Source organism: Lathyrus oleraceus, chromosome 2 (genome assembly GCF_024323335.1).
Source record: "Lathyrus oleraceus cultivar Zhongwan6 chromosome 2, CAAS_Psat_ZW6_1.0, whole genome shotgun sequence".
NCBI lineage: Eukaryota > Viridiplantae > Streptophyta > Magnoliopsida > Fabales > Fabaceae > Lathyrus > Lathyrus oleraceus.
Genome location: NC_066580.1, coordinates 160228609 through 160300697, shown reverse-complemented (window position 1 = coordinate 160300697; position 72089 = coordinate 160228609). Strand labels below are relative to the sequence as shown.

The 72089-nt window shown below is 37.3% G+C and overlaps 2 protein-coding genes and 1 pseudogene across 2 annotated transcripts; all 3 read left to right on the top strand.

Moving 5' to 3' along the window:
- The first annotated feature begins 60160 nt into the window (after positions 1-60160).
- Positions 60161-60982, top strand: LOC127118670 (uncharacterized). The gene has a single exon (XM_051048915.1). It carries the CDS (start codon positions 60331-60333, stop codon positions 60811-60813), a length of 483 nt encoding a protein of 160 aa, XP_050904872.1. The 5' UTR covers positions 60161-60330; the 3' UTR covers positions 60814-60982.
- A 16-nt stretch (positions 60983-60998) lies between these two features.
- Positions 60999-63569, top strand: LOC127118669 (pleiotropic drug resistance protein 1-like; annotated as a pseudogene).
- A 94-nt stretch (positions 63570-63663) lies between these two features.
- LOC127122409 (vacuolar cation/proton exchanger 3) lies at positions 63664-64794 on the top strand. The gene is made up of 4 exons (XM_051052749.1): positions 63664-63894; positions 63982-64116; positions 64369-64485; positions 64633-64794. The coding sequence occupies exons 1-4, from the start codon at positions 63664-63666 to the stop codon at positions 64732-64734; spliced, it is 585 nt and encodes a 194-aa protein (XP_050908706.1). The 3' UTR covers positions 64735-64794.
- Positions 64795-72089: the final 7295 nt, after the last annotated feature.

The window sequence follows — 72089 nt, the reverse complement described above, 5'->3', positions numbered from 1 at the left end:
CAAGAAGAGTTAAACCAATTTGAAAGGAATCGAGTTTGGGAACTTGTTCCTAGGCCAAGTGGTAAACACATCATTGGTACCAGATGGGTGTTTAAGAACAAGCTTGATGAGAATGGTATAATTGTTCTAAACAAAGGAAGGTTGGTGGCCCAAGGATACAATCAAGAGGAAGGCATTGATTTTGAAGAAACATTCGCTCTGGTTGCAAGGTTAGAAGCTATCTGTTTATTACTTGCTTATGCATGTTCATTTAACTTTCAGTTATACCAAATGGATGTCAAGAGCGCATTCTTGAATGGCTACATCAATGAAGAAGTCTATTTCAAACAACCCCCGGGATTTGAAGACTTCAAAAATCCTTCACATGTCTTCAAGTTGAGGAAACCTCTTTATGGCCTAAAGCAAGCACCAAGAGCATGGTATGATCGTCTCAAAAAAAATCATTGTGAAAAGGGATTTGAAAAAGGTAAAGTTGACAAGACCTTATTTATTAAAAAAATAAAAGGTAACACTTTATTAGTTTAAGTCTATGTTGACAACATCATATTCGGGTCAACAAACAAAGAAATGTGTGAAGAATTTTCATCAATGATGCAAGGAGAATTCGAAATGTCCATGATGGGTAAGATGAACTATTTTCTCGGACTCCAAATTAAGAAACTAAAGGATGGCATCTTCATCAACCAATCCAAGTATTGCAAATAATTATTGAAGAGATTCGACATGGATAATTTCAGGGCTATGTCTATTCCAATGAGATCCGGAACATATGTTGATCAAGATGAATCGGGTGTTTAAATTGATATCATAAAGTATCGAGGTATGATTGGCTCATTGTTATATTTGACGGCAAGGCATCCTGACATAATGTTTAGTGTTTGTCTATGTGCTCGCTTTCAAGCAAATCCAAAGGAATCGCATCTTATCACCGTTAAAAGGATCATGAAGTATATCAAAGGGACAATAAATGTTGGAGTATGGTATCCTAAAGGTAGTATTTGCAATTTAGTTGGTTATTTTGATGTTGATTATGCAAGAAGTAAAACTAATAGAAAGAGCACTAGTGGTACATGTCACATTCTTAGAAATGCATCAATATCATGGGCTTGCAAGAAACAAGCATGTGTTGCTCTTAGCACTTCCGAAGCGGAATACATAGCAGCAGGTAGTTGTTGTGCTCAAATACTTTGGCTTAAGCTACAACTTCGTGACTATGGACTCGATATTGGATGCATTCCTCTATGTTGTGACAACACAAGTGCGATAAATATTATAAAGAATTCGGTCATGCACTCAAGAAGCAAACATATTTAAATTAGACATCATTTTCTTCGTGATCACGGGCTTCAAGGAGATGTCGAAGTCACATTTATGGATACTCATAATCAACTCATTGACATTTTCATAAAACCGTTGGCACGAGAACCGTTCTACAAAATTTGAAGAGAATTGAGAATCTTTGATGAAAAAGATGTATGTTGAATGATACACGTATATATATGTTTAATTTTACATGTTTTTTTAATCTTATTTGTGATACTATGTTATAATATGAGAATATATGAAATTATATGATCATATGATGCATAAACATGTTATCTATATGTTATGTGCCTTTACATGTGTTTATGTTTGTTTAAATTCATGTGCCATAGCGTCTGTTTTTTGTATTTGGCAAAAAAAATTAAGAGAAATCGATTACCCTAATTCAGGAAATCGATTTCCTGAAAGAAATTTTAATTTTTTACGCTTCTGGAGTTGCTGGTTCACAGGCGGAAATCGATTCCCCATCCTGGAGAAATCGATTTCCTGCATGATTTTTCTTTTTTTATTCTTCAATTTCTCTTATTAAAATGCTTATCTTTTAAAACCTTTTCCCATCCTTTTTGTTAATAACAAGGGGGGAGAAGATATTATGATATTTTTGTGTCTTTCTCTAACAATGTCTACAGCAAGCTTTAAAGATCATAAAACTCTCATGGATGCATGGATCAAGGGGGAGTTATTATTGTTAGGGGGGCATTGTGATTAAAGCTTCAATTGTTTGTCATCATCAAAAAGGGGGGAAATGTGAAGTCAAGACACTTCATCCAATATGTTTTGATAAAGACAAAGTGCAATTCAAATGGTCATGTCAAAAGTATGGAAAAAGATTCAACTGCATCTAATCAAATCAAGTTTCAAGCAATGTGTGAAAGCTAGCAATAAAATATTAAAGACTCTTTGAAGACTAGAATTGATCTTGAGTTTTAAGGTACAAGCATGCAATATATATTGATAACTCGGTGCTCAAAATTAATTCCAATATTCATTGCATTCATGATCCATTGTCTCACTTTCCTTTGCTGCTATACTAAATTTTCTAAATATTTTTTTCAAAAGTTAGTTCAGGAAATCGATTACCCCATTTCAGGAAATCGATTTCCAATTTCCAAAATTCATTTTTCAGTTCAGGAAATCGATTTCCACTTGCGAGAATCAATTTTTTAACTCAGGAAATCGATTACCCCCTCTTGGGAAATCGATTTCCATCACAAAATTTTGAATTTTCACTGAAGTAGTGGCTGGTTTCAAACATGTATTGTGGTCTATACGTTTTCCAAAGTTCATCCATTAACCATTGCATCTTTTCATTGAATCACACTCTTTCATAGAGGTGTCAAGGTGATATATATATATATATATATATATATATATATATATATATATATATATATATATATATATATATATATATATATATATATATATATATATATATATATATATATATATATATATATATATATATATATATATATATATATATATATATATATATATATATATATATATATTCATAATTTCATAATTTCATAATTCAAAGTCACCTATGCTATTGCAATTTGAAATCTCATACACATTCATTTTCAAACAAGTGTTTTGATCTTTGAACTTTCATTAAGAATTTTCTGCATTAATCATATATAGCAGTCCAGAAAATTCATCTAATATTCGTAAACACTTGAGCACTAATATATCATTATAAATTGCGTATTTGGAAGAAAAGATCAGTCATAGTGATTGATACATTATCATATACTTTCTTTACTCAATATTTTCCAGAATTGGTTGTAAACACCTTGCTCTCCAGGATTGTTGGAAGCAAAAGAGTTGAGTTTGAGAGGATTGTTCTCATATCAACATGGTGAATCACAAGAGGTTGTTCTTGGTGATTTTATATTTCTTGTACAAATCATAACAGATAGTAAAACCTCTTTCGTGTTGAAAGGGGACTGGAGTACTCTCGATATGTTAGGGGAACCAGTATATCTCTATGTGTTCTTTGTCTTTTTAGAATTTACCGTATTCATCACATAGTAGTCTCCAAGGAAATATTATTAAAACAAGACAAAACCGGAAAAAATTTCATAGTACCTAATTCACCCCTCTTAGGTACACACAGAACTTATATATGCCATGTTAATCGTTTTATTACAATGCACCAAGCTAGGAAATCCAAATAAGGGCTTGTTATGGCTAGAAGTATGCTTTACATGACCAAGAACCAGTAAACATGAGCAAACCACACCTTTCAGGACCTGAACAAGGAAGCATCATCAATACACTAGCCCAATGAGACATTGCAATGCAGACCTGCAAGTTTCCCGCACATGGTGATAATCTTGCAACGCATACCATAAGCCAGGTCAGAATTCCTACATTGGAACATATATTCATAAGTCAATATGCTGTGAAAACATGAACCAAAGTCAGAACATGGCCTTGGCCTCATGCACACAAACATGATCAAATGAAGAATGTCAAGATTGCAAGGAGCATAAAGAAAAAACCATGGTCCTAACCCTACTACAGAACCAGGTCATAATACAACAATCAATAACACATACATTTACCAAGCCAATAACAATCATAACATAATAAATCCTAAACTAGAACTGAACCATTCCACAACCAAACTAATCATAGTCAGAACCCCATCATTGCATTTCCATACAAGAGCAATACCTATAGTAGAATAAATCATGGGAAGAACTTACAACTCACCATACCCAAGGAACATGAATAAAGACCTACAATCATACATCAATAGCAACATGCCAATGCACTTGCAACAACTAGCAGCCAATCATTCATAATTCTGCTGCACCATGAGCCAATCATCTTACCCTATAGTACATGATATGCAATAAGTGCCAAATCAATCCATGAGGCTAAAATCATGAGCAATACATCATTCATAATTCTGCTGCACCATGAGACAAACATCTTACCCTATAGTACCTGTTATGCAATAAGTGCCAAACCAATTCATGAGGCCAAAATCATGAGCAATACATGTTCATAATAAGTGTCAAACCAATCCATGGCATATTTAATTTACCTCAAGCCAAGCATTAATCCTGCAGAATACAAAGCCTACAACAAGTTTTCAATAAAACAAAGAGGACCTAACCACATCTACTTCCAAACCGACTTGACCACATCAACTTCTTAACTAACTAACCCAGTGACAACTAACCTAACAGATTTAGCTGCCATCTGGACTATGCCTTGGGATCTACACAAAACCCAAACAAAATAATTGAATGCCTAACTATTTGCATCAGACTTCATAATTCATAACTAAATCCTAATAGAATTTTCACAATCCCAATGCTAACCATTTATAAATGGATCCAATCATTTCATTCTGAGCTAGTAGGAATCATTCATTCACAAAACCTCAATCATTCCTCCAATCAATCTTCCTTATGACTTCATCATCCTCTTCAATCTCCAACCACTCATCATTCCTCTCCCCCTCACTTAAAAGCTCCTTTTTTATCCATTGTTGCTTAGAGCTTCACATTAAAGCTTTGAAACAACGAGAGCTAAAACTCAATTCAACCACTCATTTCCATTATCAATTGCAAATTCAACATTCACAACTCAGAAGGAGCAAGGAAAAAGAAAAGGAGAAGAAGAAGACTTGGAATTTGAAAGCAATAAGGAAATTCATAATCGGTTATCTGGAAGCTCGTTGTCGTTGTCATCAACGTCGTCATCTCCGACAATGTAATTCTTAGAACTATCGCTTTTCTCCAATCAATCATTACCATGTTATAAATCTTTAAGTGGGGATTCAAAGCCCCAATCCCATGCGCTGCAAATCCCTAGGAGGAGGATTTAATTTAAGGTTTTGTTGTTAGGGTTCTTGAGATTTCCCAATTTGGTTTTGAACCTAGGATATAATTTAGACGAATTGAAGGGTGGATTCGTGATCAAGAGGACGAGACGTGGCCGATGGTGTGTGCAATTCTTGTTTCTGGTGGCCAACGCCACCGGAAGTGATTTTTGGCGCTGTGGTCCACGGTGATGGTGATGGTGATGGAAGTGTTGACCTGAGTTGCGTTTGAGTGTGGCGCGTGTTTTCATTTTAAATTCAATTTCAACTTCCAATGTTAGTTCCCCATGTGACATTGCCTTGGAAGCTTGCTGACACATATTTTCCCATGTGTCCAAATTTTTGTTTCCCTTGAGCAAGCGCTGATGGGCTCAGCAAGTTGGGCCCTAGCATGAATTTCTTGGCCATCACCCATGTTTTCATTTCACACCCCCTTTCATAAAGGCAAATTTCCATGGGCCTATCAAACAGAGCCTTCTGGCCCATTGTGTTTATTTATTTGACTATTTCTTGCAATTTTCTTGTAATATTTCATGCCATTTTAATTGTGGATTTAATTGTTGATTGTTTAGAATTGATAATAAAATCCATTTAATTGTTCATTTGTTCATTTAGGAATTTTATTAGATTTAGATTAGATATATTTAGATTGTGAATTGTTTGTTGACCATGAAAATATGCCAAAAATAATATTGATTAACCATGGGATTTTTGGTTTGTGATCACTAATATTTTCCCATGTTAATTCAATTAATATGTCATGTTAGGAGTGAGATTGATAAATGCCATGTTCATGTTCACGTCTTGATTTTAATCCCATTTTTATTGTTCATTCTTTTATTGTGGTTATTAGAACCAAATTGAAAATGATATTTCAATTTGATATGATGTATTATCATGTCTATTATTTTAACCATGATCATTATATCATATCATTTCACTATTTCATTCATTTGTGTTAGCATTTTAATTCCATTTTGTTAATGCATCCTAACCACATTTGTTGTTTTTGTGTTGACATGTGAATGTGAGATTCAAACCATCCAAGTTACCCATTACACTTTTATTCATTCGATTAGCTTGTATTGTTTGAAGTGTCATGCCACTTGAATGTTTTAGGCATGGCACATGGTTTGTAATTTGTATAATTATTTTCATTTCCATTTATGTTGTATTGTGTGGTTACATCCCCCCATTATGGGTCAAATGTCCCCCACCCAATGAAGATGTAATAGTTTAGGTTTATGATTTTGTCAATTCATCGTGCTTGCTAATTAAAAAGATAAAAAAAACAAAATGATAAATAAAGTATTTGAAAAGAAACAATAGGTACTTGATCCAACGTCAAGTTTGTTTTTCCAAATAAAACTCACACCATTGCAACCCGAATACTTGATCCAATATCAAGTACTTCTCATCCACTCCGTGATCCATTATATCATCTCTTCTCCATTCTCTTATCAACCTCATTCTATCTCTCACCTCCATTGTTCACACAATCTTTCATAATAAACTCAAACACTTGATCCAACGTCAGGTTCCTTTTTCAAAACATTTTCATAACAAACTGGAATGCAAAAATGGGGTGTACGTGCTTGTACATAACATTCGAGTACTTGGGTTGTCGAACGTACCTAGCTTGAGGACCCGACACTTGACTTCCCCTTAAAACATCTAATGATTCAAACAAGTTAAATCTAGGTGTTATGTGGGAGAAAAAGGGTAGTTAGAAAGTATTCTGATTATTGGTCGTACTTAGTCAAGGGTCAGATACTTGTCTCCCTTTAAGTTCCAATGATTAGACTTGCCAAACTCTTTCACAATTCAAATCTCTCTTTTGGATGAAAAAGAGCGGTTAGGATAACATTGTCCTCTCAACTCCTGAGTTTTTGGACTGTTGACTATATCTAGCCAAGGGTATGATGCTTGTCTCCGCACATAAAATCAACCCCAATAAATTAAATCATCTTTTTCCTTAATGCGCTCTTCAAAACCTTTCAAAAAGGACGTGTTACTTCCGTTCTACCGTGAACGACGCTTAAGCCTCCATGTGTGAGCAAGTAATGTGTAACTGCTAGAGTATGATCTAAGCACATCCACTTTACCGCAAACAAGCAAATACTTCCCGCTCCCATGACAGAGTATACAAGCAAGTGAGCAGTAGCACACGAACGTCAATACTGTTCAGTAAAAACAACCAAGCAAATGTTCCATTTGTGAGCCGAACTACGGAGTTCTGATTTCCTTATGGCACGTATGAGGATACGTAGGCCCAAGGGCCCAAATCCTTGGCGAGCACACTAACTTAAAACTTATTTTCTCCCACCATCTCATTCCTGATAGCAAGCAACATACAGATAAACAACATACATACGCATTTGATACGAGCAAGTGGTTCCCATGGAGTACCATGGATGTCAGGGGTGTTAATACCTTTCCCTTGCATAACCGACTTCTGAATCCGCTCTTGGTTACGAGACCATTCTTCATTTGGGGTTTATCACTATTCTACCTTTCCTTTGGAATAAATAAAATTCGGTGGCGACTCTGTATTTTTTGCGGCACGAAAGCTGGCGACTCTATTGGGGAATATATGGAGTTCCCATAAGCGAGTTAAGCCTAGCTTGCATGTATCCTTTTCCTTGGGTGTTTCGTTAAGTTATCGCTTGTTTTACTTATCCATTCCTGTTATATATCATCTTGATGTGATCTTGTGGGGTGGATACTATGAAGTGAAAATCCCAATACATAGGCTTAGAGAGTTTACCTAAGATATGAGGGCTCTTCGTACTGACCTGTCGGACATAGTTGTCTCGAGGGGGAGATACGAAGGTCCCGCTTGGAGTAGATTTTTTTTGGAGTTTTGATGACACATGAGTCACGTTTGCACTGACAACCATTATTCCAAAGAGGGTCTATGACTCCGAGGACCTTAAGACAGCCCTAGGCTTTTGAGGTTAAAGGTAAATTCACTTAGAGGAGGTCATCCCGAAAGTGTTATTAACTCACAAGTTATCTTGTGGCGATAATGATACTTTCGCCTTATGATTCGTGAATCTAAGCATCTTCATAAGTCTTAGTACTCACCTTGTGAGGGTATATGGGTTTCTTGCAGGGAAACTTATGTTGGATAAATAAATCCAGCATCACCCTTAGGGATTCGAATGGGCTTAACATTCCAACCCATGACGCTTAGAGGGAGCTTACAAACTTCGCTTTAGGTGCAGCCCCTGAAAAAGCTCATACTATAAGGAAATAAAGTTGCACCCTCACTAACAGCAATTGCTTTTAGCTCAGTGGTAAGTGCTTGACCCTACAAGTGGTATCAGAGCTTGGTCATGGGTTCGAATCCCTCCGACTGACACTAGGGGGAGATTGTTGGACAAATAAATCCAGCGTCACCCTTAGGGATTCGAATGGGCTTAACATCCCAACCCATGGCGCTTAGAGGGAGCTTACAAACTTCGCTTTAGGTGCAGCCCCTGAAAAAGCTCATACTATAAGGAAATAAAGTTGCACCCTCACTAACAGCAATTGCTTTTAGCTCAGTGGTAAGCGCTTGATCCTACAACTTAACCTCTAACACACCTTAAATCTACAACGATCTTGTCCTCTTGTAGAATATGCATTCATAACATATTGCACTGCATACATACTTGGGCCTTATTCTCGGAGAATCCTATGGGTTTGTAATTGTGAAGTGAACATTCCAAGATGGGATCAGAAAAGAAGAATACCCTTCCACTCTAGTTCAAGCTTCCAAGAGTGGATACCCTGTTGGCTCTCAGTATCAAAATTACTCCTTGTATGAAGAACAACTTCATTTGCAGATATGGACATATCCTTGATCTTCTTACTACCTCTATAGACGTCTTAGCTTTGGTGGCTTTATCCCAATATTATGATCCACCACTCAAATGTTTTACATTCAAAGACTTTCAGTTGGCTCCAAACATTGAAGAGTACGAGAAGCTTCTAGGTTGGTATGTGAAAGACCACCCTCCCTTCACAAAGTTGGGTGAACTATTGATGCATGAATCAGTTGCTGAAGCACTCCACTTATTTATTAAAAAGGCATGGGCCTTGGAGAAAGAAGGGAAATGCTTGCCCTTTAGTGCCATTTTAGCTTTGTTGATCTATGGAGTTGTCCTGTTTCCAAATAACGATGATTACATAAATCATTCCATCATCAGCGTATTCGTATATGCGAACCCTATCCCTGCATTGGTTTCTGATGTGTATTACTGCTTGCACAATAAGCATGAAAAAAGGAAAGGCTTGATATTGAGTTATGGTTCACTGTTGTACATTTGGCTCTTATCTCACATGCCTCAAAAGGGTCCTTGGGTCGATTTCGTGAAGGACATGAGGTGGTCACATAAGTTTTCCTCCTATAGTGGTAAATGCATGACCATTAAGCTATGGATAAACTTAACGTCAATAAAACCAGAGTCGCCACCGCGCTTTTATTGTTTCCAAGGGAAAGGGGAAAAGTACGAACAAAACCCAAAGATAAGAAGTTTTCAAATCAAAACTAATAAAATGCCAGAGATTACAGGTAAGGGGTTTGGTTACATAGAGGGAAGGTGTTAGCACCCAAATTATCCTAGGTACTCCTAGGGAGCCCTTTTTATGTGTGTATGTGTTTTGGTATAAAAATTATGTTTGCAATATATAGAGTGTGGGGATGAGAAAATAATTCATTAATTATATTTTTGTGTTTGACAAGACCTTCGGACTTGTGCCTATGTACCAACATAAAATGAGGGATCAAAACCTCGTAGTTCGTGGTATCAATTTCAAAGTGAATGAGTTGCTTTTAACAAAAAGTTTAAATTTAAAAGAGGCACAAAGGGCCTAAAAGGGTTGAATGGGTGTTAGTTCTTTTTGTATTTTGAAATTTTAAGTCAATATGATTAGACTCATTTACAAATTTGATTAAGAAAAAGAGTTTGAAAATGCAATGGCATAAGGCCAAAGTTTCTAATTTGCAATAAAGTCTAGGTTTAGAAATCACAAGCAAAGACGATTTTAAAAAGAGGGAGAGATTTGAAATTAAAGAAGTGGGAGGAGATGAAGAGACTAATCCTAAGCATAAAATTTAAAAGTTAAGAGCAGAAAAGATCTGACCAATGGGATGCAATCCAATAGACAAGAATGTCATATAGAAACCTAATTTTCCCTTGGACTTTAGAATCAAGAAATATCAATACACAAATAGCAAGATAAGGAGCAAGGCATCAAATAAAGATAGCCACATCCAAGCTAGCAACTTCATAGTCATCTTCATAAGCTCCCATGTATCAGATCACATACTCCTTGAATAGTTCAGAATAAGACATTAGACACAGGTTCAAAATAACATCTTCATCAAGACCATATAGCAGATGAACTCAAATGGATATCAACACTTGCATCAGATAAAAGCTCACTTCACAAGCACTTGGTTTCAGAAATGTTGGCATTGGCCAAGTCCTTTTGCATAGGGAATGTTGCCTAACTCTAAGTCCAATTCTCATATCAAATCCAACAGTCCACACAAACATTTTTTAAGAGTTTTTATTGTTATTATGTACATTAAGGTCATAAGACCACAAACATAAACAAAATACACAGACAAGTATATAAAATCACAATATATGGCTCAAGTGAGCAAAGTGAAAATGGCATAAACATAAACAAGTTTAATGGTATGAATAATGGCAAATAATAAAAGGCTTGAATGTAAAGTGCATAAAAGTAAATAGCTTGAAATTAAAAGTTAGTCAAATGTTAGTTGATTAGAAGTTAGTGGAGTTTTGCTTTTGTATTGTTGAAGTCATTCTTTGGAGAACACTCAACCCTCTATTCACAAGCATGGATCCTTGAACCAAGACATCTTCCAAATGAAGGAAAAAATGTCAAGTTTCCACATAATACCATGAAAGGGGGGTGACTTACAATCTCACTTACTAGAATGTTATGCTTTCGGGTCAAAATTTAGCGCTACGTTAAGCAATCGTAATTGGACTTATGTAGAAGTCATAACTATCTGAGGTCGGGCAAATACATTTTTTGGTGTTGATGCATGTTAGAGACATGGTATAATGAACCATACTCCTAAAACATACCACACACAAAAAAGAAAATGGTAAAAGGGTAGACTGAATCTCATCCATACTTATATTGATTTTTCAACCAACTAGCCTTAGGATATAGAGATATCATATGTCAAATGAATGAATGGGATAGAATGGGATTGAAGATGAAGAGGGAGGGGGAATGAAATAAACACAAATTGGTCATGGGAGGAATTTTATCAAATTAAAATCATTCATTCATTTTGGGAGATGAAATGTACATTTTCATCAATCCCCTAAATCCAATGATTTTAATACAACAAAAGTCAAATCAACCTTGACCAAGTCCCAAACAACATAGTCAAACTCAACAAGTCAATGGAAATAGCTCGACATCATTTATTCACAATAAAACAAATTAAAAATCAATTAAAAATACATTAAATTAAAATATGGTTGATCAAAAACCTAAAACCTCTTCAAAACACCAAATAAATGGCCAAGAGATTTATCATAGGTCAAAGGATCTTGGAGAAAAAAATTCATCATTTTTGGAAACTTTAAAATATTTTTTAAACAATTAAAAATATGCACAATAACAATTAAATCATGAAAAATAATAATATTGATCCAAAAAATAATTTAATTCAGAAAGTGAAAGAGAAAAATATTTGAAATTTTTTGGTGGAAGTCCCATATTTTTTTTATCAATATTAAAATTAATATGAATTAATGAAAATAAGGCAATTAAAATAAAACTCAGAAATTATAAAAAAAACGTGGACCATCTGATCTCCCTCATTAATTGAGGTGGCAGGTCAGATGGATCAGAGCGTGCTTTCCACCATACACTAAGTCAAATCTCCCACACGCATGGTAATCACTTTGGACGCTCAGGATAAAAACAATTTAAAAGGATCATGTGGTTCGGAGACATGCCAACGCATCGCCGAAGCTAGAGCTCTGGTCTTCTTCTCTGGTGGACCTCACTAGACTGGTCCACCTTCAACCATCACAAAAATGAAAAAGGAGGACATGAATTTAGAGAAAAAATGCCCAGGAGCTCGAATCTAGCCTCAATTTTGTCTAACTCCAAGTATATAGAAAGATACAGGGAGTTGAATTTTGAGGATCATGATCTGAGTTGCTTCGGTTTAACCTCAAATCAACTCAATCTTCTTGCCTACATTGGTAGGACTTCAGACAACCAAAACTCAATAAGAATAGTGGAGAATTGAGTGAGAATCGAAGAGATGAAAAATTCTAAAAATCACCTTCACTTTAGCTTCAGATTAGCACGATCTTGCTCTCAATTATGCTTGGCCTTGCTTCGGATGCTTGATGGAGTGGAAATGGATCAAGGAAAGGGATGGACTCTTGGAGTTTCAATCTCAAAATAGTGGGAGATTCAAACTCAATTTTCAAATAAAATCTTCAAGCTTATCCTTTGAATTTGAGGGTTTAGGGTTGCTGAATCAAAAAGTTGCGCGTCAAGGTCCTTAATTCTGAGCAAGAGGACTTCTATGTATAGCCAAGGAGATTGATAAATGCACACTTCAGTTTTTGGCCAAAGTTAGAATACCAAAGAGAGAGTATCTGTCACCGATTAAGATGAACATATCAAGGATAAACTCAAAGCAGGGGAAGAAAATATCCGTCACCGGTTAGGATGAACATACCAAGGATAAACTTCCTAGTAAACGTGAAAACGAATCCGCTGGGGAGAAAATGGTTACTTTTGCCGGATATCGGGGCAGAAGTGAAATACTTGCAAATTGAGAAGAATATTACCAATTACTAGGTAATAGACTCTCAAGAGAACCAAGAGCGTCTATCTAGGTAAGATCTAGAAAGAAACGGTCAATCAAAGACTTAACCCAATGAGGCTATAGCTCAAGGGGAGTGATTCCATCCAGATAATCAACTAGGGAGGAAGCTAAAATAACAATCATCCACGAGGAAATAACTCAGTGGGGAAATGAGAAAGGTTAAATTCTTTCTGCTTAATGGGCTGACATTCTACAGTTGAAAGAGGAAAGACATACCAAATATGCATGGGTGGAAAGGACACCACCGTTAGCAGAGGATCAGAGAAATAATGAATCATAAAGTGCATGCAAATAATGAAATCTATGAATGTATATCTATATATGATGATTATGCTGACAAAACAATCACAAAGGATACAAATGTCACGGGTCTGAATCATCGATATAATTCTCAGCCAATCCTCACAGGAGGGAAGCATCTGCTGGAGAGAATCAGCCACCTCAAAGGCTCAACCCTAGTTGGGGAAAAGGAAAAGGTTTGCCGAAAACCTGCACTATCAACTCTGCAGGGATATTTAGGTCAACACCATATCAAATGGGAGACAACCTTGCAGAGGATCAAAAATATTGCTCAAGAGTCAGGGCTAATAGAGGTTAGGGATAACTCTGATGGTGACCTGTGGGGAAACAAAATCTGTCAAACTGTGCAAACTGTTGCGATAACGCACCTACAACTCGAGGGAGACAAATACAAACTCAGTTGGGGAAACCAACAAAATTCGGCTGGAGATGTTGAAAAGCTGTTGGGGAAGAAACAGAGATCACACCAACTGCTTGGGGAAAAACCAACAATACTTCGCATTTTAGTGCTTACCTGCTCTCGGACCGTTGTGGACATCCCTTAATGAAATTGATTGCTCTTTAAAAAGTAATTGCATTTATTATTTAAGAAAACATGATTTTTTAATTTAAAATTTTAATTTCAAAAATGATTACAATAAAATTCTATTCTATTTAGTTGAATAAATAAGAGTAGAAACAATTGGATAAAAAGATCAACTTTATTTAATGGAATGGTAGTCTGTAAATGACAAGACTCCATAGATCTTTCCAAAATTTACATGGAAAAGGGCTACATTAAATATAATGATCACTAATCCTTCTACCAACTTTGATATCCACTCTGCTCTTGGCTTTGGTTAAAGACAAATTAGAACCAAACATTGTGCTCAAGAATGTCTTCAAAACTGAAGATCAACAACTTGGAGTTACTTGCCATAATCCCTAATTTTTGTATAAATTTCTCCAAGGTGGGGTACTCAATTTATCGGGATAATTTTTCTATTTTATGTCTCTAGCTTTTGCCTGGATCGCCCTTTCGGGTTTTCAATCCACCAAGACGCTCATTTTTGTGTAAGCCGCCCTTTCGGGTTTTCAACTTAGTGAGTTGTTCTTTTCTTTTTAGGTGAAGTATTTCTTGACTGCATCAGCATTCATAGGACGAGTGAACTCTTCACCATCATAGTTGTAAGAATCAAAGCACCTCCTGAAAAGTGTCTTTTAACAACATATGGGCCTTCATAATTAGGAGTCCATTTGCCCCTAGAATCTGGTTTGAAAGATAAAATCTTCTTGAGCACAAGGTCACCTTCTTTGAACACACGAGGTCTGACCTTCTTATCAAAATCTTTCTTCATTCTCTGCTGGTATAACTGACCATGGCACATGGCAGTTAACCTCTTCTCTTCAATTAAATTCAAGTGGTCAAACCTGGTCTGACACCATTCAGCTTCTGTCAACTTGGCTTCCACCAAAACACGCAGTGATGGGATCTCGACCTCTACCGAGAGCACAACCTCCATGCCATAAACAAGTGAGAAAGGGGTTGCCCCTATTCAAGTGCGGATGGATGTATGATACTCGTGCAAAGCAAATGGGAGCATGTCATGCCAATCCTTGTACGTCACAACCATTTTCTGAATAATCATCTTAATGTTCTTATTTGCAGCTTCAACAGCCCCATTCATCTTGGGTCTGTAAGGAGAAGAATTATAATGTGCAATCTTGAAGTCTTTGCAAAGAGCTTCCACTATATTATTATTCAAGTTTGATCCATTATCAGTAATGATCTTACTCGGCACACCATAACGATATATAATTTGATTCTTGATAAACCTCATAACGACTTGCTTGGTTACATTCGCATACGATGTTGCTTTAACCCACTTTGTGAAGTAGTCAATAGCCACCAAAATCAAATGATGTTCGTTCAAAGCTTGGGCTTAATCATGCCAATCATATCAATTCCCCACATGGAGAAGGGCCATGGGGAGGAAATGACGTTCAATAGTGTCAGAGGAACATGAATCTTATCTGCATAAATTTGACACTTGAGGCATTTCTTCATAAACTTGCAACAGTCAGATTCCATTGTCAGCCAATAGTAACATGCTCTTAACATCTTCTTTGCCATAGCATGTCCATTTGAATGAGTACCAAAGGAACCTTCACAGACTTCAGTCATCAATAAGTCTTCTTCGTGTCTATCCACGCATCTAAGCAGAACCATATCGAAGTTTCTCTTATACAACATATCACCATTCAGGTAGAAGTTGTCGGCTAATCTCCTCAAAGTCTTCTTATCTTTCAAAGATGCCCCAGGTGGGTAAATATGACTTTGGAGAAAACACTTGATATCAAAATACCACGGCTTTTCATCTTTGATCTCTTCAACAGCAAATACATGAGCTGGCCTATCAAGCCGCATCACAGTCAGATTAGGAACTTCATTCCAAAACTTCACCATAATCATTGAAGCCAATGTTGCAAGAGCATCTGCCATCCGGTTTTCATCTCGAGGGATATGATGAAACTCAACCTTTGTAAAGAAAGTTGAAATCCTCCTCGCATAATCTCTATATGGTATCAAATCGGGTTTATTCGTATCCCATTCACCTTTGATTTTATTCACAACCAAAGTTGAATCTCCATAGACGTCTAAATTTTTTATCCTGAGATCAATGGCCTCTTCAAGCCCCATAATGCAAGCATCATACACATCCATGTTGTTTGTACATTTGAAAGTCAATCTAGTTGTAAATGGAAAATGCATGCCTTTATGAGTAATAATGACTTCCCCAATGCTATTACCATACTAATTAACAACTCAATCAAATACCATGCCTCAACGGGAACCAGGTTCAGGTACAAGATCTCTTTATCAGGGAAGTCATATTGCACTGACTAGTAATCTTCAATCGGTTGGTGAGCCAAATGGTCAGCCAAGACACTACCTTTAATCGCTTTATGAGATCGGTATTCAATATCAAACTCTGATAGCAACATCTGCCAACGGGAAATCCTCCCAGTTAAAGCAGGCTTCTCAAAAATATATTTGATTCGATCCATTTTGGATATCAACCAAGTGGTATCATTCAACATATACTGACGCATACGCTTAGCAGCCCAAGCCAATGCGCAATAAGTCTTTTCAAGCATAGAATACCGAGTCTCACAATCGGTGAACTTCTTACTAAGGTAGTAAATAGAATATTCTTTCTTTCCAATTTCGTCTTGCTGACCTAGAACATAACCCATACTTTCATCAAGCATAGTCAAATACATGATCAAACGTCTTCCTTCAACAGATGGAGACAAAATCAGAGGCTCAAGCAGATTTTCTTTAATACTGTCAAAAGCTTTCTAGCAGTCTTCAGTCCAATCACAAGACTGATATTTCTGAAGAAGTTTGAATATAGGCGCACATGTGGCAGTCATGTGTGAAATGAATCTTGAGATATATTTCAAGCGGCCGAGAAAACCTCTGACTTGTTTCTCAGTTTTGGGCGCAGGCATCTCTTGTACTGCTTTCACCTTGGAATGATCAACCTCAATACCCTTTTCACTGAGAATAAAGCCCAACAACTTACCAGAATGAACACCAAATGTACACTTATTGGGATTCAAGCGGAGTTTGTACTTCCTCAAATGCTGGCTGAGCTTCAACAAATGGTCGACATGTTCTTCTCATCACCGGATTTAGCAATCATATCATCAACATAGACTTCGATCTCCTTATGCATCATATCATGAAAAAGAGTGGTCATAGCTCTCTGGTAAATTGCACTAGCATTCTTTAGACCGAAAGCATCACTCTATAACAGAATGTTCCCCAGGGTGTAATGAATATGGTCTTTTCCATATCCTCGGGTGCTATTTTAATCTGATTATAACCGGAAAATCCGTCCATAAATGAAAAGACTTTGAATCTAGTTGTATTGTCTACCAACATGTCAATATGTGGCAGAGGGAAATCATCTTTCGGACTGGCTTTGTGCAAATCTCTATAATCAACGCACATGCGGACTTTTCCATCTTTCTTCAGAACAGGCACAATGTTGGCCACCCACTGTAGATACTCAGCAGTAACAAGGAAACTGGCATCAATCTGTTTTTGCACTTCTTCTTTGATCTTCACTGCCATATCAGGATGAGTCCTTCTCAACTTCTTCTGGACTGGCGGGTATTCTGGCTTCAACAACAATCTATGCTCCACAATCTCAGAATCCAAACCAGGCATGTCTTGATAGGACCAAGCAAACACATCTGAATACTCTCGGAGAAGATCAATCAACCTCTTCTTAACCTCAAGACATAGTCGAGATCCAATATTGACTTCCTTCACATCATCTTCGGAACCCAAGTTGACTAACTCAATCTGCTCTTCAAATGGTTGAATGGTTTTTTCCTCGTGCTCAAGTAGACGAGACAATTCATCAGATAATTCTTCATCACTTTCTTCCTCAGCCTCAAACACAGGGAATTCAAAGTTTGGAGAAAGAGTAGGATCATTGTATTCAGTGAGTTTAGAAACCAACCTGCATAATGATTTGATATTTTGATTTTAGAGAAGTGAATTGTGACCAAATATTATGCAGATGGACAATTATTATTTATTTATTTATGTTTTTTGTGATTACCATTTTATCAGAAAAGCAAAAAGTAAAAATAAAACATCATAGATGTGGATGAATAGAATTGCATTTTATTAATGATCAAATTGAAATATGCCCAACAATGTTCACTTCTCCCTTAGGCATAGGAGAAGGATTTTCTAAAAATGATAAAAATAATTACTTAGAGCGATGAACAATAACAGGAACGTCGACAGCGGTCCAATTGCTGCAAGCTTTTCCATGCGTCACAAAATTGGTGCAGTCTTCATCTTCATCCCCCTCGATCACTGCAGCTGAGTCTTGCTCATTACCATGAATAAACCCTCCGTTGGGGAAGCTAGGTTGCACATCTTAAATTTTGACATCAGACAATCCTTGTTGTAAACCCAAACCGGCTCGGCTCTTGTTCTAGGTGACCTCTACCATCCGACCCCACTGATCAAAATTATCGTCTTCAACAATCTTTTGCGCGTCTTTAAAAGAGGACATGGGTGTGCCAACTCTCTTTTCTTCAGCAATAGATAAAGCTTGGAACGGAGTTCCAATCTTATCCTCAACTTCAACATATGAGAAATACGACAGGTGACTCACCAACAGAGCCTTCTCTACACCAATGATAACGAGCTTTTCATTCTTAACAAATTTCAACCTCTGATGTAAAGTTGACGTAACAGCTCCTGCCTCATGTATCCATGGCCTTCCTAACAAACAGCTATAGGCCGGGTAGATATCCATTACTTGGAAAGTAATTTGGAAATATCTCGGACCTATCTTCACTGGAAGGTCCACCTTACCAATAACAGTCTTGCGAGAACCATCAAAAGCTTTGACGATCACGCCACTGTATCTCATCGGAGCTCCTTGATACGACAATCTGGACAAAGTTGATTTAGGGAGTACATTCAATGAAGAATCGGTATCCACCAACACATTTGACAATGCATCCTCCTTACAGTTCATCGATATATGCAATGCTAGGTTGTGATTTCTTCCTTCCTCAAGAAGTTCTTCATCACAAAAGCTCAGATTGTTGCAAGAAGTGATGTTAACCACAATATGATCAAATTGGTCTACTGTCACATCATGTTCCACATAAGCTTGCTTCGATACTTTTTGCAATGCTTCTTTGTGCGCTTCAGAATTCATGAGCAGAGACAACACTTAAATCTTGGGAGGAGTTTGGAGCAGCTGCTCCACCATATTAAATTCACTTTTCTTGAACAAACGGAGTATCTCATCATCATCATTAGGCTTCAAACTACTGGATTCACCATACTGACACTTTGGAGTGCTAACCAGCTCTATTGCAGGCACATCAACCTTCTTACTGACATCTTCTATATCTTTCAAGAAAATAGACCTCAAAACTCGACCGCTACGGGTCACCTTCGTTACATCAGCAATGCTCACAACTCAACTGGTTGTAGGCAACAAAACCTCTTGACCATTCTCTAACATAGTAGTGTTATACTGATACGGAACAGCTCTATCGGGTGCATACGAGACGGGGCCCATGATCGGGAAAATAACAAGTGTACTATTTTTCCTTTTATAGTAATAATGGGGAAATTCCCCAAATGTCGATCTCAAGGACTGCAAGTCAATATTGAGTTTAAATTATCATTCAATTAAATAAAAAGTATTAATTTGGTTTTTAGGTGTAAAAATATAGTAATAAAAGTAAAGGCAAAGAAGAATGAAAATAAGGGTTTATAGAGAAAAAGGAACAATGCCAGGGAAGGTGTATGATTTATCCCTGTAACAACTCTGAGTCACTGTTGAATTAACAAATATCAATTACTACCAGTTCTTAAGAGTATTTTCTCCCAAGTCCTTGGTGAGAAAACCTTTAATCAATCTACCCTAATTTTTATGTCCATAGCCAATTAGGGTGAAGTTAAGCTTTATAATATCAAGAATGCTCTGGTTCATACAGGGTATCCCTAGTCCTAGGTGATATCTATTGTAGAGTAACCTTATGAAAACTATCAATGGCGGTCCAGCATAATTGACAACCACAAATCAATCTCGATTGGTCCGAAAGAGAAAGCAATAAACACATCAAAAGGTTACCGTAAAAAAAATATTATAAATGCAAATGTAAACTCAAATTCTTTACAATTCTAAATCAGGGACACCCCCTAGCATTGGGGGGTTTAGCTACTCATATTGTTCAAAACAAATTCTATATAAAAATTACACATTATAAGTAATTGGATGACTTTGATATTCAATCGCTCCCGCTCATGAAAACCTTTAGCTCTTTGAATGCCTTGATCTCTATAATACTTGATTACTTCACAATACTGTATTTTGCCGTATTCCAAGATGCTTTTTCCTTTGGAAGAAGGTCCTCTTTTATAGTGAAAATTCCAAGTAGCATGGACATGTCCAAAAATATCTCTGAAAAAGCCCGACAAACAAAAGCTCGAGAAAACTGAATTTTTGGGCTTGGGCTGACACGGGTGGCCGTGTCAGTCTACTGTCGTGGCTGACATGCCCCTGGCATGGGTGACACGGTTGAGTGTGGTGCTTGACACGGGTGGCCGTGTCAGGCCACTGTATTCTTCAACACGCCCTCCTTTGCCTGACACGACTCGTGTCAGGTTACACGGGTGGCCGTGTCAGGCCTCCTGTACCGGGGTTTTCTGCTCCTCTGCTTACCGGAATCTCACAGTGTCTCGTTCTGAGTTCCCTGGTTCTTCTAGCTGGACCTGTCGGACAAAAACACAGCTATCCCGCGCATAAAATCACTAAAATATAAGTAAAACATAACAATGATTAAAAATTCTTAAATAAAATGACGAAAGTAAAACTAACTCGAAATGTATCATAAATGCTTGTACAGTGTGTCAAAAGCCTCTGTTTCGTGTCGGATTAATAATGAAAACTTAATGCAAATGGTGTCTGATCACAACCCCAAACTTAGCTTATTGCTTGTCCCATGTAATGTTTCAGACAACATTCTCACTCCCCAGAATTCTTTATGTTTTCCACCACTGCTTAGATCATTCGCTAACGTCTTCCCTTTTCCTTCCACAAGTCTTACTTTTTCTTTGTAAGTCTTCATTCGCACTTCCACTTTAAAGCACTGTTTCACCTGTCAGCTTATATCACATTCTCACCAATTCTATCGGGGTCAACTGTTTTCACTCTTAATTCAGAGTATGCAGTATCAACTCGCAAGTTTGAAGAGTCTCTCTTTTCCTATCACCTACACACAACATACACACTTTTGAGGTCTTTCGGGTTGTAACTTGGCTTGGGTTAGTGTATGGATTATTCAAACAAAAACATAAAACAAGTGGGCTTTTGGTTCAGAGTCGATGTTATATACTGTGTTTGTTTCTTTTATTTGCTCGGTTTTCTTTTCTTATTTTTTTCTTCACCGAATGCCCTTTTTCGTGCTTCTTTTTTAATCTTTGAGTTATAAATTTTTCTCTTTTTATTTTTTTCTTTCTTTCTCTCAATTCATCATTTTTTTTCTTTTTATTCTCGCACTTTCTTGGGCTTTGGGAGCTTTTGGGGTTTTTACCCCAAACTTAGCTTTTCAACACAGTTTGAATGCATTATCATGATTCTGAACAGGGTAAGGAAGTGTTTTTGGCCAAGGGGTACATTTATGGGGTTTAAACAAACAAATGGATACATGCTCAAATGGGGTTAACGAGGGATATAATTATTCAGGATGGCTAGAAATGCTCGGGGTTAATTTCAAACAACGTGCCTCAGTGTGTGTATCATGCAGTGACAGTCCCGGAGAGTCTATGCAAATATAGAGTGATAAAGACAAACCTGAATGTCGCTCATGATGATCAATGTGTTTGGCTTTTTATGACTCACTCTGTTTGGTTTAGCTTTGGCAGGATCCACAGTACTCTTTAGCCAGGTGCAATTTCTTCATTACTTCGGAATGTACAGGATACTCATGTCGGTTAAGTTGTATACGTTGCGTCCGATCTTACTTTCAGCAGTGTCAACTTCCTGGGGAGATCCTTCACAACAAGCAACGGTGAATGGTGTGATCCTTTCATCCACTCTCAATCGTGATCATTACTATTTCCAACCTATCAACACTGACTTGACACACTCGTAGCATAGTGTACCTTTAAACAGAAAAATCAAATCTATAATGCACAAAAGTAAAATAACAAAATACTGAGAATAAAATAACAATAAAAGACATAAAATCTCCCCCACACTTGAACTCAACATTGTCCACAATGTATGCGAACAAGAGCGAACGAGGGCACTCATAATACCCTACTGAAGAGGTGGTTACGGGAAATGCAGCATCAACTGTCGCATCATGCTGCTCATCTCATCCAACATCTCCCCCTGATGGGCTTGCTCGATACCTTGCCGTTGTTGTTCCGTCCTCAAGTCATCTATTTTGGTTTGTACCCAGCTCCATTGGTCAGTGGACCAAGAAGATGAACCCGCCTCCTGTTGGGTAGGTTCCTGATGTGGTGGTACAAACTGCTCCTGAGGTGCTTGAGGTTCTTCTTATTCTGGCTCTGTGCCCTCCACCTGGTCATCTATAAACTAATCACCTGCAGTAAAATGGTCAGTGTCGTGGCCTTCCTTCGCGTTGGGGTCAGCGCTCACATACAACCAATTAGCACAGCCAATAATAGCAACTATGCCCGGATCCGGCAGAGCGATGATATACCTCTTATGGATAACCACAGAATAGTAAGTAGGGGCAACATCAATCATACCTTGTGAAATTAGAGCAAACATGTCAATTTTGGTCTTACCTGTAATTGACGTGTCTTCGAGTAAAACAGCTTGATACCCGAAATGCTCAGCGATATAGGTGATCATCCCACCTACGGATATGCCTTCGGAGTCGGCTCGGCCAACTCGGCCCAGATAGTCCGCTGCAAATGCAGCTACATTGATGGCCTTGTTTTGAGCCATCAAGTACATAAAGAATAGCTCTCTCTAAGTAGCTACCCCTGTGCTATTGCCCCTTCCAAATAGGGTGTAGGCCAAACCCTTGTGAGTGTACCTGATACATGGATTCTGGATTCCCGAGGCCTTAGCACCTTTGGAGGTGTAATCCGTCCTCCCGGTGATGGCAATCCATAAACCCTTAGGTGCGAACCCGTCTGGGACCACTCCTGGTCCATACAAAGGGAGTCAGAGTATTGCTGCTAACTCCTCAATAGACAGCTCATGATAATTATTAAACAACCGGAAATGCAAAGTGTACTATTTTTCCTTTTATAGTAATAATGGGGAAATTCCCCGAATGTCGATCTCAAGGACTGCAAGTCAATATTGAGTTTGAATTATCATTCAATTAAACAAAAAGTATTAATTTTGTTTTTAGGTGTAAAATTATAATAATAAAAGTAAAGGCAAAGAAGAAGGAAAATAAGGGTTTATAGAGAAAAAGGAACAATGCCAGGGGAGGTGTATGATTTATCCTTGTAACAACTCTGAGTCACTATTGCATTAACAAATATCAATTACTACCAGTTCTTAAGAGTATTTTCTCCCAGGTCCTTGGTGAGAAAACCTTTAATCAATCTACGCTAATTTCTATGTCCATAGCCAATTAGGGTGAAGTTAAGCTTTATAGTATCAAGAATGCTCTGGTTCATACAGGGTATCCCTAGTCCTAGGTGATATCTATTGTAGAGTAACCTTATGAAAACCTTATCAATGGCGGTCCAGCCTAATTGATAACCACAAATCAATCTCGATTGGTCCGAAAGAGAAAGCAATAAACACATCAAAAGGTTACCGTAAAAACAATATTATAAATGCAAATGTAAACTCAAATTCGTTACAATTCTAAATCAGGGACACCCCCATAACATTGGGGGGTTTAGCTACTCATATTGTTCAAAAAAAATTCAAGATAAAAATTACACATTACAAGTAATTGCATGACTTTGATCTTCAATCTCTCCCGCTCATGAAAACCTTCAGCTCTCTGAATGCCTTGGTCTCTGTAATACTTGATTGCTTCACAATACTGTATTTTTTCCGTATTCCAAGATGCTTTTTCCTTTGGCAGAAGGTCCTCTTTTATAGTGAAAATTCCAAGCAACAGTTGGACATGTCCAAAAATATCTCTGAAAAAGGCCGACGAACAAAAGCCCGAGAAAACTGAATTTTTGGGCTTGGGCTGACACGGGTGGCCGTGTCAGGCCACTGTATTCTTCCACACACCCTTCTTTTCCTGACACGGGTGGCCGTGACAGGCCTCCTGTACCGGGGTTTTCTTCTCCTCTGCTTGCCGGAATCTCACATTGTCTCATTTTGAGTTCCTTGGTTCTTCTACATGGACCTGTCGGACAAAAACACGGCTATCCCATGCATAAAATCACTAAAATATAAGTAAAACATAACAATGATTAAAAATGCTTAAATAAAATGACGAAAGTAAAACTAACTCGAAACGTATCATAAATGCTTGCAGAGTGTGTCAAAAGCCTTTGTTTCGTGTCGGATTAATAATGAAAACTTAATGCAAATGGTGACTGATCAGCCCACTAAACATATTACCAACAGCGATACCGATCTATTGATGATGTTACTGCTACTGCTGTCGAATTGGATTACTACCCTCTCCGGGGTCTTGAACATAATAACAATTACATTCACATCGTCACCCAAGTGACGGGACTGGAAAATCTGGATCATACATTCATCCATCAACCTTTGAATGTCTCTCTTGACAATTACACACCCTTTGGGGTTAACACTTCAAATTGCACAACCATCATGATCGTGCTCACAATCACTAACCATACAAATATCCTTATGCATCGCCACCAAGGACCTTCTGATAAAACGAACGTCATATATCTTGAACTCCCTAGGACAACTGTCTACCATATTGACAGAGGAATCACCATGAGCAGGAAATGGGTTAGCTTTAACATTAGGTGCACGGTCCTCAAAGGACACCATCCCACTTTCACTAGCTTTTGGACCTCATATTTCAATGGGTAGCAATTCTCAATATCATGACCGAGAGCTCTTTGGTGAAAGGCACAGTGGAGTTCCAGCTTATACCACCATGGAAGTGGTGTTGGGATTTGCGGTGGATTTCTTGGTTTAAGTAGGTTCTTGAGAACCAAAGATGGGTACAATTCAACATAAGTCATATGAATAGGGTTAAAAGAGACCTTTTTCCTCTCAAAGTTGTGTTGTTGTTGATTGTTAGTGTTGCTGTTGTAGTTGTTTGTTCTTTGTTGTGGTTGTTGTTAACGTTGTTATTGAAGTGGTACTGATTGATTGTTGGAAAATACTGGAATAACAGATGATACTGGATGATGGTGTTGACGGGGTTATGGACTTCTTCTGACATGAGGCCTCATCTGCCTCCCAAATGATACTACATTGGTCTCGCCTTCCTTCTTCTTAGCGAAATTGTTACCATACTTCTTGCTCAAAGATACCTCCTCTTTAGATAATCGTCCCTCACGGACACCTTCTTCTAATCTCATCCCCATATTTACCATTTCAGTCAAGTCACTGGGGGCACTAGCAATCATTCGCTCATAGTAAAACGAGCTCAGGGTCTTGAGAAAAATCTTGGTCATCTAGCTCTCCCCATCTCTAGGCGTACTCTTTGAATGTCTCCTTGTCCTTCTAAGACATCGACCTCAGCTGGTCTCTATCAGGTGCCATATCAATATTGTATTTGTATTGCTTCACGAAAGCTTCACCCAAATCATTAAATGTGCGAACACTTGCACTATCCAAACCCATGTACCACCTCAGAGCGGCACCAGTCAGTCTGTCTTGAAAGTAATGAATCAGTAACTGATCCTTATCAGTTTGCATCGATATTTTCCTGGCATACATGACAAGATGGCTAAGTGGACAGGTGTTTCCCTTATACTTTTCAAAGTCAGGGACTTTGAACTTCATCAGGATCTTGACATTGGGAACCAAGCAAAGTTCAGCAGCACTCTTACCAAACAAATCTTTTCACCTCAAGGTCTTCAACTCCTTTCTCAGCTCAAGGAATTGGTCTTTCATCTCGTCCATCTTCTCATAAACATCTGGACCCTCAGATGGCTTGGAATGGTAGATGGTGTCCTCAACACGAGGCAACGTGTGAACAATTAGAGGCGGAATAGACATGACCAGGCTAGATGCCAGCATGGAAGCAAAAGTAGGCGCAAAAACTTCGGGCACAAAGTTTGGCGGCATTCTCCACGGGAATCTGGGAGGCATAGTAGGAGCAAACTGAGTGGTAGGCACAATTGAAGTAACAACTTCTGAAACGGCAGTTCTCTGAGGAGGAGGAGGAGTTGCAGACGTTAGAGAAGATTGACTCTGAGCAGCTAGAACTGACTCTATCATGGCAATCAAGTGAGAAATCTTGTCCTTTAATTCCATATTCTCTCTTTCCAGGTGTTCCATGATTCTCGGATTATTGGCACGAGTATTGTATCATTGAGTCAGCTTGGCTGAAGCACAGAAGAATAACCAATAAGACATCTGGCGGAAGAAAAACCTGTTATGCAAATGATGCATGAAATGCAATGCTTTAATTGTTTTTATTTTTAAGGAACATACTATTTTTTTTTGCAAATATATAATAATAACAATTTCAACAATTTGATTGACCATAAAAATCTCTTTTATTTATATAATTTGGAAGGATTACACTGAGTAAAATTTCAGAAACCAAAATACAAATACAAGAGGAAAGGAAACTAGTCATCCTGAGGATCCCCTAACAAAAGTTTCAAATTATCTAGCTGCAGGCGCGTACTTCCTTCGGATGCATCAAATCTCAGACTCAAAAGAAGTCTTCGTCTGAACCTTCTCGAGGACAAGCTGATCAACAATCTTCTTCCAAGCACCGGAAGGCTGAGGCAAACTAGAGGAAGAAGGACCCTCTAGCTCTCTTTGTCTCTTCACTGCTCGGTCTTCAAGAAGTTCAATAAGTGCATCTTTGTCCTTTGACTCAAGTTGCAACTCCTCATGCTTTCGGCTCAACGCATGGAACCGCTCTTCCCACATATCCTTCTCTTGCTTCATCTTGGCGAGTGCGTCTTCCAACTCCTCTATATCTTAGTTAGGGAGTGTTAATGGCTCAACCACAACCATAGACATAGGTCTCTCACAATCATACAACATCTTCAATTCTAAAGCTCTCTTCTTCACCCAAAGAGTGTAAGCTTCCAAAGCTACACAGTTGCACGGACCAAGCTCGGATCTACCTTTCCTATGCACATTATGCCAAGCATGAATCATCCTCTGCTTCAAATGTTGGGGATCTTTAACCTATTGATAGAAAAGACCTTCTAACTGAGTGTTATTAGGTTTGTCTCTCAATGGGAACCCAAGTTGACGACGAGCCAAAGCGGTGTTGTAGTTGATTCCTCCTTGTGTACCAATGAGAGGCACATTAGAGAATTCACCACAACAATCAATAATATCCAAGCTACTCAATGAAGAATCATACCAAACTATATCATCATTAGTGAAAGACATAAGTCTCTGAGACCACCGTAGACATTGTTTGTTTTCCACAAAAGCAGGCGCCTAAGGCAAATGTGAAATAAACCACTTGTACAGAAGTGAAACACAGCACACAATCGTTCTACCACCTTTAGAATTCCTTAGATGCAAAGAGAAATACATATCACCCAACAATGTAGGTACGGGATTCCCAATCAAGAAGATTTTAATGTCGTTAACATCAACAAAACCGTCAATGTTAGGGAACAAAGCCAAACCATAGATGAGCAACACAAATATGGCTTCAAAAGCATCCACACTACCAGCTTGAGCAAAGGCAGTAGCTTCCTTAATGAGGAACTCAAAAGTCAACCTAAACATTCCTCCTTTCTTCACCCAATGAGCCTCAATCTCATACTTCTTCAAATGAAGGGCTTCAGCTATAATATGAGATCTGGGAATCTCCTACAATCCACTAAATGGCACTTTGTTAGAAACAGGTATTCCCAAGAGATGGGCATACTCCTCCAACGTAGGCACAAGCTGATAACCGGGAAAAGTGAAGCAACGGTATAGAGGATCATAGAACTGAACCAACACACTCAAGGGTATTTCCACTACATCAACAGACAATACAGATAGAAGCATCCCATTACATTGTTTGAAGTCCAAGGGATCTAATACAAAAGATGATATCTTCCTTAACTCTTTCAAGTCGGGACATCTGAAATTGTACTTCTTAGTGTTCCTTCGTCCATAATCCATGGTCTGAAAATATTTGCAAATAAAACCTCAGTTCCTTGAAGTTATTTTTCGTGTGATGAATGTTATGATGTGTATGAATGCATGAATGCATGAATGCAACAATCACAAGTAAAGGACCACACACAAGGGAAACAAAGTTCAAGGGATAAATCAAGTCATTGTCAAGATCAATCATCCATTTTGATGGATTATGGTTTTCACCTTATCAACACCCAAGTTCCACTGATATTGACAAGACTTGATTGGATCAACCAAGAATCAAGGGTTTGTTATGAGTCACGAGCATGGAGTCGGGTTAAGAACTATCCCAAAGGAGTGTACTAAGGATAAAACATGTAGATCATGTTCTAAAAAGTTCCCAGAGTCTTAATTCAATCTATCGGATATTATAGGTTAGGATGACTGACTCATCAACCCGTAATATTCTCAAGAGAAACTCGTCTAAGTGTAGTATCGCATAACCACTGTTATCAAGTCTACACTTGAACAGTCTCTGCACTACATCCTAAATAGGCCAAGATGGGTTAAATGTTCTACGGTCCTCAGCTTCTAGGACCCAAAATCAGAGAAACTAATGTCTAACCACAAATAACTTGTGTGACATCAATAACTCCAAAAGGGTCTCCACTGAGTGGATGGGTCTCAAGCCAACTTGTTAAGGACTACTCCACACAAGGTTAACATGATTATACCATTCTCATATCTTAATTTCACTCGAGTTCGGGTTAGAACTTATCTCACCACTCATAGATCACCAAGCACAACAAGCATATTATATCACACAAAGAAAACATACAAACATCAAATATACAATTATATACACATAAAAAGTGGGCTAAACCCACAGAAGACTACTCCCCAGCAGAGTCGCCACTTAATTTTTGTAGCGGTAAATTCATGACCATTAAGCTATGGATAAACTTAACGTTGATAAAACCAGAGTCGCCACCACGCTTTTATTGTTTCCAATGGAAAAGGGAAAAGTATGAACAAAACCCAAAGATAAGAATTTTTCAAATCAAAACTAATAAAATGCCAGAGATTACAGGTAAGGGGGTTGGTTACACAGAGGGAAGGTGTTAGCACCCAAATTGTCCTAGGGAGCCCTTTTTATGTGTGCATGTGTTTTGGTATAAAAATGATGTTTGTAATAAATAGAGTGCGGGGATGAAAAAAGAATTCATTAATTATATTTTTGTGTTTGACAAGACCTTCGGACTTGTGCCTACGTACCAACATAAAATGAGGGATCAAAACCTCGTAGTTCGTGGTATCAATTTCAAAGTGAATGAGTTGCTTTTAACAAAAAGTTTAAATTTTAAAGAGGCACAAAGGGCCTAAAAGGGTTGAATGGGTGTTAGTTATTTTTGTCTTTTGAAACTTTAAGTCGATATGATTAGATTCATTTACAAATTTGATTAAGAAAAAGAGTTTGAAAATGCAATGGCATAAGGCCAAAGTTTCTAATTTACAATAAAGTCTAAGTTTAGAAATCACAAGCAAAGAAGATTTTGAAAAGAGGGAGAGATTTGAAATTAGATAAGTGGGAGGAGATGAAGAGACAAATCCTAAGCATAAAATTTAAAAGTTAAGAGTAGAAAAGATCTAACCAATGGGATGCAATCCAATAGACAAGAATGTCATATAGAAACCCAATTTTCCCTTGGACTTTAGAATCAGACAATTTTAATACACAAATAGCAAGATGAGGAGTAAGGAATCAAATAAAGATAGCCACATCCAAGCTAGAAACTTCATAGTCTTCTTCATAAGCTCCCATGTATCAGATGACATACTCCTTGAATGGTTTAGAATAAGGCATTAGACACAGGTTCAAAATCACATCTTCATCAAGACCATGTAGCAGATGAACTCAAATGGATCTCAATACTTGCATCAGATAAATCTCACTTTACAAGCACTTGGTTTTAGAAATGTTGGCATTGGCTAAGTCCTGTTGCATAGGGAATGTTGCCTAATTCGAAGTCCAATTCTCATATCAAATCCAACAGTCCACACAAACATTTTTTAAGAGTTTTTGTTGTTATTATGTACATTAAGGTCAAAAGACCACAAACATAAACAAAATACATAGACAAGTACATAAAATCACAATATATGGCTCAAGGGAGCAAAGTGAAAATGGCATAAACATAAACAAGTTAAATGGTATGAATAATGGCAAATGATAAAAGGCTTGAATGTAAAGTGCATAAAAGTAAATGGCTTGAAATTAAAAGTTAGTCAAATGTTAGTTGATTAGAAGTTAGTGGAGTTTTGCTTTTGTATTGTTTAAGTCATTCTTTGGAGAACACTCAACCCTCTATTCACAAGCATGGATCCTCGAACCAATATATCTTCCAAAGGAAGGACCAAAGGCCAAGTTTCCACACAATACCATGAAAGGGGGGAGACTTACAATCTCGCTTACTAGAATGCTATGCTTTCGGGTCAAAATTTAGCGCTATGTTAAGCAATCGTAATTGGACTTATGTAGAAGTCACAACTATCTGAGGTCAGGCAAATAAAATTTTTGGTGTTGATGCATGTTAGAGATATGGTATAATGAACCATACTCCTAAAACATACCACACATAAAAAAGAAAATGGCAAAAGGGTGGACCTAATCTCATCCATCCTTGTATTGGTTTTTGAACCAACTAGCCTTAGGATATAGAGATATCATAGGTCAAATGAATGAATGGGATAGAATGGGATTGAAGATGAAGAGGGATGGGGAATGAAATAAACACAAATTGGTCATGGGAGGAATTTTATCAAATTAAATTCATTCATTCATTTTGGGAGATGAAATGTACATTTCCATCAATCCCCTAAATCCAATGATTTTAATCCAACAAAAGTCAAATCAACCTTGACCAAGGCTCAAACAACATAGTCAAACTCAACAAGTCAATGAAAATAGCTTAACACCATTTATTCACAATTAAATATACATTAAATTAAAAAAATGGTCAAGAGATTTATCATAGGTCAAACAAGGTCAAAGGACCTTGGAGAAAAAATTTCATCATTTTTGGAAACTTAAAAGTATTTTTAAATAATTAAAAATATGCACAAAAACAATTAAATCATAAAAAATATTAATATTAATCCAAAAAAAAAATTTAGAAAATGAAAGAGACAAATATTTGAATTTTTTTTGTGAAAGTCCCATATTTTTTGGATCAATATTAAAATTAATATGAATTAATGAAAATAAGGCAATTAAAATAAATATCATAAATTACAAAAAAACATGGACCATCTGATCTCCCTCATTAATTGAGGTGGCAGATCAGATGGATCAGAGTGTGCTTTCCACCATACACCAAGTAAAATGTCCCACACGCGTGGTAATCACTTTGGACACTCAGGATTAAACAATTTAAAAGGATCATGTGGTTCAGAGACATGCCAACATATAGCCGGAGCCAGAGCTCCGGTCTTCTTCTCCGGTGGACCTCACCGGACTGGTCCACCTTTAACCATCACCAAAATGAAAAAGGAGGACATGAATTTAAAGAAAAAATTCTCAGGAGCTCAAATCTAACCTCAATTTTGTCTAACTCCAAGTATATAAAAAGATATAGGGAGTTGAATTTTGAGGATCATGATCTGAGTTGCTTCTATTTGATCTCAAAGCAACTCAATCTTCTTGCCTACATTGGTAAGACTTCAGGGAAATAAAAATCAACAAGAATAGTGGAGAATTGAGTGAGAATCAAAGAGATGAAAAATTCTGAAAATCACCTTCACTGTAGCTTCAGATTGGCACGATCTTGCTCTTAATTATGCTTGGCCTTACTTCAGATGCTTGATGGAGTGGAAATGGATCAAGGAAATAGATGGACTCTTGGAGTTTCAATCTCAAAAACAGTGGGAGATTCAAACTCGATTTTCAAAGAAATCTTCAAGCTTATCCTTTGAATGTGAAGGTTTAGGGTTGCTGAACCAAAGCTTGCAAGCCAGGGTCCTTAATTATGAGCTAGAGGACTTCTATTTATAGCCAAGGAGGTTGATAAATGCACACTTCCATTTTTGGCCAAAGTTGAAAATCAAACATGCATGCTTGCATGGGCGTGTGATAGGCCCATCAAATGATGCACTTAGGTCCAAAATTGTGTGTAATCAATGCTGAAATCAATTGGAAAGGCCATGCATTCGTGTATGAAAAGTGGAACTTCAAATCTTCCAAATGGTCCTTCAACTTTATGCCATGCGCAAGTCATTTATTCTTTGTCCAAATGGGATGAATTTGAACTTTTTTGAAAGCTTAGATCAAGAGGAACAACTTTCATGTTGAACGCTTTTTCATTTGAAACTTAGATTATGATTAATTTTGAGGTGGAAGTTTGGAAAATCAAACACATCAAAAACAATTCTAAGTACCAAGCCATATGTTCACTTCTTCCACCTTGGATAACTTTTTTATAGACTTCAAATGAGAAAAGTTCCTTCATCAAAGTTGTAGCATGTATAACTTCAAATGCACACTTCCAAATCCCTTCAATTTGGTCACAAATTTGACCTCATTTGGATTTAGCATGTATGAGTTATGCATTTTAGAAGTTGAGGAAAATCACTTGTTCAATGGTATTGGCCTAAAATGACCTATAATATTTCCTCTTATTACATGTTTTTTCAAGTTGAATTTACACTTTCTCCAAACATAAAAGTTGAAGTAGACATCTTGAATTTGATCATTCAATTTGAATGGCTTTTATCTCATAAAAATTGAGCAAGTTATGGTCTTGGGAAGTTGACCTCCAAATTAGGGTTTAAACAAAATGACCTATAATCTTTCACCATAAAAAATGACTTTACAAGCAAAACTGGATCTTTCCCTCAATATGAAAGTTATCTGGAATGTCATTTAGAGTAACGTTTCTCTTGGAATCATCATCATATGACAAAAATTGTAGGAGATAGGGTCTAGGGAACTCCAGTTTTGATTAGTTGACTTCCTCTGGTCAACCACCACGAACCAACTTGGTAGCTTGATACTCTCTTGACTTTTGGGACTAATGGAGGATCATATCTGCATAAGGTGATGAAATGTGAAGTATCCCTTTAAATATTTGATCAATTGGTGAAGAAGCTTGTTGAAGAAGTCACATAAGATACCCAGAAGAATTAGGGTTTCCAAGGAAAACCAACTCCAAACTCATGATGATTTCTTGATCAAAATGACATATGAAGATCATGGGAATCCATATATGATACTTAGATCCAATTTAGACCAATTATTGATTGAGCTCCTTGCAATGAGGGTCTTAAATCATATATATGAGCTTGATCGAGCATAGGTGAGCATACACACTACCTACAAAAAAGTTAAACTATACAATGACATATTTTTGGCATTTTGGTTAGTAAAAATAAAGAAAAATGAAATATGATACAATCAAATGGTGCTTGGTGATCTCTCCCAATGAAAACCCAATGAATGAGGGGTAAGGAGGATGCCAAGGTGTGATCCCAATGCTAATGCATATGATGAGAATAACATGAGGGATCTTAGGGTCAAAATTGGGGTCTTACACCTCCCTTACTACCAAAGCTTTGGTTTGGTATCTTCCCACCTCCAACATAGAGCAGGTTATCATGAGTTGTGGGGACTTCCTGAATGTGCCACTCATGGGTCCACGAGGTTGCATCAATTACAACCCTTCGTTGGCCATGAGGTAGTTAGGATATCTGATGGAGAATGAACCTAGGGATGAATTACTAAAGGACTTAATCTTTCCTGATTTGGGAATAGAGAACCCAACTATGTTTCAAAAGGTTAAGCAAGCTTGGACTCAGATTCATCGCAAAGGCAAAGAGCTGGGAAAACGTGACTATCGAGCTAAGGATCTGTATCGCCAATGGGTGGTACAAAGGGCGAAACAAGTTAATCTACCATAGAATGTGGATGTGCATATTCTTCCCCCAGAACTAGAACTAGTGTAGGCATCCAAGAAATAAGTATATGCATTGAAAACAACTATCACATAGTTAACCAAATAGAACGAAGACTTACGATCGAAACTCCACGCATTGGATAGAGATCATGCTAAGTTGAAAAGAAAAAGTGAAGAAGATATTGAGCTCTTGTCAAAAAGCAGAAAAAAGGTGAAATTTGAGGAGAACCTTAAAGAGAAATACGAAGATGGTTTAGCTCAAGCAGATATGGGGCTAATTTCTCTCCGAAAATAGTTAAAGCTGACAAAAAAGGAGAGAGGTGACAAACACCATTGGTTCGAGTTTACTGTCAAAGAGAAAAAGGTATTGAGAGATGAATTCGACCTAGAGATTCAGAAACTCAAGCTTTCCCACTATGATGCCAATGCCAAGGTAGAGGTGGAACATCGTCTTAAGGAGGAAGCAATCAGGGTTTCGAACATCACCCCTCAAGTCTGGAGAGAGAACTGTCACAAAGTTGAGATTTCCATCTCGACTGCCGAACATTGGAGAGATCATTTTTCTGCCTTGAAGAATGAGAGTTTGGGCTGGCTCAATGAGAAAGCTCGTATCAATAGTCTTCTTGATACTTATGCTGGATCTATCCACTTGTTGCAATCTGTTGTCGCTATTGTAAGACCCCCATTTTTACCCTAAGATCCCTTAAGCTATCTCATCATTTGCATTAACTTTGGGATCACCCTTGGTATCCTCCATACCCCTCATTCATTGGGCTTGCATTGGGAGAGATCACCAAGCACATTTTATTGTATCATACTTTATTTTTATTTGTTTACTAACCAAAATTCCAAAAATATGTCTATGTATAACTTTGTTCCTTTTGTAGGTAGTGTGGGCATCCACATATGCCCTATCAAGCTCACATCTAGGGTTTGAAACCCTCATGACAATATATCAATCAAGGAATGGTTCAAATTTGATTATAAACATCATATATGGATCCCCATGTTCATTATTTGTCATTTCGATCAAGAATTCTTCAAGAGTTTGAAGCTTGTTTGCCTTGGAAGCCCTAATTCATTTGGGTCTCTTGTCTGACTTCCTCAGCAAGTTTCTTTACCAATTGGTCAAATATATCAAGGGATACTTAATTATATCACATTATGCATATATGATCCTCCATGAGTCCCAAATATCAAGAGAACTTAAAGTTTGCAAGTTGGTTCAAAGAGGTTGACCAAAGAAAGTCAACTGGTCAAAACCGGGGTTCCCTACACCCTATCGCCTACAAATTTTGTCAAATGGAAATTATTACAAGATCAACATTACTCTTTATGACATTATAAACAACTTTTATGTTTTCATAAAGATCTATTTTTTCTTGAAAAGTCATTTTTTATGGTGAAACATTATAGGTCATTTTGTCTATGCCCTAGTTAGGAGGTTAACTTCTAAGGAACATAAGTTTCTCAATATTTATGATATGAAGGACATATAAGTTTCATGATCAATTTCAAGATGTCTTCTCCAAATTTTATTCTTTCAAAAATGTAAAGTTAAACTTGCAAGGGCATGTGCCAAGAGGAAACATTATAGGTCCTTTTGGGCCATCACCATTAAACAAGTAATTTAACTCAACTTCTAAAATGCATAACTCCCTCATGCCAAATCCAAATGATGTAAAATTTGTGACCAAATTAAATATGAATGAAATAGATACAAATTTGGTGAAGAAACTATTTTCATTTGGATATCATAGCAAAGGTTATTCAAAATGGAAGAAGTGGACATTTGACTTTGTACTTAGAAAATTTTGAACCATGTTTGATTTCTCCAACTTCCACCTCAAACTTCATCATGATCCAAGCTCCAAATGGAAAAGTGTTCAACATCAAAGTTGTTCCCATTTATGTTACCTTTCCAAATCATCCAAGATCACTTCATTTGGACAAGAATTGAGGGACTTGCACATGGTTCCTTTGTTGGACTTATTTTAGCAACATTTGAACTCAAATGAATATTTCCTTTTGCATGCTTCCATGTGATGACTTCAGTACCAAATGCATATGAATTGGAAGTGGATTGCATCATTGGTTGGACCTAATTCAATTCCCATACACCCATACACAACTTGCTAAATTTGGCAAAAAATTCAATAGGTGTGGAAACCAATTCATGAGCTTATAAATAGAAGAGCATTGCTTCAGAATTAAGGACACACATTGCCCAAGCCATGCCAAGCAATCCCAGAACCCTACTCCATAGAATACCTTAAAGATTTCTTTGAAATCGAGTTTGAATTTCACCTTCTATTTTGAGATTCAAACTCCAAGGATTCATTGCCATTTTCATCTCATTTGATCACTGCAAGCAAGAGGAGGAAGAACCAAGTGGATTCACATTAAGATCAAGCCAAATCACTGCTACCCGAAGGTGAATCTTCAGAAACTTCTAGCCTTCGATTCTCTCACAATTGTCCACTATTCTCTTTGTTTATTAGTTGTCTGAAGTGCTACCAATGTAGGCAACAAGATTGAGTTTCTTTGAGGTAAAATCGAAGCAACTCAGATCATGTGCCTCAAAATTCAATTCCTCAAATCTCTCAATATTTTTGGAATTGGACAAAATTGAGGTCAGATTCGTGATTCTGGGCTTTTTCTCTTTAAAATAGTGTCCTTAATTTTCATTTTCTGATTGGTTGAGGATGGACCAGTCCGGTGAGGTCCACCGGAGAAGATGACCGGAGCTAGAACTCCGGTGGTGTGCTGGCATGTCTTGAACCATCTGATCATGATGCCACGTTCTAATCTCAATCCTCCCTTTAATTACCATCCTTGTGACACATTGACTGAGGAGTATAGTGAGAAGCGTGCACTTGGCCATCAGATATGTCACCTCAATTAATGAGGAAGATTTGATGGCCACCGTTTTTTCTATTTTCTATTTTAATTTTGATTTTTCATTTAATTCCTTTACTTTGTTGAATTCATATTAATTTCATTCTTAATCCAAAAAATATGGGACATTCACCAAAAATATTTAAATATTTTCCTCTTCCATATTTTGAATTAAAATTATTTTTTGGATTAATTTTGGTATTTTTCATGAATTAAATGATTTTTGACTTATTTTAAATACTTTTAAAATACTTCTGACTTTCCAAAAATTATGAATTTTTTTCCAATGTCCTTTGACCTTGTTTGACCTAGGATAAATCCCTTGGCCATTTATTTGGTGTTTTGAAGGGATTTGAGGTTTTGTCCAGTTAATAATGCATTTTAATTCATTAAATGTTTAAAAATCATGTTGAGCCATTTTTATGGTCTTTTGATGTTTGACTTTCTGTTTGGGCATTGGTCATGGTTGATTTGACTTTTGTATGATCAATACCATTGGATTTGGGGGATTGATGAAATGTATATTTCATCTCCCAAAATGAATGGATGGTATTTATCAAATGTACATTTCCTCTCATGATCAATTTGGATTTCTATTTCCCCTTCCCTCTTAATCTTCATCCATATTCTTCCCCAATCCTTCATTGACCAATGATTTCTCTAATGTCTAAATGCTAGTTGATTCATCAATGACCTTGTGTCAGATGAATCAACATAAGTCTGACTGAGATAGGTCTTTCCCATTTTTTTAGTGTGTGGTATGTTTTAGGAGTTTGGTTCTTTATACCAAATCTATAACATGCATTAACACCTACATTTTTACTTCCCGACCTTAGATAGTTGTGCCTTCTATATAAGTCCAATTACGATTGCTTAATATATAGCTAAATTTGTCCCTCAAGGCATAGCATTCTAATAAGTGAGATTGTAAGTCTACTATTCTTCATGGCATCGTGTCGGAACTTGACCTTTTTTCCATTCATGAGAGCTAGTGGCATACTTGTTGATTTATCTAAGTTGGAGCCCTTCTCATGGATGATGTCTTGGTTCAAGGATTCATACTTGTGAATGAATGGTTAAGTGTTCTCCAAAGAATGACTTAATCAATTAAAACTCATCACTAACATTTGACTAACCATTGACTAAATTTTTATTAATGTTGTTTTATTTTCAAGTCATTTACTTTAAGCAATTAAAATATCAGTACTTTTATCATTCATCGCCATTTACATTTCATGTAACTTGGTTATGTTTCAAGTCCTTTTCACTTTGCTCATCTGAGCCATATCTTGTGATTGTGTATATTTTTTTCTTGCTTTTGTTTTTTTGCTTGTGGTCTTAGGACCTTAAAACACCTAATAACAACAAAAACCCTAAAAAAACATCTTATTAGACTGTTGGACTTGACTTGAACTTTTGGACTTAGAATTAGGTAATATTCCCATATGCTAGAGGACTTGGCCAATGCCAACATCTGAGACTGAGTTATCTTTGATTATGCCTTCATCTGATGCAAGACCTTGGATGCCTTGATTTCATTTGCTACTCTGTCTTTGTGCTTATTGTTTTATTGTTATTTTTGTCAATGTCTGATGATTGCTCTGAGTTGATCAAGGAATATTTCATCTGCTACATTGGAAGATATTGAAGACTGCTAGCTATTGGAATGCTTGCTTGGATGTTATGGTTATCTTTATTTGATGCATTGGTCTCCATATGATGCTTGGATATTGCTTATTGCTTATTGCTTATTGCTTGTCAAATTCCAGAGGAAAACGGGTTTCTATATGACATTATTGTCTGTTGCATTGCATCCCATTATTCAAATCTTTTCAACTCTTAACTTTTAATTATTTTCTAGGATAGTCTCTTCATCTACTCACACTTCTTAGATTTCAAAATCTCTCCCTCTTTTCAAAAACTTTATTTGCTTGCAATTTCAAAACATAGTCATGTTTTAATTATTAGAAACTTTGGCCTTATGGCATTGAATTTTCAAACTTTTTCTTAAATCAAACTTGTGAATAAACTTAACCATATTTAATTTAATTTCAAAAAGACAAAAAGAACTATCAACCCCATTCAAATCTCTGGCCCTTTTGTGCCCTTTCATTTAAAATTTTGTTAACAACAATTCACCAACTTCTTTGAAATTTTTACCACAAATACGGGGTTTTGATCCCTCATTTTTATGTTGGTATGTAGGCATAAGATCGAAGGTCTTGTCAAACACAAAATACAATTAATGAATTATTTTCTCATCCTCTCACTCTATATTTTATCAAACATCATTTACACCAAAAAACATATGCACACAAAAAGGGCTCCCTAGGAGTAGCTAGGGCACTTTGGGTGCTAACACCTTTCCTATATGTAATCAACCCCCTTATTTGTAATCTCTGACATTTTATTAGTTTTGATTTGAAAACTTCTTATCTTTGGGTTTTGTTCGCACTTTTCCCTTTTCATTAGGAAACAATAAAACTGCGGTGGCGACTCTGGTTTTACTGATGTCAAGTTTATTCATAGCTTGATGGTCACGAATTTACCGCTAAAGCTATGTACCAAGCCAAGTATGATTGCTTAGTGAGGTTTTGCAATGAGTTAACAAAGGAAGTTCTTAGAAGCTAGAGGATGCTCTGGAAGATGCTGATGAGAAAACCACTCCTCACTCTATACTCTGATTCATCTACCTTTGTGACCGAATGATTAAAAGGTTCAAAGTTGAATTGAAGAAGACAAAGGAGCGGAAAGCAAAGTGTGTCATCTGACCACGACTTTATCGTTTTCCTTTTTCATGTTTTGAATTACATTACTATACCTATTTGTAATTGTATTATCAAATTCATAAGTAAAGTTCTTGACTTTTTTTGAGTCTGGTATTCTTACTTTATCTGCACTTTTATAATGTTTTACTATCACATTATGAATCATATAAGGTTTCTCCGAGAATAAAAACAAAAATAAGCATACATCATGCATCAATCATATATTCATGAATTTGTCTCTAACACAAGGCCTCACATCACCTTTCATTTGTAAACAGTTAGCTGATTACCCGATATCCATTCAAGCCAGAAGTATGTCTCGAGCTACCATGGACGAGTTACTGGAAAGTCATGAGGCTTTGAGCTTAGAACCCAATGAGCTAAACAGTTAGTTTAGTCGTGCCTTGGACATCATGAATGGACTGTTGAGCTATCTTAGGCCAGTTTTTGTATCAGAAGTGATCACCCATGTGAACGTGCCTAACTCTACTCCCCGTCATGAGTTACCTCATGGACATTATCCATAACCTGGATCTCAAAGCCTTCATGTCAGTAGTTATTTCCTGTTCCCCAACCCAGGTAGAGCAACCCAGTGTAGAATCAATATCCCAATTAAAAAGGGAGATATACTCGGCAAGGCCAGAGAAAGAAAAAGAAGTTAGAGAGGCATATGGATCATGTTACTATGTCATACAATAGACTTCTCCCTCTCTTGCTTATGCGCTCATCGATACAGCTGCGAGAACCAAGGCCTCCTCTACCACTTCTCCCTCGTGGCTATAATGTAAATGCCAAATTTGTATTCCATTATGGATCACCCGGGAACATGATCGAGGATTGCAGAGTTCTAAAGCATGCAGTGCAAGCTTTGATTGATTCAAAGAATATTGTGTTCACACCACAAGGCCTGAATGTAGTACGCGCTCAAAAGACTTCACGGGCAAGCATATTTGTAGTACCATAGTCAAAGCCATGGTAGATATGAAGAAGTTCCATCTCTATGACTACTCCATCATCTTCTGCAAGCACCAAGACCCCAAACTATGGGAGGAATAAAGTTAGTTACTCCAGCAATCACTAGCTTGTTCAACCATTCTTCATGTGTAATTTTTCTTGTTTGTCATTTATAAACATTTTCACTTGTAATAAACTCATTTGTTTTTTAATAGTAATGACATTGAAATAAATATCCATATTTTGAATAAATCCATCAGTGTCCACTCATACTTCTCATCAATATCAAACTTTTGTTAAGCAAAATCAAAAGGAGAATGACAAAATTGAAAACAAGAAATAACTGCACGTACGCTTTTTTAATAGAACCTTGCTGACAATGTAAGGCATTGCTTCAAATCCCCAAACATCGGAGTTATAAGGAAGATAATCCCTAGTTAACTCCTTTGAGCCAAGGAGTAGGAGTTTCTTTCTATACATAAAACCCTTAATCTCTACCCAAGGCAGGGTAATCGTCAGTTAGTTCGACCATGCGCTCAAACTTCAAAAGAGGAGTATCCTATATGAGGATTAACCATACCTTATCCATCACGGGAGGTCGGAAATCACAAATCCACAACGGTTGTCCCTCACCAACAGAGACACGAGGCAATCACAATCCCATTCCAATCAAGCGAACAAATGTCACACGATTTATTCCATAAGATAAAAATAAATAAAAAATAGAAATTAAAAGAAAGAGAGCCTGCTAAGTCGAAAGCTTGAGAACAAGTGACTTAGGAAAAATCAGGGCATCCCTATGGATTACAAATCTGAGTCAATCCAGCAAAAGTAGGGAAGACAAAAAAGAAAAGAAGCTGAAAGAGGAGTCAAAAGAAAATCCTCAGCAAGAACAAAATTGTGTGGCTACAAACCAAACAGAGGGTGCATGAATGCCACTCTAAAAACCTTGTGGGTTCATTTTCACTCCTAAACCCCTTTTGGAATATGAACGCTTGTACCGAACTAGGTGAATGTAATACTGGAGAGCATCAAGGAGAGTGGGTGGGTTAGAATAGATTTCGAGCCACAAATCCTTTCCTTCTGAAAATCGTTAACCAGGCCACGTTACAACCCTCAAAAGACCTAATTGAAGCATGGTTTAGTTCGAAAGCGTATTATAGTCAATACAATCATATTAAAACTGACTCCTTAATGATTTGCTTATCACTTGTGTTGGTATCGATATGACATTCTCATTAGTGATTCGTTCACTATATGTCATAATTCCATGTGAACAAAATTGGATTTCATAACTATCATAAACATGACATTAGCATTATCATTTCCAAAATGAACTTGTCTTACTCGTGATTAAGCATTTGACATCAAGGAATTTTCCACAATGAACATGAATTGAGGAACTTGATGATTTAATAAGAACAGAACGCCTAAGACCTCCATTGAGTAGGGGTAAATCATCTTGATTGATCATACCAAAAGTGCAAAATGCCTGACACTCTATTGAGTAGGGGAAAGCCACTTTATTTGATCATACCAAGGAAGAATTCTAAAGACTCTGTTGAGAAGAAAGACAAATTGGTTCAAGATCCAGTCAATATGAGGTTGTCATGTCGAGAAATATCTACAAGATCCAATCAATCAGAGGCAGTCGCGTCGAGAGATCTCTACAAGATTTAGTCAATCTGGAGAAGTCATGTCGATAAGTCTCTACAAGATTCAGTCAATATAAGGCAGTCATGTCGAGAAATATGTACAAGATTTAGCTAATCTGGAGCAGTCATGTGGATAAGTCTCTACAAGATTCAGTCAATTTGAGGTAGTTACGTCAAGATTTGATAAATCTCTCTATAGACCAGTTAGTCAGGGAAATTCCCTCAAAGATCATCCAGTCAGAGGAAAAGCCACACCAAGAGCAAAAAGTCAATCTTGTTGAGATGGTTAATCAGAGGAATGTTGTTCCAAGACACTGGGGCATGTGAGATTGAGATAATCTACGAAAAAGTTGCTTCATAACTAGTGATTGGGGAAATCCTCATAGATACCCAACAGACTGGGGCAAGACTGTCCAACAAGGGGAAGGTCCTCTCCCTGCTTGTAAAAGTTTTTCCTCATAGATACCCATCAGAAGATCCAACTCAGATTCATTTTCCAGCAGTATACGGATGTCGGGAAGTCATGTTATCCCACACCTCATAAGTCAAGAGCCTTTTAACCCAAGAAGAATTTTCCTCAATATTCATTACACCATACTGTAGCGGGGTATTCGTTACCTTTAGATTTATTGACTAAACCAAAAGTAAATCATACAATTCGAGTCACCATCGCACTTCTTTTTATCCAAAGGAAAGGTTAGAAAGCGAACAAAAACCGAGAAGTTTTATCAAATCAAAAACCAATAAAAACGTCAGAGATCGGGGTAAGGGGGTTGGTTATGCAATGGGAAGGTTTTAAGCACCCAAAACATCCTAGGTACTCCTAAGGAGCCCTTTTCACAATTGTTGCAAGGTAGGTTGGTATTTTTTGAAAATTGTTTGTGCAAACATGATTGGGGAGATGAGAGAAGAATGTAAAAATTATTTACAATTTTGTGTTTGAATGGATAAACCCATTGCCTACGTACCATCTTAAAAAAAGATTAGGATCAAAACCTCGTAGTTCGGGGTAAAAATCTCAAAAGAAGTTGGTGAATTGATTGATCCAAAAGACTTAAGGTCTTTTGTTAGTCAAAGGAGAAAACTCAACCTAGAACCACAAATCCACCATGTGAGAGGAGCTTCAACATGCTAGTGAGGGGTTAACCCTATAATAAGCATGAAAGTCTTATTGTCCATCACTAAGGATATAGGTGAGTATTATATCATCTACTAAGATAACTCAAAACTAATAGCCAATGTTTATGAAGAAGCTTTGGTAAGAGGTGGCCATTGAAACCACAAAAACGATTGAGTGAGTTGTATTTACCAATGAAAAGTATTTACAAAGTATGGTCAAAGTTGACTTAAGGATTCAATTCAAAGTAAGTGTTATGAAAAGAAGTTTAAAAATCAAAAGCATAATGCTTAGGTTTCTAATTTGAAAACAAATGTTAATGTTTGCACAAAAGTTTTGGTTTGGGTTAGAGTGGAGGGAAGAAGAAGAATGGCTAAGTGCTAAACATACAAAGATTAAGGAAGAGAAATAAAACCACAAATGGAGTTTCCTTCTTGAGATCATAGTGATGATCCAAATAGCTCCCATCCTTTGGAATAAGCAAGCAAATAAGCAAATACTCAAGCAATCAAGCACACAACCAAAACAAGCTCCTAGGAATCTTCCAATGGCTTTTGTATCTCTCACTTTGGATGCTCATTACAATGGTTCTTCAATTGGGCTCAAATGTTTGGGATCCCTAGCACAAGAACACACACATCAAAAAGTTCCATAATGCAAACAAAGAATGGACAAGAGGGAGTTTAGAGATTAGGATCCTTTCAAGTCCTCTTCAAGATTAAGCATTCTAAAGGCATGAGGCCTAGTTGCTCTTTGACATTTTTCTTCTTTTATAGCACTCTAAAGGCATGAGGCCTAGTTGCTCTTTGACTCCATTTTGCATAGGGAATGTCCTAAAGTCTAAGTCCTTTTGTCCATTTGCATTTGGTTCACAACAATCAAAACAAATCACAAGCACAATAGTATATATACAATTATGTGCTCAAGTGAGCAAAAGGCAAATTGCATTAACATAAACATGAGCTCAAGTGAGCAAAGGGCAAAAGCAAATGAATAATATATACAAGATATTAAATTGCATAAAAGTAAAGTGCAAGAATTAAATGACTTGAAGTAAAAGTTAATGGTCAATAGTTTGTGTTAATGTGCCATAAGGCAATTTAGCGCTATGTTAAGCAATCGTAAGTGGACTAATGTAGTAGTCACACCTATCTGAGACCGGTCAATAAAAATATAGGCAACAAACACAAGTTAGAGACCTTGACTAGTAAGCCAAGCTCCTACAACTTGCCATGCCAAAAGAAAATGAGAATGATCTTGTATTGATTTAGGTTTTTTGCTTGATCAAGAAGCAACCTATCCTTAATGCAAAGCCATTCACTTGATCTTTGATCAAGATGACTTAGATTTGAATCAAGGAAGGTTAAACCTCTTATACATCAAGGCTAACCACCAATCTTTAACTCATTGATAAAAAAGAAAAGAGATGATGAAGAAGATGAATAAGAATGTACATTAATGGAATTCAAATGAAATAAGCAAAGTGCATTGACCAAAGACAAATGGAATCAAGGTCAAACAATAGTAAACAGAAGCAAAATGAAACTTAGAACTCAAGAAACAAATAAAATATTTTTGGTATTTTTGAAAATTAAAATAATACTTGAATTAAAATAAATAATTAAAGGTCAAACTTCAATCCATTTCAAATCAACTTTGAAAAGTCCAAATGGATCATCCAAAATTCAACAAGGTCAAACAAAGTTTGACAAAAAATTTCATCATTTTTAGAAAACAGAAACTATTTTTAAACAATTAAAAATGAATAAAAAATAACCTAATTGAATTAAAATCTCAAATAAATCTCAAATCAATTAATAAATTGATGAGAATATTTATCATAGATTCATCATCATTCAAAGAGGTTAAGAAAATATTTTTGCATTTTTTGAATATTGGAAACTATTAAAAATGAATTAAAAATAACCAGAAAAGAGAAAATTCACAAAAAATATCAAATGATAAAATAAAAAATATTAAAAATCATTTTCAGAATCTAGAATTAAAAAGGGAAATAATGCAATTGGTCTCATATTTTTTGGAATTAAAATGAGAGAGATATGATTTTTTGAAATAAAAGGAAATAAAATAAATTAAAATCAGAAAATGAAGAATGGGAAAATATCAGGCGCATTGGATTCATTTCATTAAATGACCTGGCAGATCCAAGGACTCTCAGCGCGCGCTTACCATATGCCTCAGTCAATTGAGACACACGAGGCATTAAATAAAGTCATAAGAACTGATGGCCACGATTAGATCAGGAAAACGCATCCAATGGCTCATATTTGGTCTGGCAAAGAGACGGTGGTGTACACCACCGTCTTCTCCGGCGAGCTTACATTTTCCGGTGAGAGTTGGAGACAAACAAAACTTAACCAAATGGAGCGATCCTCATATCATTGGAAAGCTAGGGTGATGTACATCACCTCTGTACTATTGGTTTTCCTTCTAGATCCCCATAGGAAGAGAAATCAGAAGAGGAAAATAATGGAGTTCAAACTGAACTTGATGATTTTGCAAAATTAAGAACACAATTCAAATGCCTCTAATGAGAGGACTTCAGCCAAGCCAATAAACACAAGAAATAAGAAATAATCAATGAGTTTCGATTGAAAAAAGTTTGAACATCCACCTCTGAAATGTAGATCTATGGAGCACGATTCTTCACAACTCTTGATTGCAGTTTGCTCTTGGGATGAAGATGAAGCAAGGCCAAGGAATTTTAAGTCCAATAATCAACCAATGTAGTTGAAAATTGGATCTGAAATTTTGAAATGAAAGAGAGAAATTCCTTTAGGTGAGGTTTTGGATTCAACTCTGCAGCATCTAAGGCGCCTTCAGGTTGCTGAATGATGAAGCCAAGCATGCTTATTTATAGTGAAAGGTAAGGCAAGGCATGAGAATTGCATGTGCATGAATGATAAGGGCCTCCATGCATGGCCCTGTACAGGCGCATTGAGGGCCCAAATCTAATTGATTTGGCAAGCTGAAACCATAATGACCAAGTTTGGACGTGCAAATATGATTACAAATGAGTGTGCATGAAGTTTTCAATTGGTTTCTAAAAATGCACATGATTCTTCATCTCTTCGAAAATGCCTATTCCCAAAATGAAACATGGCCTTGTAGGTAATGGTTGGAAAGGTCTTGACATGAGGATAAATTGTTATGTTGAACAAAACTCCATTTGGAATTGGGAAATTAGTGAAAATTGGTCATAAAGTTCAAGGTGCAAAACATGTGCATGTGAAAATTTCCAAAATGGACCAACTTCAAGCCCTTCTGTTTCAATGATGCAAGCTCCAAATGACAACATCTTCAAGATCAAAGTTGTATCTATTTTAAATACAATCAATTTGGACTTAAATTTTGCACCATTTGGATTTTTGATGAGAATGTTATGGGCACTTGAAGTTGGACTTTTTCACATTTCAATGCCTTTGGTCCAAAGTGACCTATAATGTTTTTGATTATCACATGTATTTATTTTAGGATTATGAAACTTTTTTCAACATAACAAATTAAGTAGACATCTTAAAATTTCCAATTCATTTGATCCCACCTCAAAATCATGAAAAATGAATGAGTTATGTCCTTGGGAAGTTGACCCAAAATTAGGGTTTCAGTCAAAATGACCTATAATGTTTTGAAATGGATGTTGATCTTCCAAGCTTCAAATAAATTTTTGATGAACATGAAAGTTGTTCATATGGTTCTTAAGAACACGTTTTCTCTTGGGGTCATCTTCATTTGACAAAAAACATTAAAAGTTAGGTCTTAGTGGATTCCAAAATAGTCAGATGAATTGACTGATCAACTTCTCAAGTCCATACCTCAAACCTTGATGAATTGATGATTGAGGACACTCAAATAAGCTCAAATATGCATGAAATGATGATTTAAATAACTTCCCTTGATAGTATTTGATCATGGGTTGAGGTTGCTTCATGAGCAAGGCATAGTTGATGCACAGTTGAATTAGGGTTTCCTTGGGAAACAATCTTCAAGCCCTTTTGTTTGATTTGATCAAATTGACAAATTGAGATACTTGGGAGGCATATATGATGATTGAGAGCTTTGTGAACCATTGTCATGCTTGCTTTCACCTTCACCTGGCCATATCATTGAGCATAGGGTCTCCTAGAAGCCTCAGGTCTTATGATTGCTCAAGCTACAAAACAAAACAAATTAGTGACATATTTTTGTGCTTTTTGTTAGTAAACAAAGTAAGAAAAGAAATAATATACAATTCAAGCATGCTTGGTGGTCTCAAACCAACTCACACAAGTCCCACCCTAGGGTTAAGGAGCCAAGATGCTATGATCCTTGAGGCAAATGCAATGTGCAATACTATGATGCCATGAGGGATCTTAGGGTCAAAATTAGGGTCTTACACATACCCAAACTTGGGGAATCTGTAAACCTTCATACCATTGTATAAACTGTCATGTGTAATTCCTATCATTACATTCATGCATATCATCTGGTATAACCCGAAGCTCTCTAACAACAAAGAAGCAAGCCCAAAACTCTCTTGGCACTACTCAATAGCCCATTTCCGTTGGCACCTTCCTTGAATCCAAACCTGTGGATAAACCCTTTTTTCAATACCCCAACAGAGTTTAGTTCCAGTTGGGAAAATCATTTTTAAGCCTAGTTTTGTTGGCTAAACCACCCTCGGAGTCCTGTTCCGTTGATAGTCTTCATTATGAATCCATCAAGCCCAAGTCTTTTCATATGGCCTTTCTATCCATCAAGTCCAAGTCTTTGTATTTGGCCTTTATATCCATTAAGCCCAAGTCTTTGTATTTGGCCTTACTATCCATCAAACCTAAGTCCTTGTATTTGGCCTCTCTACCCACCAAGCCCAAACTTTGTGTTGGCCTCTCTTCGCATTCCCCCAACAGTGCCAAACATACAATACTATCATACCTTCATGTGTGCTTTGCAAGTTCGAATATGTTTTACCAATACTTCCATACAAGTCCAAGTATTTTTATTTGGCCTTTCTATCCATCAAGCCCAAGTCTTTACATTTGGCATTTCTATCTATCAAGCCCAAGTATTTGTATTTGGCCTTTCTATCCATCAAACCCAAATCTTTGTATTTGGCCTTTCTATCCATCAAGCCCAAGTCTTTGTATTTGACCTTTCTATCCATCAAGCCCAGGTCTTTGTAATTGGCCTTTCTATCCATCAAGCCCAGGTCTTTGTATTTGGCCTTTCTATCCATCAAGTCCGAGTCTTTGAATTTGGCCTTTCTATCCATCAACCCCAACTCTTTGTATTTGGCCTTTCTATCCATTAAGCCCATGTCTTTTTATTTGGCATTTCTATCCATTAAGCCCAAGTCCTTGCATTTGTCCTTTCTATCCATCAAGCCCAAGTCCTTGTATTTGGCCCTTCTACCCATAAAGCCCAAGTCTTTATATTTGGCCTTTCTATCCACCAAGCCCAAGTCTTTGTACTTGGCCTTTCTATCCATAAAGCCCAAGTCCTTGTATTTGGCCTTTCTATCCATCAAGCTCAATTATTTGTATTTGGCCTTCAATCCATCAAGCCCAAGTCTTTGTATTTGGCTTTTCTATCAATCAAGCCCAAGTATTTGTGTTTGTCCCTTCTACCCATCAAGCCCAAGTCTTTGTATTTGGCCTTCTACCCATCAAGCCTAAGTCCTTCTATTTGGCATTTCTATCCATCAAGCCCAAGTCTTTATATTTGTCCTTTCTATCCATCAAGCCCAAGTATTTGTATTTGGCCTTGATATACATCAAACCCAAGTCTTTGTATTTGGCCTTTCTATCCATCAAGCCCAAGTCTTTGTATTTGGCCTTTCTATCCATCAAGCCCAAGTCTTGGTATTTAGCCTTTCAATCCATTAAGCCTAAGTCTTTATATTTGGCCTTTCTATCCATCAAGCCCAAGTCCTTGCATTTGGCCTTTGTATCCATCAAGCCAACTCCTTGTATTTGGCCCTTCTATCCATCAAACCCAAGTCTTTGTATTTGGCCTTTCTATCCACCAAGCCCAAGTCTTTGTATTTGGCCTTTCTATCCATCAAGCTCAAGTCCTTGTATTTGGCCTTTCTATCCATAAAGCCCAAGTCTTTGTATTTGTACTTTCTATCCATCAAGCCAAAGTCTTTGTATTTGGCCTTTCTATCATTCAAGCCCAAGTCCTTGTACTTAGTCTCTCTATCCACCAAGCCCAAATTTTATGTTGGCCTCTCTTCCTATTTCCCCAACAGTGCCAAATATACATATTATTATACCTACATGTGTGTCTTTACAATTTGAATGACGTTTGACTAAGCCTTTATATCCATCAAGCCCAAGTCTTTGAATTTGGCCTTTCTATCTGTACAAGCCCAAACTCCGTATTGGCCTCTCCTCACCGTTTTTTCCCAACATTGTCAAACACAAATACTATCAGACCTTCATGTGTGTCTTTGCAAAGTCGAATGTGTTTAACTAGTACCTCCATGTGAGTCTGATTTTTGTGTTCATTGTTCACCTCCTCCTGAAAGACCAGATGGTGTTTGGATCTTCCTTCCTTTTATGGCCAACTATGAAATTAAAAAGATAAATCCCCTCTAAGAACCTAGTGCATGATGGGTCAACCGACATCCTTTCTTTCCCAGCAGTTACATCAAAGTCCATATTCCACCTGGCAAATCATTTCTTCCAACGTCTTTCACCCTTTTCTCCCCAAATGAAATTTTTCTCAGTGCTTTCCAGAGCGCTTTGAAAAACAAAGAGAAAAAAAGAGAAAGCTTGTTAGTAAAAATACAGAGAACTTATTGGAAAAAAGGGAATAATCATATTGCATCAACATCCAGCATACTTCATGCATCTCTAACCTTCCCGTAATTACTCATTTCCACAAATAACCTTTTAATCCCCATCACCTGCCCAATACAACAATTTTGTTTATTCATCCTATATCTTAGTGAAGAATTTCTTCGTGAACTATCTTCACATATCATTTGTTTATGATGGGCCAATTTTTTGATATTTTTAGTATTTAATCCTCTTCTACCTTGAATGTCCAAAAACTGTTACTAATCATACATTCAAGTTTGAGAAGATAGGGGCAGTTGTCATACCCCAAAATTTACCCTACCCTTCATAAAGTTCATCTAGGTCACTAACCTTAATCATCTGCATATCATGGTGATCGTTCATTTCTTCTGCATAGCCATTAGTCCAATACAAGAGGACATGTATCATGGATTCCAAGCTTTATACTTGCACTTAGTGGAAGCTAAGGTTTCCCTACAACTAGAGGTGGATCAATCAATCAAATCCTAATCTGAGGGTAGACCTTGATGCTTGTGCATTACGCCCATCATTGGTGATTCAACTTTGGCTTCTTGGTGAAGCAAAACCCTAACTTGGGATCTCACTTGATCATGGTATTCCCCAAACTCTAATTTCCCCCATAAACCCTAATTATGGCTACCACTCATTAGGTGTGCTCGTAACCCCATTTCATTGGCCCATCATCATTCCATGGTGTGTATGCTTCACTTGTTTGTTCAAGATCCCTTCGAGGCCCACTTATTCATGGCCTATTATGGAGGTTTTCTTGGTTTTATTAACATTCACTTCATGGCCTTACATATTCATCTTTTTCTTGTCTAATATCATTGGCTCAAGCCCATTTCCATGGCATGACTTCCACTTAATCCCCTTCATCCCTAAGAATTCATATGATTACTTCTTCATGCCTAGCCCAAGCTCATGTCTTGCTTAGGCCAAACCCATATGGCCATTTCAAACGCCTAGTCTATGCTTTACTATTTCATATGGTCATTGTATTTCAAGTGCATCTATTTCCATTTGTCATGTCAGGGTTGCTTGGTTCATGAATCTTTGCTTAGGCCCTATTTCATGGTATATCTAGGGTTTGTCCATATGCCCATTGGCTCATACAATTTCATTATCCTTTCATCCATGCTATACTAAGTTTATCTATGCTTTGTACCACCTATCATTCTCATTGGTTTAGTTTTGGTTCATCCATAATTCATGTCTTTGGGATTCATGTTAATGTTTCATTCAAGTCATAACCTTGATTGTCATCCGTGTTCATTCATTCAAGCTCATTTTCCATACCACATGATTCATTCCATACCACGTCTTGACTAATTCAATTCAAAGTCAATTATAAGTCTTGGTCATTGTTCAGTTCAATCCATTACAAGGATGTTTATACAATGGTTCATGATTCAAATCCAAGTTCATGACTAATTCATTTCCATTCAAGACATGTTCATGTATAATTACAAAGTCAATCAATTCCATAAATAATCATTCAAGAATCCATTTCATCCAATTATATGTCAATTACCTTCAATACAAGCATGAAAGTGTCCCAAGTTTTGAAAATTACAAGAAATGACAACTTTGACCAAATGTTGACTTTGCTCAACTTTGACCAAAGTCAACCCTAAAATCCTAAAACCCTAATTTCCCAAACCTAGACCTAATCCCATTCTATGTTGTCTTTATTTATCACCAAAGTCCATGTGTGCTCTCATGATTGCTTCAAATGCAAGTTTCCAGTGCATGTTCAGGTTCATGTCCATAACCCTACTAAAACCAATAATACAATGTTATAAATCTAAGTAAGAATGATCATTACCAAACATGCCATATCATTTCCAAGCATAAACAATCCATGCACACAACGAAACTATGCCATGTTAATCATTTTATGACAATGCACCAAGCTAGGCAATTCAAACAAGGGCAAGCTTTGGCTAGAATTCTGCATTACATGACCAAGAACCAAGCAAACATGAGCAAACCTCACCTTGCAGGACTTGAACAAGTAAGCATCATCAATACACTAGCCCAATGAGACATTGCAATGTGGACCTGCAAGTTTCCTTCACATGGTGATAATCCTATAATGCATACCATAAGCCAGGTTAGAATTCCTACATTGAAACACAAATTCCTAAGTCAGTATGTAGTGAAAACATGAACCAAAGTCAGAACATGGCCTTGGCCTCATTCGCACAAATATGAACACATGAAGCAAGTAAAAATTTCAAGGAGCATAAAGCAAAAACCATGGTCCTAACCCTATTGCAGAACCAGGTCATAATACAACAATCAATGCCACATACATTTACCAAGCTAATAGAAATCATAACATAACAAATCCTAAACTAGAACTGAACCAGTCCACAACCAAACTTATCATAGTCAGAACCACATCATTGCATTTCCATACATGAACAACACCTACAGTAGAATAAATCATGAGCTGAACTTACAACTCACCATACCCAAGGAACATGAATAAAGATATGCAATCTTGCATCAATAACAACATGTCAATGCACCTACAATAGCTAGCAGCCAATCATTCACAATTCTGTTGCACCATGAGCCAAACATCTTACCTTACAGTACCTGTTATGCAATAAGTGCCAAGCCAATCCATGAGGCCAAAATCATTAGCAGACCATCCAAACCTAACAAAGACATCACATATCAAGCAACTAGGCCTAGCATACATGTAGCGGTAAATTCGTGACCATCAAGCTATGGATAAACTTGACGTCAGTAAAACATGAGTCGCCACCGCACTTTTATTGTTTCCAAATGAAAAAGGGAAAAGTATCAACAAAACCTAAAGATAAGAAGTTTTCAAATCAAAACTAATCAAATGCCAGAGATTACACGTAAGGGGGTTGGTTACACAGAGGGAAGGTGTTAGCACCCAAAGTGTCCTAGGTACTCCTAGGGAGTCCTTTTTATGTGTGCATATGTTTTTGGTATAAAAGATGTTTGATAAAATATAGAGTGAGGGGACGACGAAAGAATTCATTGATTACATACAAGACATTCGGTCTTGTGGCTACGTACCAACATAAAAATGAGGGATCAAAACCCCATAGTTCGTGGTAAAAAGTTCAAAGAAGAAAGTTGGTGAATTGATTTTAACAAAGGTTTAAATGAAAAGGCTCAAAAGGCCAAAATTTTGAATGGGGTTGTTAGTTCTTTTTGTCTTTTGAAATTTAAGTCAATATGGTTAAGTTTATTTACAAATTTGATTTAAGAAAAGAAGTTTAAAAATTCAATGGCATAAGGCCAAAGTTTATAATCATTAAAACATGTCTGAGTTTGAAATTTACAAGCAAAGAAAGTTTTTGAAAAGAGGGAGAGATTTTGAAATTAAAGAAGTGGGAGGAGATGAAGTGACTACCCTAAGCCAAAAATTTAAAAGTTAAGAGTTGAAAAGATCTGACCAATGGGATGCAATCCAACAAACAAGAATGTCATATAGAAACCCATTTCCATTGGACTTTGATAAGAAATAAGCAATAAACAATGAGCAACGTCCAAGCATCATAAAGATCAAGACATAAAATAAAGATAGCCATATCCAAGCAAGCACTTCAATAGCTAGAAATCTTCAAATGTCTTCCAATTTCTTCCAATGTAGCAGATGAAATATTCCTTGATCAACTCAGGATAAAACATCAGACATAGACAATAATAACAAAGTCACAATTAAGTACAAAGACAGAGTAATAAATGAATCAATGGCACTCAAAGTCTTACATTAGACGAAGGCACAATTCAAGATAGATCAGTCTCAAATGTTGGCATTGGCCAAGTCCTTTAGCATCAGGAATGTTTCCTAATTCTAAGTCCAAAAATACCAGATCAAGTCCAACAGTCCACCATATACTTTTTAGGGTTTTTATTGTTTTAGGTGTTTTAAGTTCCTAAGACCACAAACAAAACAAAGGAAAACACACAATATATACAATCACAAGATAATGCTCAAATGAGTAAAATGAAAAGGACTTGAAACATAAACAAGTTGCATGAAATGTAAATGGCAATGAATGGTAAATGACTGAAATTTAAATTGCATAAAGTAAATGTCTTGAAAGCAAAAGCATAATGAATAAAAGTTAGTAAATAATTAGTCAAATGTTAGTGGTGAATTTTAATTGATTAAGTCATTCTTTGGAGAATACTCAACCATTCATTCACAAGTATGAATCCTTAAACCAAGACATCTTCTATGAGAAGTGAAATTCTGGTATCAGATATGAGATGTCGAAGGTAATGTCACGACACTAATATCTGAGTAATGCAAACAGAATAAAGATAGAGAATAGTAATGCAAGATACACAAGCAATTGTTAACCCAGTTTGGTCCAACTCACCTACATCTGGGGGCTACCAAGCCAGGAAGGAAATTCACTAAAATAGAATCAGTTCAAAGACTCTCCGTACACTTCAACAAGTTACAGTCTTTCTCACCTAATCTCTACCCGTGCAATTTCTACCTAAGCACTCTTAGATATGAGAACCCACTCACTTCCTTACAATCACACACCAGTGATTTTAAACAACAATCCCTTGTGAAAAGAAAACACTTTTCAATAACATACTCTTGATTTTACTTCACATATTCAATCAAGAAGACACACTCTTGATCTTGCTTAACAGCTTTGATCAAGAGGACACACACTTGATCTTGCTTCATAGCTTTGATCAAGTAGACACACACTCTTGCTTAACAGCTTTAGAGTGACAAATTATAACCACAAATCAGTCCAATTCAATCATCAATGGATGACTTGAATGACCTACAAGTCTCACGACTAAACAGACACAAACCCTAGCTCTCTCTCTATATTTCGCTCAGTATTGGTTGTGTGTTAAATCAGGTTTTCCAAGTCCTTTTTTATAGAAGCTTTCAGCTAGGCTTGGACATCTTGAAAACCCTAAATCTATTTTCCAATCAAATCTTCTCATGACAGCTGGTTAGATCTCCTTGGAAAATAAGTAAATCAGGTTGTAATCAATGATTGAATGCGCCAGCTAATCAGATCTTCAATCATACATAGATTTCCATTAATTGTGCAATCACAAAACATCAGACATTCACACTGAATGTTATGTGTACAGGATGTCATGACATCGGGTCTGCATCTTGGAAAAATCCTGTGTATGTCATGACAGCAGGGACAACCATATCAGATGCCATGACCTTGTGTATGTCATCTGAAACAATCTTGCATGAACATGTCTTTCATTTAAGCTCCAGCAGGTACATCCAATATCAGAAGCCATGGCATTATATGTGGCATTCTGAAACAATCCTGCCTGAACATGTTCTTGAACTTCAGCAGGTACATAGGATATCTCATGTTAAGACATCACACATAACATCTTGTAAACACTCGTTGTTTTACCAAAATTGCTGCCAACACTTAGAAATAACAAACTCCCCCTTTGGCAAATTTTGGCTAAAACATATATCTGTCCTTTTTGTTCACAAGGTAAATTATCAGCAGTTAAACAACATAACAGTAGTTTAAACAACAACATAAGCAAATAAAATTACTAGATATAGCTACTAGTAATACACACATGCATAAGGGTACTTCTCCTCCCCCTAAATCTGTGCAACAGAAACAGAATTACAAGTTATGGATGCAACTAGTAAGACACACAAATGCACAAGGGTACTCCTTCTTCCCCTAAATCGGTGCATACATCAAACATCTTCCATGAACATAACAGCTACTGTAACTCCAACACATGTACCAGCCAGAATGTCATTCTGACATCTACTTCAATATCAACATATGTGCATCATATCAGACATCCTCTTTGACATCTGTAAACAAAACAATATCAGACATCCTCTTTGACATCTGTAAACAGAACAACATTCTGTTTTAACACCTGTGTACTTCCTTCAATAATAGTTGTCCTTCAGTTCAGCTACATACAACTTACCACTCCACAACTGCTTCCACATTCCATATTAACACTTCTCCCCCTTTTTAGTCAAAATTGACCAAAGGTGACCAATTTGACAAAATAAATGTCAATTAGTCTATCAGAGAATGTCAGGACAGATGTTATAACATTAAACATGTTAAAACATAATAGTTAAGCAGTTCAAACAATCATTATACACAGTTGTGATAGCTGAGATAATGAACAAATCCAAGAAACTCATTAAGAGCCCAAAATATTACAAAACGGGCATCAATGAGGACTGCCACAAATTACACATTTTAAAAAAAAAACAATAAAACATCAGTCTTCCAAACAGCAGCACCAGAACAGCAACAGTCACAACAGCCACACAACACCCCTCACACAATCTTCAGTCTTCCACAAAAAAAGAGGGGGAACCATCAATCAGAAGAAGAGGTATCACCTTCACCTTCACCTACACCTTCAGAGCCTTTAGAGCTTTCAGAGCTGCCACTGGATTGGGCTTCTGCATCCGAGTTCTTAACAACCTTCTCCATTTCTGCCTTTTCCAAGCTGCAGATAAGAGCTTCCAAAGTTTCTTTTCTTGCCTTGGCCACCCTTATACCATTCTCCAATTCCTTGCAGGTATCTTTTAGTTGGTCAATTAAGCTCCCTTGAGATGCAGGTTCCCTTCTGGCAGATGTCATGACAACATCATTGACATGACTTCCCTCAAACAACTTATAATGAATGGATAGAGGGGGTTTTCTTCTGCTTGGCATGTCATTTGTATTGAGTATGCCTGGTTGTTGACTCAAGATAATACCACAAATGATGGATGGAAAGGAAATGGGCAATTTCACAGCATTTGTAGAGGCATGTCTGATGGTTTGATCAAATATAAACTTTCAAAAATCATAGTTAATCCTGGTTCCAATTGCATGAATGATTCTTCCAAGACTAATGGAGATGGTAGAGATATGATTAGTACGCACCCAATTAGCTGAACCAATCTTGTGTAAGATGGCATATTTGATAGTGAGCTTCCCAGCTGATAAGTGATTCCTACTAGGCCATTCCTTAACTTGGCCAGCTGTAATAACCCTACAGACCTCATTGTCTGCAGTCTCTAGGTCTACTCCTCCATCAGTTCCTCTTCCTAGGAACTTGTTGATAATACTTGGTGAGAATTTCACACATTTTCCCCTTACAAACACCTTGCAGAACTCCCTGCTGCTCTTTTCATAAATATCCTCAAGGATATTAACAATAAACTCTTTTACCAACCCCTCATAACATTGGGGTAGAGCTACCACAGTCTTCATTAGTCCAGCATTTTTGATCAAATCAATTACCCCCTTCACTTCTACAGCCTCTTTTCGAAGCTCTCTTTAAACAGCTACTCTCCTCTTAATGACAAATTTCCATTTTGCAGCACCATCTTCTAAATGAAAGGAGATGTTGTCTAGGTGCACAACAGTAGCTTTGCCATGAGACTTCTGAACAGCATGCCTTTTTACATGGGAGATGTCTGGGACATCGTCTTCGACATCCTCCTCAGAGTCAGAGTTGTCTCTTTCTTTCCTTTTCCTAACCTCAACTTTGCTCCAGGACTTTGAGGGTCCTACACCAGCAACCTTTTTCACTCTTGTTGTTCTCATTTTAGCCACACTTTTCCCTTTCCTAGCTCTCAGTTTCTCATCTACACTAGGTTTTACAAGATGAGCCAAAGGAGCATCCTCTTCTTCAGAGATTTCTTCCTCTAGGTCAATAATATTCTCCTGAACATATTTGCTGATTTCTTGTTAGGTGGGGATTTACCTAGAGAGCATAGCCCTTCAGCAGCCACTTCCTTTTCTGATCTAGATGAATCATCATCTTTATCAGCATGAGGTTCCTCCTCAGGAGAGGGGTCCCTTCTGGACAGAGGGGTAGAAACCCCTTTGACTTTATGCCCTTCACTTAGAATCCTAGTGACTAGTTTCCTTATGGCATGATCAGCATAATGCATGTCTTTTGGAAGAGAAGAGTTACCAGGGGTATTACCTTGCTTATCTCCATCCTTGGAGGAGGGACCTGGGGTGTCGCCTGGTATTACGCAAAGTGGAGTAACGTCCATCACGTCTTCATCTAGAAACTCCATGGAGGGAGTCTTTGCATGGTGAGAGGATTTTGAACCAGATGATGATGGATGTTGAGACATATTGTAGGACTTTTGAGAGAAGTTTCTTTGCCCTAGCTGAGCTTCTCTGAGAAGTTGAATGGAGATAGAGATTGTTGTGTTTAGGTAGCGTGTGCTGAGGGAATAGATACTATTTTCAATGCTAGGGAATGATTTATCATTAATGTGGCTCTTTCTTTTAAAAGAGCAGACACTATTTTTATTTCCTTTATTTTTCCACTTTAATTCCCATAATTTCACAAAAGTCCAAATCCCTAATTTCCCTCCCTCATATTTAATTTGAATTTCACCCAAATTCCTTGCAACCTTGTCTGCTAGTTCCAGTCCATGCTTTAGACCTCTGAATTTGTCTTCCACGAATTTTCTAATGAAATGATAATAACAAAAATAGTACTTTGTCCATCTGTGCTGAATCTGATTTTTGGACCTAGTTTCAGTAGTCAGGTTGTCATAATACAATGTCATGACATCGTGTGTGACATTGTATGCAATCATCAATAGTTTCATCCAATCCAGTTGAGCCCAACTGCTTCCATCTTCTATACCTTTCACATGTGTAGGAGCAGGTGTCATCCCAATCTTCTCCACATTGTTCTTGGCATTTTTGCTTTGAGATAAACATATAGTCCCCTGTGGCCTAGTCCCAACAGTTTCATTCTGCCTATGACTAGTCACATGTCCACCTTTTTGATCTAACCTCTCAGTTGTTTGAGCTATCATAACCTTTTCTCCTATGAACGTGAGGTGTGACATCTTTGTCTGACATTTCCCACAGACTTGTTTTTCATCACTCTTGAGAGCATCTATACTCATCTTTATCCATTCCTTTTTGACATAGGAATTCTTTAAGGGATAATCCATTTGAGAGCTCCACATGTAGCAGTTGTCTTTGGTCCTGATTCCTTTCATAATCACTTCACTATTTTTGTCAAAGATTAGACATTCAGTTTTGGTGAGGTTAACATTCAGACCTTGATCACATAGTTGACTGATGCTTATTAGATTTGCAGTCAAGCCCTTAACTAGTAGAACCTTGTCAAGTTTAGGATCTCCAAGATAATCAGGCTTACCAGTTCCCTTGATTTCACCTTTTTCTCCATCTCCAAAGGTTACATGGCTTATGGTATGATGATGCAGATCAGTTAGCAGGTCTTGGTTTCCAGTCATGTGTCTGGAACATTCACTATCAAAGTACCACTCTTCTTTGGCTGAGATTCTGAGGGGAATGTGAGCTATCAAACCTGTAACATTAGTCTTAGGAAGCCATTGCTTCTTAATGATAGGCCTGTGTTGTTTGGGTTTGGATTGATAGTGATTCTGATGATGAGCAGGCCTAGGATAACCATACAGTTTATACACTACGCCAAAAAGTTTTTTTAACAGCGCATCTTAGACAGCGCTTTTAAAAGAAAGCGCTGTCTAAGGTTAAAATAAAAATAAAACACGGAAAATGTTCTAAAAAAATAATGAAAGCGCTGTCTAAGGGGGGGTCTTAGACAGCGCTTTTAGAAAGCGCTGTCTAAGACCCCCCCTTAGACAGTGCTTTTAGAAAGCGCTTTTAAATATAGACCTTAGTCAGCGCTTTTGAGAAAGCGCTGTTTAAAGTCTTTCAATTAAAAAAAAAATTAAAACCAAAAGCGCTGTCTAAGGTGGGGGTTTAGAAAGCGCTTTTGGAAAGCGCTGTCTAAGGCATATCTTAGAAAGCGCTTTCCACAAAAGCGCTGTTTAAGCTTGCAACAAACAACCATATTTAATTTATATATTTTTGATTTATTTTAAACTTTTCCTAACCTACCAAAAGCATAAACATAAGAAGAATCTCCACCTTGATATCCACCGCATCTTCAAACAACAAAAACAAAAACAACCCAAAAATTGAACTCTTCTAAAGTGCCCCTTTAACCAAATTTACAAATCAAAATCAACTTTCGATTTCGCTACGATGTGTTCAATTAAATTGATGTTGATTTTGTTAATCTCTCTAACACTATCATCACCATCGTTGTCGTCATCAACATCATCGCATGCATTGATTCAACAGAACAATCTATCAGCTTATGATCTTCTCATGGAATACGGTTTCCCGATGGTTCTTCTTCCGAAAGGCGCGATTGGGTACACGTTGAACAGAGAAACGGGGCAATTTTCGATGTTCTTCGAAAAAAGTTGTAGTTTCACTATTGAAAGTTACACGCTTAGTTACAAGTCTACTATCTCTGGCGTGATTTCTGAGAATAAGCTTTATAAACTCAAGGGTATTTCCGTCAAGATTGTGATTTTGTGGCTCAGTATTGTGGAGGTTTCTCGGAGTGGTGATGATATTGATTTTTCTGTGGGTATTACTTCTGCTAGTTTTGGGGCTGAGAATTTCCTTGAATGCCCTCAGTGTGATGCGGATTCGATTGCGATAATGATCTTCGTTTAAACGGTGACGTTTCTTCAATTTAGGTTTTTTTTTAATTGGGTAGTTGATACAATTTCGGAATGGGTTACTGAACTTTTCTGTATAAGATTTTAGATCTATCTTTTTATTTTTGTGGTATGCTTTTTTTTAATTGAAATAAAATAATGATAGATGAATTTTATGAGGGTTATTTTGTTTCCCCTAGAGTGTGTGAATCATGACTACACTAATCATATATTAATAGTTTTCATATCTCAGTTTCTACAAATAGCATTGTTTTCTGGTGTCTGTCATATCAGTTTGCAGAAAGCCTTCTGGGTTTTGTTTGGTTTAAGCTTAAGTTGCAAAAGTTGTTATCTTTTTATTATACTAGTGTAAGTGTTGAGTTGGAGCAATGGAAGGAAGTGATATATACGGAGCGAGTACGAGTTTCCGCGCGAGAAGTTCTTCTTCTACTAGGTTGGAGAAACAGTGGAATAGAGGCTTTTTCGTCGCGACGTGGAGAACTAGAAGATGATGAAGAAGCTCTTAAATGGGCTGCACTTGAAAAACTCCCTACTTACAACCGTTTGAGGAAAGGGTTGTTAGCGACATCACGCGGTGTTGCCAATGAGATTGATATATTAACTGATCTTGGATTTCAAGAAAGACATAAACTTTTGGATAGGTTGATCAATGTGGCTGAAGAGGGTAATGAGAAGTTTTTGTTGAAGCTAAAGGAAAGAATTGATAGGTAAAACTATTAAGATGTTTGGTTTCGTTTTCGACCGAAATAACATAAGAGAATATAGATCCAATATTTTTCTCACCATTTGCTATCTTTGTGGTTTTTTTATAGAGTTGGGATTGAGGTTCCGACAATCGAAGTTCGATACGAGCGGCTAACTGTTGAGGCGGAAGCTTATGTCGGAGGAAGGGCTTTACCAACTTCTTCTTGGTCCTCCGAGTTCGGGAAAAACCACGCTTCTTTTGGCCTTATCAGGAAAGCTTGATCCCAATCTCAAGGTGAAAAGCAATCCCTCTGGTCCTTAATATAAGAAAAAGTTTGTTTTTTAGATTCATTGGATAATCAATGTATCTGATCTATATAATAAATGTCTTCAGGTATCTGGGAAAGTGACCTATAACGGACATGGAATGGATGAATTTGTGCCTCAAAGAACAGCTGCATATATTAGTCAACATGATGTTCATATCGGAGAAATGACTGTTAGAGAAACCCTGGCTTTCTCAGCAAGATGCCAAGGTGTTGGATCACGATACGGTTAGTCATTTTCTACACAAAGTTCATATTTTCTTTCTAAAAAACCACATACATGTCCGGAAGTATACTTCTGAATAGAAAACACTGTGTTTTTGTCTAGAAGTATACTTCTGAATAGAAAACACTGTGTTTTTGTCTAGAAGTATACTTCCGGACGACATATGATAGGTGTAATTAATGTTTTTGTGATCCATAGACTTGTTGTCGGAGTTGTCTAGAAGAGAAAAAGAAGCAAAGATTAAGCCAGACCCGGATATCGATGTCTTCATGAAGGTGAGAAGAAGCTATTATCAATATCTATTGCATCAAAACAAATTAATGACATTAAATTGACTTTGGATATACAGGCAGTATCAACTGGAGGCCAACAGGAAAGTGTGGTAACTGATTATGTACTCAAGGTATTGCGAAAATGAGAACTAGTAATATAACAAGCACTTATCCAAGAAGCACTTAATTAAATTGTTTATCCAAACAAAACTTTAATGAGTTGAAAATTATGCAGCTTTTGGGGTTGGATGTATGTGCTGATACTATGGTTGGGAATGAAATGTTGCGCGGTATCTCGGGAGGACAAAGAAAGCGAGTTACCACGGGAGAGATGTTGGTTGGACCAAGGACCACGCGAACATGTTCTCGACTTTTTTGAATTTGTTGGTTTCAAATGTCCTGAGAGAAAAGGTGCAGCTGACTTTCTTCAAGAAGTAAGTCAAAGTTTAACTGAGTTCGGCTCTCAGTCTCTTAGAACCGGATCGAATCGGGTTGAACCATGTTCAGTCTTTTTCGTTTTATTAGTCATCCGTATAACCGATTTCTTTTTGCAGGTAACTTCAAAGAAGGATCAAGAACAGTATTGGTTCCACAGAGAAAAACCATACAGATTTGTAACAGTTACTCAATTCGCCGAGACATTTCAATCATACCATATTGGAAGGAAAATAGGAGACAAGCTCGCAATTCCATTCGACAAGTCTAAGAATCATCCAGCAGCATTAACCACTGAAAAGTATGGTGTTAACAAGAAGGAACTACTAAAAGCTAACTTCTCAAGAGAGTATTTGCTCATGAAAAGAAATTCCTTTGTTTACATCTTCAAGATATGTCAGGTAAATTCTAGTTCTAGTTGCGCTACATGAATCAATATTTTGAATTCATGATTTTAACTTTTGAGTACTCTTGATGTGTTTTTTAGCTTATCTTTATGGCAACGGTGACGATGACATTATTTTTAAGAACTGAGATGCACCGCGAGTCCTTGAACGATGGAGGTGTATATGCTGGTGCTATATTTTTCGCGGTAGTTATGATTATGTTTAACGGAATGGCTGAACTTTCAATGACCATTGCAAAGCTTCCTAGTTTCTACAAGCAAAGAGACCTTCTATTTTATCCTTCATGGGCGTATGCTATACCTGCATGGATCCTCAAGATTCCTGTCACATTTTGTGAAGTCGCCGTTTGGGTTTTTCTCACCTATTACGTAATAGGATTCGATCCGAATGTTGGGAGGTAAGTAACCTTATCCTTATATATTTGCAACATGTGAATACCACTAGTTTCTACAATCAATTTCGAAGTTTTTTTGTTTTATATTATGGGAATTTTTAATGTTGATAATTTTGCAGAGACAAGCGGATGTGAACTCGCTGATGTTGCTATTGGCGTTGTTATGCCATTTGCTTCCGTTGCTATTCACGTACAGAGCTGCTTCGGCTGAACTCACCGTAGAGCCTTCGCTGTATTTGTCGAGAGCTTCTAGCATTGTTATGCTGGTTGCGTATTTTGCTTACTTGATCTTTCAGTTATGGACGCATAGGCAATTATTTGAAGCGGAAGATGTATGTTTTCTTGATTGAGGTGTATATGAGAATGTTGAATTGTTAAAATTGTTGCGATTGTGATTTGTTATGCACTTTGTTGAACAGGAAGGGGAAGGGGAAGGTGAGAACAATGGAGCGGAAGAAGAGGCTGTGATTGGATTCTGGAGTGGATTTGCTTGGTTGGCTGGAATGACTGTGTTCATTGCTTTGTTGTCTGAATATGTGGTGGATACAATTGAGGTAATTCAACTAAATTGTTTAGATCTAATTTTGAAAGCTCAATTAAGCACTTGTTGAATAAGTGTTTATTATATAAGCAGTTATGTAGTATGGATTTGTTTGAATTGATTATATCTACTGATATAAGTACTTGTAAGACAGTTTGATAGAGCTTATAGTAATGTTTCAACTTATTTTCATAAACTCTTCAGAATAGCTTATAATAACAGCTTATAGGTTATATGAAAATAGCTTATAAACGATTCTTAACAGGATGCATCAGATTCATGGGGTTTATCTGTGAGCTTTCTCAGCATAATCTTGCTTCCGATAGTTGGCAATGCGGCTGAACATGCAGGAGCAATCATTTTTGCTTTCAAGAACAAGCTGGTGAGAATTTACAGACTTATAATCAATTCTATGCTTAATCCTTTCATCTAAGATATGATTAAATTCATATTTTCCAAGCTATAAAGTTGTTGAATTGAAAGAAAAGAAAATTATTCTAGTGAAGCTAAACTGATTTCATGATTGCAGGACATTTCCTTAGGTGTTGCATTGGGCTCTTCCACTCAAATTGCCATGTTTGTGGTAAATAAACATACTCTCAACTTTTATATTTATAAAGATTGCGGTTGAAACAGCGTCGGTTATGCGGTGACCTTAACATCTTTTACACGGGAGTTATATTTATCGTTGTGGACCGCAATTTAAAATTATTTTTATATAATTTTCTATATTTGAATAATAATAAAAACTTGTGTAATATTAAAACAAAAGCTTCAAAAATTTTCGTATACCTTAGACAGCGCTTTTGTAAAAAGCGCTGTCTAAGGGGGGATTAGAAAGCGCTTTAGGCAAAAGCGCTGTCTAAGGGGAGGGCTTAGACAGCGCTTTTTGAAAAGTGCTGTCTAAGGTATACCTAAAAAAATTAAAATAGGAGGGTCTTAGAAAGCGCTTTTGGCCAAAGCGCTGTCTAAGGGGGTGGGGCTTAGACAGCGCTTTTCAAAAGCGCTGTCTAAGGTATACCTAAAAAATTTAAAATAAGAGGGTCTTATAAAGCGCTTTTGGCCAAAGCGCTGTCTAAGGGGGGGGGGGGGGGGGGCTTAGACAGCGCTTTTAAGATTTAAAAAAGCGTTGTCTAAACCTTTAGCAGCGGAGGTTTAGACAGCGCTTTAAAGCGCTGTCTAAGGCTAAAAAAGCGCTGTCTAAGGTCTTGTTTGTTGTAGTGATAGCAGAATGGCTTCAGATGACCAAATTTCCCACAGTGATGGCATCTCCATCTTTGGTGTTTCCCTTTCTGCTGTTTTCTCCTCTGGTGTTGTGACATATGATGTGACATCACAGGTTTACTTTTATTATGGATGCACTTAGGTTTGGCTTGAGATTTGGCACCAGTGTAACTGCTCTCAGGCTTTGAGTCATTATACCCAATGCCAGATTTGTCTCCTGTTATTTGTCCAGTTTGGAGAATCTTGTCTAAGGAGTCAGATCCATTGCTTAACATCCTTACATACTTGGTCATCTCTTCTAGTTTAGAATTTAGAAACATGACTTCAGTTTTCAACTTAGAGATAGTTTTCACATGGTATGCCTTCTCACTTTCTAGCTGTGCTATCTTCTGTCTTTCAGCTTGTGGATTTTCAACTAGCTTGGCATTCAGAACCACTGCTTTTAATTGTAAATTGGAGATGGTTTCCAAGTATTCTACCTTCTCATTCTCAAGTTGAGTTATTTCCTTCTTATGGTTTGCAACCTGTTTGCACAGCTCTACACTTTTGTGACACAACTTTCTGTAGGTAGAGGCCAATTCTTCAAAGGTTACTTCACCATCACTTGAGTCTTCATCAGATCCCCATCTTCCTGTCAAAGCAGTCACAAGATTTGCAGCCTCCTCTGTTTCACTCTCATCAGACCAAGTGACAGCAAGACTCATCTTCTATGTCCTAAGGTAGGTTCCACATCCAGTCCTGATGTGTCCATACCCATCACATTCATAGCATTGTACCTCTTTTCTGTCTTTGAGCTTCTCATCTGATCTTGCTCTTCTTCCAGCATTGTTGGATTTACTGATGTCAGATGGGATGTTCTTGACATTTGTCTTAGATCTTACATCCATATTTTTCAACAGTTTATTGAACTGTCTTCCCAGCATTGCTACTTCATTGACCAAATCTTCATCAACCTCTTGACTCTTTTCCTCTTCTGTGTTTGACATAAAGGCTATGCTCTTTGTTTTCTTTTCAAAACCATCATTCAACCCCATCTCAAAGGTTTGGAGGGAACCAATTAGCTCATCTACCCACATGTTGGAAGTGTCTTGAGACTCTTCTATGGCAGTCACCTTCATTGCAAATCTCTTAGGGAATGACCTGAGTATTTTCCTTACCAGTTTTTCATCTGTCATCTTCTATCCCAGGGCTCCTGAGGATTAGCAATTTCAAGGATACTCATGTGAAATTCATGAATGTTTTCATCTTCTTTCATCCTAAAGTTTTCAAACTTGGAGGTTTGCAGCTGAAGCCTAGACATCTTAATCCTAGAAGTGCCTTCATGAGTGGTCTTGAGAGTGTCCCAAGCATCTTTGGCCACTTCACAGTTGTTTATCAACCTGAAAATATTTTTGTCTACTCCATTAAATATGGCATTCAAAGCTTTAGAATTTCCAAGGGCTAGATCATCCTCCTCCTTGGACCATTGTTCTTCAGGCTTCTTCTTAGTAGTGGCTTCTCCTTCTTTAGTAATGACAGGATGCACCCAACCTGTTAACACAGCTTTCCAAGCCTTGTTATCAAGAGATTTTAGAAAAGCTACCATTCGAGGTTTCCAATAGTCATAGTTGGAGCCATCCAGGATTGGTGGTCTATGAAAAAATCCTCCATCTCTCTCCATTGTACCAGAAAGTATCGTCCCTAGATCTCACCCAGAACAAGAGCAAGATGCCTGCTCTGATACCAATTGAAATTCTGGTATCAGATATGAGATGTCGAAGGTAATGTCACAACACTAATATCTAAGTAATGCAAACAGAATAAAGATAGAGAATAGTAATGCAAGATACACAAGCAATTGTTAACCCAGTTCGGTCCAACTCACCTACATCTGGGGGCTACCAAGCCAGGAAGGAAATTCACTAAAATAGAATCAGTTCAAAGACTCTCCGTACACTTCAACAAGTTACAGTTTTTCTCACCTAATCTCTACCCGTGCAATTTCTACCTAAGCACTCTTAGATATGAGAACCCACTCACTTCCTTACAATCACACACCAGTGATTTTAAACAACAATCCCTTGTGAAAAGAAAACACTTTTCAATAACACACTCTTGATTTTACTTCACAGTTTCAATCAAGAAGACACACTCTTGATCTTGCTTAACAGCTTTGATCAAGAGGACACACACTTGATCTTGCTTTACATCTTTAATCAAGTAGACACACACTCTTGCTTAACAGCTCTAGAGTGACATATTACAACCACAAATCAGTCCAATTCAATCATCAATGGATGACTTGAATGACCTACAAGTCTCACGACTAAACAGACACAAACCCTAGCCCTCTCTCTATATTTCGCTCAGTATTAGTTGTGTGTTAAATCAGGTTTTCCAAGTCCCTTTTTATAGAAGCTTTCAGCTGGGCTTGGACATCTTGAAAACCCTAAATCTATTTTCCAATCAAATCTTCTCATGACAGCTGGTTAGATCTCCTTGGAAAATAAGTAAATCAGGTTGTAATCAATGATTGAATGCGCCAGCTAATCAGATCTTCAATCATACATAGATTGCCATTAATTGTGCAATCACAAAACACCAGACATTCACACTGAATGTTATGTGTACAGGATGTCATGACATCGGGTCTGACATCTTGGAAAAATCCTGCATAATCCAATAATTCCTTTTATAACTTCCAGCAGGGACAACCATATCAGATGCCATGACCTTGTGTATGTCATCTGAAACAATCTTGCATGAACATGTCTTTCATTTAAGCTCCAGCAGGTACATCCAATATCAGAAGCCATGGCATTATATGTGGCATTCTGAAACAATCCTGCCTGAACATGTTCTTGAACTTCAGCAGGTACATAGGATATTTCATGTTAAGACATCACACATAACATCTTGTGAACACTCTTTGTTTTACCAAAATTGCTGCCAACACTTAGAAACAACAAACTCCCCCTTTGGCAAATTTTGGCTAAAACATATATCTGTCCTTTTTGTTCACAAGGTAAACTATCAGCAGTTAAACAACATAACAGTAGTTTAAACAACAACATAAGCAAATAAAATTACTAGATATAGCTACTAGTAATACACACATGCACAAGGGTACTTCTCCTCCCCCTAAATCTATGCAACAAAATTAGAATTACTAGTTATGGATGCAACTAGTAAGACACACAAATGCACAAGGGTACTCCTTCTTCCCTAAATCTGTGCATACATCAAACATCTTCCATGAACATAACAGCTACTGTAACTCCAGCACCTGTACCAGCCAGAATGTCATTTTGACATCTGCTTCAATATCAACATTTGTGCCTCATATCAGGCATCCTTTTTGACATCTGTAAACAAAACAATATCAGACATCCTCTTTGACATCTGTAAACAGAACAACATTCTGTTTTAACACCTGTGCACTTCCTTCAATAATAGTTGTCCTTCAGTTCAGCTACATACAACTCACCACTCCACAACTGCTTCCACATTCCATATTAACACTTCTCCCCCTTTTTAGACAAAATTGACCAAAGGTCACCAATTATACAAAATAAATGTCAATTAGTCTATCAGAGAATGTCAGAACAGATGTTATAACATTAAACATGTTAAAACATAACAGTTAAGCAATTCAAACCATCATTATACACAGCTGTGATAGCTGAGATAATGGATAAATCCTAGGAACTCATTAAGAGCCCAAAATATTACAAAACAGACATCAATGAGGACTGCCACAAATTACACATTTTAAAAAAAAACAATAAAACATCAGTCTTCCAAACAGCAGCACCAGAACAGCAACAGTCACAACAGCCACACAACACCCCTCACACAATCTTCAGTCTTCCACAAAAAAAGAGGGGGAACCATCAATCAGAAGAAGAGGTATCACCTTCACTTTCACCTACACCTTCAGAGCCTTTAGAGCTTTCAGAGCTGCCACTGGATTAGGCTTCTGCATCTGATTTCTTAACGACCTTCTCCATTTCGGCCTTTTCCAAGCTGCAGATAAGAGCTTCCAAAGTTTCTTTTCTTGCCTTGGCCACCCTTATACCATTCTCCAATTCCTTGCAGGTATCTTTTAGTTGGTCAATTAAGCTCCCTTGAGATGCAGGTTCCCTTCTGGCAGATGTCATGACAACATCATTGACATGACTTCCCTCAAACACACTTATAATGAATGGATAGAGGGGGTTTTCTTCTACTTGGCATGTCATTTGTATTGAGTATGCCTGGTTGTTGACTCAAGATAATACCACAAATGATGGATGGAAAGGCAATGGGCAATTTCACAGCATTTGTAGAGGCATGTCTGATGGTTTGATCAAATATAAACTTTCAAAAATCATAGTTAATCCTGGTTCCAATTGCATGAATGATTCTTCCAAGACTAATGGAGATGGTAGAGATATGATTAGTAGGCACCCAATTAGCTGAACCAATCTTGTGTAAGATGGCATATTTGACAGTGAGCTTCCCAGCTGATAAGTGATTCCTACTAGGCCATTCCTTAACTTGGCCAGCTGTAATAACCCTACAGACCTCATTGTCTGCAGTCTCTAGGTCCACTCCTCCATCAGTTCCTCTTCCTAGGAACTTGTTGATAATACTTGGTGAGAATTTCACACATTTTCCCCTTACAAACACCTTGCAGAACTCCCTACTGCTCTTTTCATAAATATCCTCAGGGATATTAACAATAAACTCTTTTACCAACCCCTCATAACATTGGGGTAGAGCTACCACAGTCTTCATTAGTCCAGCATTTTTGATCAAATCAATTACTCCCTTCACTTCTACAACCTCTTTTCGAAGCTCTCTTTCAACAGCTACTCTCCTCTTAATGACAAATTTCCATTTTGCAGCACCATCTTCTAAATGAAAGGAGATGTTGTCTAGGTGCACAGCAGTAGCTTTGCCATGAGACTTCTGAACAACCTGCCTTTTTACATGGGAGATGTCTGGGACATCGTCTTCGACATCCTCCTCAGAGTCAGAGCTGTCTCTTTCTTTCCTTTTCCTAACCTCAACTTTGCTCCAGGACTTTGAGGGTCCTACACCAGCAACCTTTTTCACTCTTGTTGTTCTCATTTTAGCCACACTTTTCCCTTTCCTAGCTCTCAGTTTCTCATCTACACTAGGTTTTACAAGATGAGCCAAAGGATCATCCTCTTCTTCAGAGTTTTCTTCCTCTAGGTCAATAATATTCTCCTGAACATATTTGCTGGTTTCTTGCTAGGTGGGGATTTACCTAGAGAGCATAGCCCCTCAGCAGCCACTTCCTTTTTTGATCTAGATGAATCATCATCTTTATCAGCATGAGGTTCCTCCTCAGGAGAGGGGTCCCTTCTGGACATAAGGGTAGAAACCCCTTTGACTTTATGCCCTTCACTTAGAATCCTAGTGACTAGTTTCCTTATGGCATGATCAGCATAATGCATGTCTTTTGGAAGAGAAGAGTTACCAGGGGTATTACCTTGCTTATCTCCATCCTTGGAGGAGGGACCTGGGGTGTCGCCTGGTATTACGCAAAGTGGAGTAACGTCCATCACGTCTTCATCTAGAAACTCCATGGAGGGAGTCCTTGCATGGTGAGAGGATTTTGAACCAGATGATGATGGATGTTGAGACATGTTGTAGGAATTTTGAGAGAAGTTTCTTTGCCCTAGCTGAGCTTCTCTGAGAAGTTGAATGGAGATGGAGATTGTTGTGTTTAGGTAGCGTGTGCTGAGGGAATAGATACTATTTTCAATGCTAGGGAATGATTTATCATTAATGTGGCTCTTTCTTTTAAAAGAGCAGACACTATTTTTATTTCCTTTATTTTTCCACTTTAATTCCCATAATTTCACAAAAGTCCAAATCCCTAATTTCCCTCCCTCATATTTAATTTGAATTTCACCCAAATTCCTTGCAACCTTGTCTGCTAGTTCCAGTCCATGCTTTAGACCTCTGAATTTGTCTTCCACGAATTTTCTAATGAAATGATAATAACAAAAATAGTACTTTGTCCATCTGTGCTGAATCTGATTTTTGGACCTAGTTTCAGTAGTCAGGTTGTCATAATACAATGTCATGACATCGTGTGTGACATTGTATGCAATCATCAATAGTTTCATCCAATCCAGTTGAGCCCAACTGCTTCCATCTTCTATACCTTTCACATGTGTAGGAGCAGGTGTCATCCCAATCTTCTCCACATTGTTCTTGGCATTTTTGCTTTGAGATAAACATATAGTCCCCTGTGGCCTAGTCCCAACAGTTTCATTCTGCCTATGACTGGTCACATGTCCACCTTTTTGATCTAACCTCTCAGTTGTTTGAGCTATCATAACCTTTTCTCCTATGAACGTGAGGTGTGACATCTTTGTCTGACATTTCCCACAGACTTGTTTTCATCACTCTTGAGAGCATCTATACTCATCTTTATCCATTCCTTTTTGACATAGGAATTCTTTAAGGGATAATCCATTTGAGAGCTCCACATGTAGCAGTTGTCTTTGGTCCTGATTCCTTTCATAATCACTTCACTATTTTTTTCAAAGATTAGACATTCAGTTTTGGTGAAGTTAACATTCAGACCTTGATCACATAGTTGACTGATGCTTATTAGATTTGCAGTCAAGCCCTTAACTAGTAGAACCTTGTCAAGTTTAGGAACTCCAAGACAATCAAGCTTACCAGTTCCCTTGATTTCACCTTTTGCTCCATCTCCAAAGGTTACACGGCTTATGGTATGATGATGCAGATCAGTTAGCA

Bases quoted from the DNA above. Each gene is read 5' to 3' on its own strand.
- LOC127122409 (XM_051052749.1), top strand. From the start codon at position 63,664: ATGTTGATAATTTTGCAGAGACAAGCGGATGTGAACTCGCTGATGTTG. The intron at 64,117-64,368 runs GTAATTCAACTA...GATTCTTAACAG, and splicing joins ATGTGGTGGATACAATTGAG to GATGCATCAGATTCATGGGG. The intron at 64,486-64,632 runs GTGAGAATTTAC...TCATGATTGCAG, and splicing joins TTGCTTTCAAGAACAAGCTG to GACATTTCCTTAGGTGTTGC.
- LOC127118670 (XM_051048915.1), top strand. From the start codon at position 60,331: ATGTGTTCAATTAAATTGATGTTGATTTTGTTAATCTCTCTAACACTA.